This window comes from Harpia harpyja, chromosome 5, assembly GCF_026419915.1.
Source record: "Harpia harpyja isolate bHarHar1 chromosome 5, bHarHar1 primary haplotype, whole genome shotgun sequence".
Lineage (NCBI taxonomy): Eukaryota > Metazoa > Chordata > Aves > Accipitriformes > Accipitridae > Harpia > Harpia harpyja.
This window is the reverse complement of record NC_068944.1, coordinates 2,546,765-2,618,853: the sequence shown is the minus strand read 5'-3', so window position 1 is coordinate 2,618,853 and position 72,089 is coordinate 2,546,765. Positions and strand designations below refer to the sequence as shown.

At 38.5% G+C, this 72,089-nt stretch overlaps 1 protein-coding gene across 4 annotated transcripts; it reads right to left on the bottom strand.

Annotated features, from left to right (window-relative positions):
• Nucleotides 1-31,107: 31,107 nt before the first annotated feature.
• On the bottom strand, nucleotides 31,108-56,632 carry VSTM2A (V-set and transmembrane domain containing 2A). 4 transcript variants are annotated; one of them, XM_052788236.1, is made up of 5 exons: nucleotides 56,097-56,628; nucleotides 53,662-53,828; nucleotides 52,733-52,783; nucleotides 49,047-49,383; nucleotides 31,108-32,242 (listed from the first exon to the last, which is right to left on the bottom strand). In XM_052788236.1, the coding sequence occupies exons 1-5, from the start codon at nucleotides 56,173-56,175 to the stop codon at nucleotides 32,154-32,156; spliced, it is 723 nt and encodes a 240-aa protein (XP_052644196.1). In that variant the 5' UTR covers nucleotides 56,176-56,628; the 3' UTR covers nucleotides 31,108-32,153. The 4 variants fall into 4 exon arrangements, with proteins under 4 accessions (XP_052644196.1, XP_052644197.1, XP_052644198.1 ...); XM_052788237.1 differs by having other exon boundaries at nucleotides 31,108-32,364; nucleotides 56,097-56,627; XM_052788238.1 differs by lacking the exon at nucleotides 31,108-32,242 and adding an exon at nucleotides 32,371-32,502 and having other exon boundaries at nucleotides 56,097-56,629.
• Between the last annotated feature and the right edge of the window lie 15,457 nt (nucleotides 56,633-72,089).

Below are 72,089 nucleotides of genomic sequence, written 5' to 3'. Positions count from 1 at the left end.
CAAAAAACATATAAATACATAGTTAACTGCTTCAGCAGCCTCACTGACTGAGGGAAATAAATTGTGGTTTTGCAAAATTTCCATGAGTGCAACATGGGAACATACAGGTCTCGAGGTTGAAAATCAAATAAGATAAAGCAGAATATTCTCTCATTTAGAGCTACTGCTTTCCTTTCAAGGTAATAGTTTTAAAACATTAAATGTTCATATGATGAAGTACCTTGCTACCCCTGTTTTTCTGTGACTATAGCTTTTTAAAATGAAGTTTGAAAGTTACTGTTTAAAATATTTGTAATGGCATTTAATTTTGCACATTGTACTGAATAATTTATTAGTGTTAAGCCCCCCTCTAATTTTAAAGCAGAAACAGTGAGGACACTTAAGTGGTTTTCTTTAAAGAGCTAAAGGGTCCATCATCTCTCCTCCAGCTTCCCCTCGAAGTCTGGCTTTTTAAGCTGAAAACAAGGTGGATGATAATACTATCAAGTACTGAATATTTGAATTTTAAAACTGTTTTAGAAAACACGTTCGGTTTGCTGTTGCATACCAGTAACCACCTGCAGGGAATAAAAATAATAGTAAATAAACTTTAAAAAAAGCATATGCTGAAGAAGTGCTGTAACTACTTATTCTTTTTAACTTTGAGAAGATGTTGGATAGATGGCTTACATAACTAATTCTGTTTGCCAGATCTGCCAGGTGAGCTGAAGGCAAACATATATATTAAAAACTGACACTTTGGATGGTATAACCTTATCTAGCATTTAAACTAATATCAGAACTTCTTGTCTGAAAGCCTAGATTTCTCCTTAATTTTGCTTTTACGATTGAGTTCAAATCACAGTCTTTAGTCTGCATGCAATGAATTAAATTTTGCACTGAATGCTTGTAGCCAGTTTATTAGGTTTTTTTCTGAATGTTGTTAGCACTCCTTAGGTATTCACATTATTCATATTTATTCTTCCCCCTCTTTTTTTTTTCCTCTTAAAAAGAAAAAAAATCAAACAACAAAAAAAATTAAGCCTTCTACAACCTTGCTTTGGATGGTAGAAGAATGAGGGCTTTTTTTTTCTTTTTTTTTTTTTTTTTTTCTGAAGTGTAGGAAAGCCAGTAGGCTGCAGACTGCATTTTATTACAGTTACCCTGAGAGTCTTAAGTGCCCACTGGGGACCTAAGAGCACTCGATGAAAGAATCATGTTGAGATGTGCTGTGGCAGCAAAAAGGAATAAGATGCTTTGGATGCCGTAAAGTTAAATTGATCTTCACAGCGACAAGTGACAGTAATAGATAAGGTTGCTGAAAATTTTACCTTATTTAGAGGTGATGTGGAGAAGGCATAAAAAAGTATGGAATTTAGCATTGCATCTTTGACCCAAGGTAACTAATCACCCTCCCTCCCTATGCAAACTATTGACACAAGGCTAAATTTGATCTGGGGTAATGGAGACTCCAGCACATCCATGGTGGCAGAGACTCGTCTTTTCATCTCTCTACATGTGTACTTCTCAATCAGTATCCAGTTAAAGTTGCAAATGCTTCTGAGAATAACTTGGTTTTGAGTTATGTCAAAGCAAGCTAAAATTTCCCAGGTAAGTGTCTGTGAACATGAGTCAAAATCTGTATTTATATTAAATAAGGATGAAGGGCTTTGTGGACTAGGCACTAGATTTCACCAAAACTCTCCAGGGAAGCTTGAAAGTACAAGTATTCTATAAATATATATCTTACAAGGAAATCAGTACCCTAGCTTATAACTTATATTGTAGGAAACCCCAAGTAATGGTCTTCAGGAACTGATATTTGACTCCTATTTTGGTTATTACTGATCTCTTGAACACTCACAATTTTTCACGGACCACCTTACAAGACATGAACCAAAGCATGGGAAGAAATGTTAAAACTGTTGTTGCCTATTTAATGGCTGAAAGGATTGCAAGCAAAGAAATAAAATTCAGAAAGTCTGTGCCATAAAAAATGTGTGTGAAAGAAGTTTTATTAACTTTAAGCAAAAAATACATTTGAAAGATCGGATGCATTCTTGATTTTCACTTAATTCTTCTTTGTGGGCCATACTTGGTAAAATACTTTATAGCTAAACTTTATGCATATGTTGAAGACCTTATTCAGCAAAGCACTCAGACCTTGCCAAATCGAGGATGTTGGTACCCTGTAGTAAATTTGGTGTCCCCAATCCTGGAAGCTATTTAAATTCTTAATGCTTATTGATTTTATTGAAGGTTATTCTGTTACTACAGTGTGCTTTCAGTGTGCTCACAGAAAGCCGCGTTGTTAAAGTAATATTGCACTTCGCTACTTCTTTGTTTACAAGCAGTGTATGCAAAACTTTATGTCCAGTTTAGTAAGTCCGGAGATGGTTTGTGCAACTCACAGCTGCTCATTAGCAGTCGGATTGCTTCATTTGTTAATGTATTTTGGGGTAGAGCTAAAATAAGTACAGGTGAACAGGCACATTTTGTATTTTGGCTCTTCTTCATTCTGTATAAACGTGTATTCTACTCTAAGCAAGTGCATTTGCATTTTATGCATTTGAGGAGTCTATCCTGCCTTTATGTTGAAATGTCATGTGCTGCACAATTTAACATTGTGCAAGCTGCTTGAAAAACTAAATGAATATAGTAATGAATATTTTATGCCTCGCATTATGATTTTCAAATCTTTATTTAAAAGTAGGCCACTGAACCTTCATTTTATTGAAGTAGTAGAGCATATGATATCATATAAACTGCAGAAAGAATGCATGCAAAAACCTCTCTTACTCTAACATTCTCAACTTTCTTCTTCTGCCCTTTTCATGGCTCTGTAAATTCTGTCATTTACCACAATGGTTTCCACTAGGAAATTAAGTAAAACAAAGCTAATTTTTCATCCGATAGAAAATGAACAGTTTATTTTCTAATATGAATATGCATTCTACTGGAAAGTATCATCATTTAATGGTAGCATTTTAATCATAGGGAAGTTTCTTACTACTTATATTGATGGAGCAGATCTAGTTTTGACTTTTTAACTTTTTCCTTGTCATCATTAACAATTAAAAAACTTCCATATTTTGATTTTTAATGTATAAGTAAATCATTAATAAGTTTAAATACAATTGTAAGTTTCAGAACTGCACACAAATGTTCAAAAATGTAAAAAAAAAAAAAAAATTTAACGTTACTGATGATTTTAGCAGTGGGATAATCTAACCACTGTTTAGAATAATTGCAATAGCCTACAGAATTGTTTCAGATTATGCAGAGTATGAAAGTGTTTGTCACGGACATATGTGCTACATGTAAAATACTAAATATTGGTACTCAGTTATGTGTTTTATGCACACACATGTAACAACTATCCTGTTTGTGAAAACTTTTGATTCTTTTTTTGCTTTATTCAGTACTGTGACCATAGATCTGTTTAGTACTTTCTAAGTAGATTGACTATATAGTAGAAAAAGAAAATGGCCTTATTTATGAATTCACATTATTCTACTAGACACAAAGGATTTACAAGTAAAAGAATCTAACAGAGGATTTTGACAATGTTTTATATTATAGAATTTGAGAAGTAAGGTAAAAATGCTTTGCTTATCTAAAATGGCACAGGTATCAGGACCTATTTTGACTTTTCAGAGAAGGCTAATGCAGAACTAATACAGAAATCAAGAAAATGCTCTATTTATTAGGATAGGTCTTACGATGTGTTGGCTGAAGGAAATGGTGATTCACTTCATTGCAGGGGTGATAAATTTGTGTATAATGCTTCTCAGATGTTTTACAGATGCAGTAAATTGAGTTTCTGTTTTGTGTATGACAAATAATATGAAGATAATTGGAATAATTTGATGTCAATGCACCTGTGTGTAGGAAGTGGCCTAAATATATTGAAGCGATCTAAGGGAAGATCACTTTGCACTGTTTAAGTAGTGGAAAAGAAAAAGCCTGATGAAAATTAAGCAATGTATTCTTTAAAGAATATTGTTAAATCACATACTAGGACTATTGTTTACCTGTAACAAGAATCCTTAATAAATGATTTTTCGAGGGGTAAGGTAGGAAAAATAATTGAGCCCATTAGCAGGAAGACTGTACTTAAGCTTTAACCATCTTTTTTCAGTTGCTTCCCAAACCTGCGCTTCATTCATATGCTGACTCCTCTTTCTATATCTTGTTTGTGTCTCTGTGGTGCATCCTCTAAAATATCTCAGCTTTGTCCATCTTGAGGTTCACACAGTCCATTCTTCTGATTAACTTCTGTTCTCACTCATCAAAGACAAATCCTTGCCAGTTATTGGTAAAAATGATCAGTAAAGAGAATTTCTGTCACACGGGAAGTGTTGAGACTCTGATGTACTCTTTTGGCCTCTATATGCTCAAAAGTGAAAATACAGAACCCCCTTTTTTTGAGGGAAAATTGTTCCAAAAATACCTTAGTATACATCAGAATATTTTGCTTGAGTAGCATTAACATTAAACTAAGTTTGCCAGAGATACTTCTAGTGACTGTTGAAGGCACTGGGTCGTTGTCTCTTTTATCCCTTTCTCCTTTATAGTTTCTGCTTTGTTTTGCCCCAGCTAAATGGATAGATTATACTGAACACATGCCAATTGTTGATATCACCCTGGTTTTCTAGTGGGAAATATTCTGCAGAAATCCCCCTCCAGAAACCTTTTTCAAATAATGGGTTTGGATGAAACCACTTTTTCTTTGAGGGGAACATTTCATGAATGCAGTGCAGTTACAGTATTGAGAAATTCCTGTGAGGATTAAAAAAGAAAATAGATTCTCAAGTCTGGTTATGGCCCCTTGGCTCCACTGAGATTCTGTAAATGACTTTACCCAACCATAAATAACCAGAGGAACATTTTCCTGCAAGCACATCTGTGCCACTGATGAGCCGTTAGTTTTTCCCCTTAGGCTTCTGTGCTGGTAGGAGGCATGTTGAGAGTGATGCAGCTGACCTTCACCACTCCAGATGAATCCTGTACTGGCATTGGCCTCATTAGGGACCCAGTGTCATTAGCATTAGAGTGGCCATGGAGCAGACTGTCAGATGAGGAATATGTGCTCTCTAAAGCCCATCATCATTTTCACTGAGTGGAAACTGTGTGGTTTGACTGTAGCTTCATTTGGAATCCTTATATATGCAAGAGTTTCTGGCCCAGTCTGTAAAGTGTAGTTAATTTAATACTTGCTCAGGACACTCACAGTAAGGAAATCTGCCACTTCACTATTACTCCATGAATACTTGAACATAACCAGTCACATTTATTAGCAAAGACTGCTGCTTAATGGGGAGAATCAGTTCTTTTAATGAAGAAATCTTCAGATGAAAATGGCAGTTAGGTCTTTGGCTGCCTCATATGAGATTGATTCTGTCCACTTACTTTTCTAAGAGCTTTCTGTCCTTCCATCACTGTGATGCAGAGCAGTGTGTGCCGAACCGCTGTGCCAAGTGGATCACAGCCGACTTCGCTGTTGTTCCTTATTCCCTCTCGTAGTACTGAAACAGCCCTTTCTCAGACAAATGAAACCATCTATCAGCATGATTGATTTTGACGGTCCCCAAATAATTCTTTTGAAATGTTTTTTGTTAACCAAGAAATGCCCTTAATCAAGTTCTAGGCTAACCTGAAGGATTGTGCTGTTAGATTTTACACAGTAGTCTTCATTCTCCGGCCTTCCTGAACTTTGTCAGCTGTACATTTTGCAATGGTATTCTATGATTCTATGATTCTATTGCTAAAAAGCAGATGTTTCTGGAGTTTACACTGTGTAAATTCAGGTGAGACCAGAAGCCTCTTCCTTCTGCCTAAAGTGAGCCTTTCAGGAACAAAACACCCAGTGAATAGTTTGTTTTTGAAAGCTGGATTGCATAATATCGCCTTGTCTATTAGTCATCTGCCCATTGACTATTGGAAGACTGTTACCTTCTAGGTTGCCAAGATTTCTTCTGGCTGAACTGAGGTTTTTTCTTCATCCAGGTTGCCTTTGTAGACTCTCAGTGAACCAGGTTAGGTTATAATCTGTACTACCCACTCAGCGATAGTGTAGTAATATACTTCATTTTTTCCAAAGAGCCCCAAGTTCATAATGTTGGCTCTGAGAGTAAATGACATCAGAACTCAAGTTCTGCAACTATAAGATTTTTGACTGTTTTCTTGGGGAGTACTCATGTCAAAAGGCTACAGTGTACAGGAAAAACTATTTTATAGATTACTGAAGATTTTATGCATGAGGAGAAAAGCAGTTTTAAATTCCCTATGGTCTAATAACTAAGAGGTTGTTAAAGTAGGGTGTGATTTTACTTCTTTTAGAGACAATGACAAAACCATTGATTTATGTAAGTGAAGTCAAATTTTTGTAGAAAAGGCTGAATAGCACCTCCAACAAAACATATTTCTTAAGCTTTAATTTCATTCTTAAGCTTAGATGCTCCTAGCATTTCTCAATAAAATCTGATTATAGATGGATTCTTTGCTAATGCCTGTTCCATTAGCAAATACACAAATATCTCTCAGAAAGCAGGCGGATACTTAATTTCACACTGTGGTGGTGGTTTTAATATTTATTGTATATGCAACAGCAAATTATTTGACATTAGCTGGGAACAGCTTGCATTCATAGTAGGTGATGAGGCTCAAGCTTTCATGACAGCAGCATATGTTGCACATTGGGGAACTTGCCCAATGACCTTCCATTCCTTGGCATTCTGTGGCAGTGTATAATCTGCATAGTGGGAGCAATATAACACACGTTCAGATGACAGAAACTACTTACAAGGGAAGAGGTATGTTGACAATAGGCAGTTGTGTTTGCTGACCTAGACAGTATCATACTTATCTTCTGACTTATTCTAAGTGAAGATTGCTTTGAACAATGGCACTGAAACCACACATGGGAGATTTATTTTTTTTTTTTATTATTCAGGGTGCTTGGGATGAGGTAGCATATATTAATAAAAATTCCATAATACTCTAAAACCTTAATTTTTGAGCCAAAACCCTTAGATTTTTTTCTACAACTTATTAGATCCTCACATTTGTGTCTTATGCTGTTTTGTTCCACAACTGGTTCTGCTGACTCTGTAGAAACTGTTGTGAGAATCGTGCTCCTTCTCAATATCAGTAAGAGTATATTGACACTACAGGCTATACTTGCTTGTTGACTCATGTCTATGAGTTCACTCACGTGATTTTCATATGGATTCATCTGTGTTGTTTCCTTACTATACATACATACAGATACGTACTGTCATCTGTACACAGTCCCCTCTGTGGTAACTGGTACTACGAGGATCTGCCATCTACAGAGGGATAACATCCGTTTTCTGTGCTGTGCAGTGTGAAGCTTTTTTTTGGTGGGTAAAATGCAAGACATCACATCTTCCCCTCACAGCCCTAAAAGCTGAAATGATGTTTACCATATTATCTCACAATGATCTTGAAAGCCTGCAAACTTTTTTTTCACTGCCGGATCATACATGTTAGTCAGACAATGGAACCATTAGATAGGGTAGTTGTGGGACAATCATTAGGCAGTCAGAAACTTTAGAGAATATTTCAGATCTTTCTACCTTGTAGAAATGTGTTGAACTCTCAAGACAAATGCAGTATATTAATTAAAATTTGGGTTGATGTAATAAATGAAGCAGTTACTACTTACACCCATTTGAACACTAGCTGCTGGAATTGCAGAACTAGCATAAACTTGTGGGGTCTTTCCACCTTGCACATATGTAATGACTATTGGTTGTTACTGAATTTCTGAATGGGAAAGCAAACCATCGTGAAGGGTCTTGAGTCATTGCAATTGCATTGCAATTTACCCCATACCTGTGCGGAAGCAGTTCACTTATCACCAGATGAAAGCTGGCTCTGCTAAATGTTACACGCCCTTTTTCATTGGTTTAGTGCTTGTGATTCATACTCGGGCAGCTGTTACTACCAATTTGTGTTGTTATTCTTAAAGGGAACCCTATAACAGTAGAAAGAAAACCTAAAAAAAACCTCCCTGTTTTTTAGGAAACGTGGTTTCCATTTCATATTGCAGCTGTTAGTGGAACATCAACATGGAGTTTTCTTCCTAGAAAAACAGGCAAAATTGTCAACCACAAAAATTATTCCTTCTGTTCTGCAGAATTAAGTGGACCAGTTAGATATGTTGATGAACACAAGGGAAGTATGGGACCTGAGATGTAGACACTCACTTAGCTACTTAGGAGTGACAGAATGCTGACAATGACCAAGAATGCTTTTAGTGGACTGTGGGTAAGATGGTGCTGCCTGCAAAACTGTGAGATACCTGTAGTTCCATTCAGATTGGGGATGTCTTCTATAAAATATTACAAATTCTTCCAAAAGAAGAGAATTACCACAATAAGAGTTTGGGGAACTTAACTATTGAGGGAGAGATCCTGTTCTTGAGAATTCATACTCCAATGCAAAGGGTTAATTGTATTTCACAGTAAAAATGTACAAGTACAGAGAACCTCCCATGAACAGAATGTCAGAAGAGTGCCAGAGCTTCTTGTCTCAAGAATTAAGATGTTGCCACATGGAATAGAATGTGGCAGAGCTGTTATTCATAATCAAATCTTTTGCAGCAAAGAAAGAGGAAATGTTGTATATGGGTGCAACTGATTAGCAGAAGAGCACTTTTAAGCAAATATATAAATTACATGCAAAATAAAAAAAAAATTATGAAAACACATTGTGCTTCTGTGTCTAAACTTTTTCTTTGGCTTACTTGTTTACATGTCTTTAAATGCTTGAGATCATGAAGAACTTGGGGAAGGAGAAAGGCAATCTATGGAATCGTTGTATATCCTCTTTTTTGCATAAAGCTGGATGCACCTTGGATATTCACTGTGACTGTACTGGACATCATATAGTCAGATACTACTCTTGAGTGACAGCAGTGTGACATGCTGGTTACTGGACTAAATTTCACTGCTCAAATACTGGAATAAATTCTTTGATATCCAGTCAAGTGTTTTGGCTTTTTAAGGTATATCTGCTCAGCCTTGGGTTCCTATAATCGCTCCTCAACAGTGACTGCCCTTGATTTTGCATGTGATGCCAACAGTTGGCACCGCACTCAAAAGACCAGGTAGCATCCTGTAGATCTCTGCACAGCTGGAGCATATACTGGACAGTGAGTGATGTGAGCCTTCTGAAATCTTTTTTGTATGGATTGTGCCAGTAATTCATGTTTTTCACACTTTTAAATTGATCTGTGGAGTATGATTTTAAGTGAAGTTTCATATAAAGCTGTTCACATTTTAAGTGATATAGAATGAGGCCATCACTTGCTTAGCAGTTCTCTCAGTGATGAGATAATATCTGTTTGTTTTCTATTTTGAACAGATACTTTTAATAATATAATTGGGAGATGGTTTATTTTATTCATTTGTTAATTCTTAATGTCTTGGACCTTAGAGGCTTCCTCAATTTCTTCTTCCCAGTCAGATCCTTAAAACTGAGGTGATGTGCAAGGAGACACAATGCCTAGAAAAATAAAATTTGACAAATATATCCTGTAAATAAGATGCATGAGGTTTTAGACTGTGCATCATGGCTTCCCTAAACACTAGGGCAATTTAGCAGAAGATATGGTCACTAGGTATTTTGTAATTTTTGTAATCAAATCTTCCTTTTTTTTTTTTCCCCTTAAAAAGATATGCCATAGTTTTAAACAAGAACTAATTTAAGGAAGTTTTCTAAATTAAAATTAGACTAAATTATCACAGAAATGCCATTCAGCCTTCATTAATAAGTAGTTCCTCTGTTATTTTCAGTTGGCTTTTAATGCTGAAATTCACCACACCTTAGTTGTCCAACAAAACTCCAGTTTTCTGCCTTCACAGTTTTCACTGTTCTGTTGGAATGGGTAGAATAGGTGTGTTTAAAATTATAAAACAGTTCTGATTTTTTACAGATTGAGTGCAAATCGATGCCTTTTTTTCCACTTGCAAAGTTTGAATATTTTCTAGAACTTGATTTCCGTATGTAAATTCTATGCTAACATCAAATAACCAAATTATCTCCTTCAAGAAATTTTTTTTCACCATCTGTTACCCGTAAGAAGTGAAAATCTTCCCCAGAGGCTCATGTGAGAGAGTCAATACATGCAACTAGGTTGAGTTTCTTTAGCTATGTCTTACTCCCAGGTTCCTTGTAGTTGTAGGTCCTCAAATGGTAGCCCAGTTGCGTCTCCCAAGCCCTCCTCCAAAATGATACTGACAGGTGCCATAGCTTATGGAAGAGTGATCTGGTTAAGCATTTCTGTAGAAGATGCTCACCATAGCGAAGTATGGCAATCAGTTGAGTAATTTGCCTCTTCTACTGCCATAGAATGCATACTCTTTTAAATTAAATGTATCTATAGGTCCTGAACTGGTTATTACTACTTAAAATCATAAATTTAGAGTTCAGCTAATAGCTAAGCAAATCTCATGCCTTTTCTATTTATGCTTCTGTTCAGGAAATACCACACTGATTTTTATAGCCCACTTGGACTCCACTTCCACAGAAAGTAGAAGGCAGTAAAGGAAGAACTGGTGTCACCCTATTACTATAATATCTGTAGGCAGTTGCTTCAAGTAAATAGTTACTGTATTTTGCCTATGGTTCATGGTATTTCCTTTTTCATAAAACAGCACAGAAGAGCTCTTCACAGTTTCAGAAGGAGAGAAGCAGGAAGCTTTTGTGAATACACAGTGGACTTTTTGTCTGAAGAGCCTGTTTGGGGGGTAAAAATCCTGAAATGCTAGCTAATTATCAAAAGGCAGCAAGAGGAGCATACCAGCTAATTGCTGCAGTAGGACTTGTTGAACTTCAAAAACACCAGGGAAAAAATGAATATCATTCTTGCTGTGCTTGATTGTAATCGTTCAGATTTAGCAGAAAAATACCAATTTAACTAATCAAGTTAAACTCAAAATATGCAAATCCAAGGAAGCAAAACAATTTTATCTTTGAGTATTATGTAAATGAGAGAAAAAAATCAGATGTGGGAAGGGATGATTGGAGAAGATGTTATAGATCTGGTGGCAGAACACGCAAGATGTAGAGCATTCCTAAGAGTTAGGATGTGTAGCATAAGATGAATAATATAACTTTAGTAACATAAAAAATCAAATAGCTGTATTTGTACCATGACAGAGAAGATGTGTATTTCATCATTACAAAGAAGAATCTGGTAGGAAATGTGGAAGATTATAAATGCCTGCGATTCAGCAGAACTTCCCCATGGTCACTGCTTCATAATGCACTGTCATAGGTAGGCTCATAAACTAGCTGAGCTAATGCCAGTATATGCAATCAATATTATCAGAAATCTAGAGTGTCTGCAAAATCCAAATTATAAAATCAAATTAGGAGAGGCTTTGCTTACAGTGATGTCAGCTGGGCACCTAGTTGTTGCAATTTTGCAGCTGCACAAAAAGACAAAAATAGAAGCAAATCAGAGCTTGAAATCAGTCTGGGTCTTTAAGGCGATAGTCTCTAAATTCTAAATTATTGAGAGAGAATGAGACTGTGATGTTTTGTTCAACTGGATTCAGAGTTACTCCTTCTTATAGCTGAGGACTAGGCTTGGGAGTCACAGACCATAATATCAGTTTGGCAAACTGCTCTTGGTTAAACCACAGGAGAAAAAAAAAAAGGTAAACTATTATAGACATATTATAGAGTAAGATGTAGTATATTTTTACAGGTAAAAATAATTCCATTCATTGCTGTCACATGTAGAAGCTGCTGACAAGTTATAAGAAATCGACTTTGCTTTGGGTGAGCACTGTTTAACTCCTTTCAATTCAAAATAGAGACTTTGCAGAGCAAACTGCCTATTTGTGTAAACCTGAGTTCTTTACATATAATTATATATTTAATACATAAATTCCATAAACATCAGAAGAACCGTATTGGTCTATGAACGCTAGCCAAGGTGAAACAGCCTGGTCTTATCATTAAGGAATCTTGTTATTTAATAAGTAACACTTATGATGGAATTAGAGAGATCATAACAGAGAAATCACAACATGGAAACAGCAAGAGAATGATGATCCTTCTCTCTTTCTCATCAGTACACTGTCTATGAAAGGCTAATATAATTTCAGTCATAGTTTATGGAATTGCAAGAGTGGTGGGAATATACATCAGACAGAAAAGAAAGATTTGAAGAGAATAACAATTCCCCTCTGAATTCAAATCTATTTCTCTTGGGAATGGTCTTCTGAATAAGATTTGCCTTCTCAAAGAGAATTCTCTGCATGTTATTGTTACCCATTTCATTTTCTGTAATGTGATATCCAGTAGCAAAAATAGGAAAAGGTAGTGCTGGAAAAAAAAAATAAAAATATTCTGATAGCATTTGAAATGTTACTAGGATTGCTCATAGTCAGTAAAGGTCAGTGAATAACTTATTTGGAGAGTAAGAAATAATGGCATGCCTCTTAAAAATGTTTTTATTAAAGGGAATGTAAAAGCTCTGGAAAATTTTGCTGAGATATGCTGTCAGGGATTAACTTTATTGTATTTAACTGCAGTCTTGGCAGCTGGAAGAAAATTCTTAAGTCTGTCAAGCCAAATGACCTATGTGCCTGCTTGATTCTCCTCTCTTACCAACCTCTTCTGTTGTTCCACTTTTCTCTAAAAGCATGTCCTAATGATTACAAAATGTTCTATGAAATGTTGGAATTTATGGCCCACAGTGCTCAAAGATGAGGTACAACAGACAGATACGTAGGGTCACCTGACGCTGTGGGGACAGTCAAATTCTTTTGGGGATCCTTGGCAGAATGTTACCAGGGGTCAGGAGCAGGGGGTACCGGTCACACACAGAGAGGTATTGCTGGGTTAAGAGTACAAGTTCATTTTACTTGGGGAAGGACAGGAGGGGAAAGCATGCCTTTACTACGTGTGGTTCTGTAAAGTAGGCATCTGCAGAGGCTCTCTTCCTTCACGTGCTGAGTGGCAGAGCAAATGCAGAATGTAAGAGTTGGATTATTGGATTTTGATGGAATTCCCAAAGTCAACCCTGCTATTTTACTTTCAGAGCTGAAAGTGAATGGCGTGGTATTTCAAATGTCATTAAGTTTGTAAGCTAATGAAGACCAACTTTAAATAAGGGAAAGAAGCACAGGGTTAGAAAGTATTGAAACAATGGAAAAAACTCCTTTATTTGCACATGGAAAAGTAGTGGTGTTTAATTGAGCAGCCCGGTAGAAGATGATGTAGTTGGTTCAACAGACCCTGTACTTCAGGATTCAGTAGTATGCTATAAATTGGAAGGGACTTGTGAAAGTCAGAGGGGTAAGTGACTGATTAGATGAAGTTGTATCAATACCACAGGTAAAAATAGGAAAATATACTCTTTACACTGCTGGTGATTAAGAATTCGTTGGCTTTTTTTTCGGTGGGTAAGAGTCCAGGAGGCAGGCATATGCTGAAACCGAGGAGATAATAATTTTCTGAGGTCTCTAAAGGAGTCAGAAAGTTCAAGACTTCCTTTAATTTTTGCCCTGACATTATTGAAAGGTTCCACAGAAACTTAAGCATGTTTTCAAGAGTTTTGTGACCTTTCTTGAATCAATGCCAGATAAATAGCAATAAAATAGGTCATTAGAAGTCACCTCCTTTAGTCTCTTAACATTTTATTTTTCTCAAAGCACCTTTTTGTTGACACTTGTGGTGACAAGAAGAGCTCAGTAGCATTAGAATAATCATTACATAAGATCCTTGCAAAACAGATACCTTTAGAAATTCTGTTCCATCCTCTTGTTATCATGGGAAGCAGTCCCTTCAACCCTCTCCAAAATCCCCCCCAAAAACGTGGCTTCAGCTTATCTACTCATGTCTGTGAGCCACCTGCATGCACATCTGTGTGGAAAATGTTGGTCATAATGGTCATCATTACAAATTGTTCTTCTGTTTTACATTTTCAAGGACTTCATTTTGAACTGTCTTCTCATTCTGTTTACATTGCATGCAAATATTTTGCTTGGTAATACTAAAGTGAACAGCGAATACCGCTGCCATATGATTAGAGTTGTTCCACGTGGTGGCTGGAATCTATTCAATTTAGTGACCTTAACGGGTTATTTGAGCGGAGTTTTTTTGTAAGGCTACTTAATTAGTGTTCTGGAGTAACATTAGAAATGCCCTTCAGAGTGAGAGCTGAGGGCCTTTTAGTCCTGTATTTTGTCTCTGACCTTGACCGCTATTAATGTGTTTACATTTTAAACTACTATGCCCGAAGCTCAGTAGGTTACAGAGAAGATTGCTAGATTCTGGGCAGTTTTAAGCAATATTACACTATATTGAGTTGTGTTACCTCATATTGTTCTGTACCATGGATAGATCTGGCATTGTCTGTAGAGGTTTAGGCAGCTGGCGCGTCTGAGTTTGATAGCTGTTTAGGTTCTTGGGATACGTATAGATTAAATGGCCATTGCTTTCTTTCATTTAAAGAGAAGGAAGTGATGAAATGGCTGTGAAAACCCGGTTAGAAACCTATCATCAACAAGTCTTTTGATGCCTCTACAGCCTTTCGAGTTTTGAAGCTGTAGGTTTTGAATGTCTTTTATGGTGTCCTAACATTTTTTAATCATCTGTTTAAGGAATATGCACGTGGGAGGAAAAATTCCTATTGTTACTTAAGTATTCTACCTTTTACAATGAATTCAGATCTTCCTGTATTTTGTTTCTCAGTCCTTTGTGTATGGAGCAATGGCAGGGGGAACCAAAATCAAACAATATGCTAAAACTTGAAACATCCTTGTTGGAATTACCGAACGAATTGCACGCTGCATCTGAAAAAAAGTGATCACAGAAAAGCAGACAGGTCAATGTGTTGCTTGCTGCAGAAAATGGAGAGGCAAAGGAGAAATGTCTATGCATGTAAGAGAAAGAAAGGGAGGTAGATTAAGAAGCTGTCAGAGTCAGCAGAGAAAGAAGCCAAGAAAAACAGATGCCAGATCTAAATACCAATTCTGTAAGGACTGAATCACTTATTCAGCAGCCATACATTGACTGCCTACAATAATTGACATGGGTACAATGCTGTTGTCTGCTTGGGGAAGAGTTTTTGCATAGTCAGATTGAAATTATTCAGAGAGGTCAAAAATGGCTGTGAAATCAACTCTCTATTTTTTTGTTCATACAGATACTATAATGATCCAGATGTCTGCCCTTCAACAAATCACTGAGCAGCTCTCTGGGCTATAAACACAGCTTTCAAAACATATTTGACAAGTGAGATTACACATTGCTGTCTGATACTCTGTAATGTATGTATGTGTCCAAATATATTTTTAAATGTATTTGCGATATCTATTATCATCATCTCTTTGACAACTTATGCTATAATGATAAAAGATATAAAAGACTGTAAAAATATGGATTAGAATAATCACTGTTCTGTTGCTTAATCCTATATAGTTTGCAGTTGATTGAAAAAGCTATCATTGATATGACATGGCATTAGTTCATGCGCAAAGTTGTCAAAGTCATCTCTAACATTTGACTTTGTTGTTAACTTTTGTAAAAGCCTAGCATGTAGGATGAAGGGACCTTGAGAGTGTCCGAGTTCATTCCTCTGCTCCAATACAGGATGAATTGTACAACAAACTTTCTGATAACTGTTTGCCTAATCTGCTTCTAAAAGCCTCTAATGAAAGAGACTCTCTAGTCACATTCAGTAAATGAATGCAAAAAGAAAAAGGGCTTTGAGCTGTCAAAGTTGTACAGGTAAATAATTACTTAGAAAAGCCTTTACCATATAGTGCATACTCTGTTCATCGAACCATTTCTAGTCTAGCTGTACATGTAGATAGATACAGAAATAAAAGATAAATTTAGAGCAGTCAATGGATAGGTGCTATTAAGCCATAGTATTGCACAAAGTAGAAAGTAGCAATAAATTATGGCAATTGTAATTTTTCTGGATGACAGTTTTTGAGGTAAGATTTTTTTCTTTTGAGTTTGACATACTGAGTAATTTTAAGAAATCAATATTTTAGGATTACTTTATGTAAAAGCTTGTATATTTTTTAAGATAGAAGAGCTGTTTTTTCAGGTGGTGAACTTCATTGATTTTTATTAACAGTATGTTGGTATTGCAAATGGTTTGGATTCTTCACCAGTTAGAAGCAAGCAAGCTAGTAAGCAGCTCTGAGTTTCCATAATGTATACAGTTTGGTGCTGTCAGTGAAGATGATGTAACTTTATACAGGTACACAGTTAAGCACTGTATGACCTAGGGCTACAGGTATTAATTTAGTATTAAGCAAATATCCACTCATTCGGTTCTTAGAATTTGGGAGACATTGATGGAAACAAACCGTGCCTGGCCACTGCAATGCTGCATATTGAAAGCTGGGTTTGTTTTGGAACTGGTGCTGTACTGTTGTTGCCAAAATGAGTCAGTATTTTCAAAGTTACCATAAGGCAGTATCTTAATGCCGTGATAATTTTCTAACCTTAAAAAAGGAAATAAGTATGATATCTTATAAATGAGTGGTAAATGTTTGCTCTTAAACAATGATCTGTTTAATAAATGGTAAGCCATAAAAGTAAAATGTCAAATAAAATGAAAGCTTCTGCCTATTATTGATTAATAAATTTTCCTTGGTGCTCTCTGTAAGAGTAAAGGTAGTGTACTGACCATTATTCTAATTTAGCTACTTAGTTTGTGTATATTTGAAAACTTATTCTTGCGTTTTCACCTTCTCCTCTGTTTTAAGCCACTGTGAAGGTGTTGCAGAATGTTACTAGATAGTTATGTTTCAGATGGGATATGGATAAAATTCAGTAAAAAATAGTGATTCTAATGTATAGTTTGTAAAGTACATCAAGACTGTGTAAGAGAGGACTATATGAATGTAAATCATTGTTGTTATTATTAATAGGAAACAGTATTAATAAAGAAAGAAAATTAAAGAAGTTATATATGGCCAATGATAAACTGCAAGATAGCCAAATTGGATACTAAAGTCAGATTTGCCACCCTGGAAAGCAACCAAAGACAGTTCATGATCTTATTCAATGGAAAGCTTTGTGTTACTTCATCTCATCAAGGTATAGGAAAAATGTTGTATAGAGGAAAACTTGCCATGTGAGAAATTGAGAGATTGGTAGATTTGCACAGTTATACAAAACAAGTTTTAAAATGAAAGAATTAGTATTGCTTCTCTGTGCATAAAAATGGAAGATTATGACTGTGTCTACATTAAGTGTTTAACTGGATTTCCATTGCTCAGCAAAGTCTCAGTATCTTGTATGCACATGAAAAATTTTCTAGAATCCATTCCAGACCAAAAATCTTGTCAGAATAACCAGCTTGATGTATATGACTAGCAAGAGATTAAGTGTTGGCCAAGGATATATCCTCTAAACAAGTCATGTGCAGCAGAATGGTTGCTGTTGGGAAACAAAAATATGGAGATAAAACATTTTATTTTATTTTTAAAACTTTACTGGTAGAATTTTCCAGGGATCAGCAAATCTTTAAAATATTTCTCTACTTCTTGCTATCTTTATAGAGACTGGCAAGTCTCTCTTCTCAGTTACCTATCTAAAACTGATTCTAAATAATACAGAGGACAGGATTAAAAAGATAATTAGCATCCATGAAAATCTGTTCACAAGTGAAAGCTGACACCTGACCAGAAAAGTAGTGCAAATTTTCAGTTTACAGGTAGAAGAAAAAAAGCAGAGCAGAATGTGATTTCAGTACAACTGTAAAACCCAATGCATATATCACAGAATCTTTGAGAAGCTGAAAGTGATAGGAATAACAGGGGTGGAAGCTTTGTCAGAAGAGACAGGCACAGGTGGAAGTATGGTGGCTACAGAGGTTTTGGTTAATACATAAAAAATATGATAAATAAATAAATCTCCCTTATGAAATTGGTAGGAAGAGAAAAAAAGGTTGCAGGTTATTAAAAAAGTCTTAAGAATTCCTGAAGTAGTTATTTAGACTATATGAAGTTAATAGAGTCAAATATCTTTGAAGACTCATTTACAGTTTCACTTGGAGACATCAGTGGGTGATGGCAGTTAGAGAACTTAATAGTTTTAATACCTGTAGTGGCTCAAGCCAAAGGCCTAGTTGTGTACTGTATCCAAAAGCATCCAGAAGTGAATGGCTTGTAAAAAGGAAGAGCAGGACAAGGTTATAATATGATGCTTCTGCCTAATGCTAATTTCAACCTCCAGCTATTTTCACTTTAGAAACCTCCTGACTCTGTGGTTCTATACCTTTGTAACCCATAATGAATTTCTCTTCCATAAACACTTTCAGTCTCCCAATCAACCTGTATGAACTTCTAGGATCCACATCAGTTTTGGCAAGGTCTTTTGCACCTACTCGTTTGATATGAAATGTGTTCGTACTGGCTTAATTGGACACCACCTGTTTCCTGCACTAGAAAAGACAGTGAACAATTTCAGTTCATCTTACTTTATGCCACTTGTATTTTTGTTTTCCTCTATCATACCTCCTCTCAGTTTTCCCTTCCACAAGGAAAAGCAGAAGGTGACTTTATAGTTCAGTGTACAGAAATCACACACAGATACATTTTCTAATGAGATAAAAATATTTCTAGTATGTGGCCAAACTTAAAGTACAATTAATTGCATGGTGTGATTACCAACTTAGCACGCACCAAAATAACTGGAGAGGGATGTGACATGTTCTTAGAGATTTAGCCAGATCAATATACTTATGTTGATTTTATTGGTAGTATGTAGAGTTTTATGTGATAATTTCTGTTCCTTTTACCATGCAGAATTGAGCAAGTGTTGAAGAGTGCTTTCTCTTTATCTGTGTCTTCCTTTGTGTGTTACATAGTTTAGTACCACAGAACTGGGTTAAGTACAGAGGCAGTTGATTGTTGAGCTAATCAACTTTCTCATCAGATAAATGGGAATATTTTGGGTTTCATTTTTCTTCTGTTCCAAACCATTGGTAATAGGTTTATTGTTATCAGAATTTTCCTTCTCTTCTGCTTTTTTTCCCCTTCACTGCAGAACTACCAATCTTTTTTTTTTTTTCCTATTTTACGCAGTCTGAACTCCTTCCTTTTATACATTTTCACCCTTGTCTGAATGAGGCCGTTTTAGTGATTTCCCCCATGCTATTTAACACCGTCATTATCGCTGCTCAGAATGACTCTGAAGAAAAGTTGAACCGCATGTTATAGCAGTATGGGAGGCAATTCACAATGCCTGCCATTTGTCACTACAAAATCAACTTCAGAACAAATTCTAAGAGAAGAACTTGACACTGAAAAACCTACCAGCTAAAAAATTCTCTTATCATTGTTGAAGTCCCTTACCTAACTGAAGAAAAACTGTGGCCCAAGTATATAGTCATTCAAAGACCTGAGAATTTGTGTTTTCAAGACTAAATTCCAAATGTAATCAGTTCCTTATTTCTTCTAAATGCTCTCTCTTGCCTAGTCATATTTTGGGGGTTTAGTAACTATTTAATTTGGTCATTGTATTATTTGAAAGACTTGAAATATCATTCTTCTTTCTCATATCTTTCCTCTTCTCATAACAACTAATGAAGGGATTGTTTTATTGTTATTGCCTGTTTTGTTGCTGACAGGATGGGGATTAGATCAATCTGAGGTTGCACTTGAATGCAAATTCCTGGACTGCTTAAACAATTCCTACATTTTGGGTGTTGCTCTTATCTGGAATGAGCCAGGTAGGAAGACATGGTTTAGGAAGTGTCTCATATATGACTTTGAGTCACTTCCCTCTGAGATCCAACCCTGCACTCAAGAACATTTACCAAAAACCTTAGACGCAACCAGAAATGTTTTGTTGAAATTAAAGTCAGTCACATGTCATCCCATGCATTCTGCAACTGAGGATATGTGAGAAGACTGTCAATTTTTTTTTTTTTCCTTTTTTCACTCCTCTTTTCCAGAAGAACAAGGAGAGCTGTGATGGGTTGGTCCAAGCTGGCAACCAAACTCGCACTCAACCACTCTCTGATACCTTCTCCCCCACCCCCTCCAGTAGGACAGGGGAAGAAGGGGAAAAACAGGAATGAGAAACCTTTTGGACCAAAATGGAGACAGGAAGATCACTTACCAATTACCATTGTGGGTGGATGAGACTTGATTTGGTGTAATTAATTTATTGATAATAAAAATAAATGTAATTACTGATTTGGGTATTGGAAAGAAAAGAACAATAAACCAAACATTTACACACTTAGGGAAAGCACCTTTCCTTCCCTTTTTTTTTCTTGCTTAATTTCACTCCACATTCCTCTGTCCTTGTTACTGCTGTGGGTTACACTCAGTCCCTTCAGCAAGGCAGTGCACCATGCAAGGTTGGTGGGTGGGAGAGTTATGGTCAGTACATAGTGGTTTCCCTCTGCCACTCCCTACTTCTCCCTTTTTTTCCTCTGTTCTGGTGTGGGTTCTCCATGGGCTGCAGCCCCTTCAGGGATGTACCTGTTCTTCCGTGGAGCACCTCCTCTGACCGTGGTGTTCCCTTTGTTGTTTCTTACTCTTTTGTTCCTTCCTTCTTTTTCTCCCCAGCATTGTTTGACCTTTCTTAAATATGTTTTCCCAGAGGCACTGTACACGTGGCTGATGGGTTCAGCTTTGGCCAGCGGTGGTTCTGTTGCAGAGCTGACTGGAACTGGCAGTGTCCAGCACAGGGCAGTCCCTGACCTCCTTCCACAGAGGCCACTGCTGCAGCCCCCAAACTACCAAAACCTTGTCATTTATACCCCGTCTGAGACCAAGGGAAGCAATGTCTCCTTATGTAATAAGCAGATGCTTTTTCTGGAAGAGAGATTAGGAAAAAAGTATACCCTAGAAGCGTACTGTCCTACTTTGCCCTTACTATTAGCAACAGCAATTCCAGTTCTTCCATTTCTCCTTTCCTCCCTCTCTCAGAATTGACCTGTATATTCAAAAGTAAATGGATCTTGTTTGTTCTTAGTTTTAGTGGGTGCTGTGTTGGTGATGTTTTAAATAATCTGGCCTTTTACAATACAGAAAGAGTGTTTTAGTAAATTCTAAGCAGGCCTCTTCAAGCTGGCCACCCAAAAGCAGACTATGATTTAAAGCTTTGCTTTTTTTTCTTCTTAATGTTAGTCCTCTGTAATCTGGGCAAACAAATCCTATTACTGATGACTTTACATGCAGTTTCAACAGACAGTAGGTTCTCTGTAGCAGTGCAGCAGAAGAAAGCACCTGAGTTTGGGTTGGGCTAGCTTCACTCATTCAATTATTTTTTTAAAAAAGTGAGTATGTCTTACAGCTTGTGAATACTTAGAATTCCAGCCTGATACTTCAGTGATAAAAGTCAACAGGATATGGCTGATACAGGAACTGGCTATTTTTAGGTAAAACTCCTGAAGTGGGATTTAATTCTAAGTCTTCTCTGCATTTTTATTTCTGAAGCTGCTTGCCAGGCTTGAATGTTACATGATTAATAATTGAGCACATCATATTTATACATTCCTTTACAATAGATGCATGAGAAGAAAACAAAAAATGAAGGGGGTGGGCGAGGAAAAGGATTAGCAGCTTGGGATACTAAAAGGCAAAAATGTGTTTCTGTGGTAGATCCTGCAAGAAACGCATGAGCTGGTAGTGATAACTTTTCTGCCAATCTACCTGTGTTTAATCTTTATGTATTAATTTGTACATTCTTCCATTTTCATACATGGCTCGTTCGCTCTTGCTCAAGTGAATCAGTGGCAAGATTGTTGTAAACTGCATTAGGATTAAGTCTAGACTGCTTATTTCTGCTAAAATGTGCTGCGTAGTGAGGATAGAAATCAGTTGAAAAGTCAATACAAGGTATGTTTCTCCTAGATAGGCTACTGTGTAGTTAGCAGTATGTCCCAATGTCTTTGGCTGAATTGACTCTTCTATGTTTTCTTGGCTTGTGACAATTATTTGCTTGTATTTCCAACCAGAGCAAAATAATACTGTCACATCTTACGAATTTAAAAATAAAAAGTCTCAGGTACACTGCCTTAAAGTGCTGGTGCTAATGCTCTACTTGAAGTACAGCTTTATATCGAAGTAACCACCAGTAATCTACCTTTCTTCCTGCTAAGAATTGCTGACAGTAAATTGTTTTTCATTATTTTAAGTTCATAGACTACCAACGTCTTCCTTCTGGAGCTTGAAAAATACTGCAGAGAAAGCTGTGAAAAAAATCTTGGTTTTCACAGTTCTCTTCAAAAGATACCTCTTGGGGTGTAAAAAACTTGAAAATCTTGAAACAAGACTTTATTGTTGGGGAAGTTTAAAAGGGCATGCTACAGCTTTACAGTCTTAGCTGTGGTCATGGTTCTATACATGTTCCCAGTCAGAAAAATCCCTGAAATCTTTACCACTAAACCATGTCCCTATGTGCCACATTTACATGTCTTTTCAATGCCTCCAGGGATGGTGATTCAACCATCCAATGCTTTACAACCCTTTCAGTGAAGAATTTTTTCCTAATTGCCAGTTTAACTTCCCCTGGCACAACTTGAGGCCGTTTCCCCTTGTCCTATCATTTGTTATTTGGGAGAAGAGACCGACCCCCACCTCCCTACAGCCTCCTTTCAGGGAGTTGTAGAGAGCGATCAGGTCTCCCCTCAGCCTCCTTTTGTCCAGGCTAAACAACCCCAGTTCCCTCAACTGCTCTTCATAAGACTTTTTCTCTAGACTCTTCACCAGTTTCGTTGCTCTTCTTTGGACACAATCTAGGACCTCGATGTCTGTCTTGTACTGAGGGGCCCAAACCTGAACACAAGTATGTGAGGTGCAGTCTCACCAGCGCTGAGTACAGGGGGACAATCACTTCTCTAGTCCTGCTGGCCACACACCCATACAAGCCTTTTAAAAAAACTCTTCTGCTAGATCTGTAGATTTTATTATCTTTACAAGTGTCCAGTTTTACTTGGAATTTTTTTGTCTATCCTAAATACTCATATAGTTGCTTCTTAGGATACAGTGGCTTCAGTCATCACAGATCCATTTTGAGGTAGGGCTCTATCTCATTGCCACATTCTGGTATCGGTGCTGTCAGTGATAGTGACTCAAAACGTGCAGAAATACAGCACAATACAGCAGAAACATGTGTCATGTAATTTTATTATTTTCAGAGTTTATTATGTATTTTGTTTCATATGTGTCATAATGTATTTTCTGCTTGTTTACCCATTAACCACTACAATGGTGTTTTTCATGGATCCTGTCACACTGAGCAGCAGTCTTTCTCTGGATTGACTACAGTTAGTACAGAAACAAACCATTCCAGTGTTAGGTTCAGATTTGTTTAGACGTTGCCTATGTAATGAATCTTCGAAACCTATACCCATGCTAATATAAGTGTCGCTGGAAGAGCCCTCTACAGTAGATGGAACGCGGACAGAGCAAAGGAGTTGCTGGTGTATTCATCCTGCCTCCCCAGTGTTGTGTTCTTCCATCGGCATAGCTTTACCTACACTAGGTGCTTTGTATGCTGGTTCATCAGCAGATCTTCTGCCAGCTTCCTCAGTGACATTCCTTTGAAATCCCCCCAGATGGCTGGGATTTTTTTTTTTTTTGGATGATCAGAGATAGCTGTGACTGTTTTAAAACATTTCTGCCACTCCACCTGCTTGTTACCACCCTCCAGCTAGGAAGTCAGATCCCTCAAAGCTGACCTGGTGAAACAGGTTGTGCAAGTGCTTCTCATCCACTTCAGCAATGTTTTATGACTTAGTAGCTTGAATTGCTGAAACAGAATACAATACAGAAATCCACAATAAAATGAGGACAAATAGGATATTTTAGAATTTTGCAATGGGAATGTTTTAAGTAGAGCCTCCATTGTGGCATATGTGATGGCAAATCTTTCTGAACGCTGTCTCAAACATGACTTGTATATAACAAACTCATCTTACAGAATAGCATGATGTTTTTCTTTTCCTAAGGAAATGTTTAGCCTAGTTTTATTTGTCCAGTGAAAATACTTGAAGGCCCGCATGCTTCTGTACAACTGCCTGTGGTTTTTTTATGCGCTACATATTTCTAAGGACTACCAAAAGCCTAGTCTGATGAAGAAGGAAAAGTGGCTAATAAAAAAAAAGAAGAAAATCACTGCATGTATATATTTCCGGGGTAGACATTGATATTACTGCTGGCAACTACTGATTAGTAGGAAAAGTGTGAAGACAACACAAGTCATCCATCTGCTTCATCCATCTGCTGAGAAAAAGAACTGTGTTACCATTAGCAAGTCTGTCTCTACAATTCTGTGTGTTCTGCATACATCTTTATGACAAATGTCTTAAATACCTATAAAGTTAAACAATATAGGTAGCCATACTAAATAGCATTTAATTTACCAAATTACAAGCAGCTCTAAGGTTGTTGTATTGAAACAAATCAATAATAGAGCATAAATTCCCAGATGCCTCCTTAAAGTTCATGATGATAAATCAGTGAATCTTTAATGTGTTTTAGTATTAGATATACTTGATAATTTATGTTTCATATTGTTTTGAGTGAGGATTTTGGCACAATGTGCCACTTTTGCTTCTCTTTATTTGCTTATATTCTATTTAAATGTTGACATACCTTTCAAAAGTGAAAGCAATAAAGTTGGACTGTAAACTTCAGGTGAAATGGTATTCTCCAAGTCTATCTGTGGAGGTTATTGCTGAGGAGAGCAGTTTTCTTGAATTTCCATATTAGAAGTGTCAGTCGCAAACACAAAATGAGGGAGGCTCCTGAGGAATTTTGTTCAATATTCTTTATTTTTCAGTATTCTATATTTTATTTGTCCTCTGCGTTAGGAGCCTTAGAAAGGGAACAACTTTTCTAGTTAGACAAACCCCATCCAGAGGCGGGAGCAGCCTATATCTAGCAGCTCCTTCTGTGATGTGTGATGAGATCTCCACTACATACCAGGCATTCAGCCTTTCTAGAATTCAGATATCCTGCCCGTGTGCACAGTGCCTCTGTGTAAACTCAGTAGATCCTGTACTTTGCACAGGATTGTCAGCAGGATTGCATGCATTATTTCTGCTGTTGCATGTGCATAAGTCGTCCTTTCAGAATTTATTCCCTTGCTGGGTCCAAGAGGTATACTGAAAAGGTGAAAGACAAAGATCAGATCACCATCACCAGAATCACTCCAACAGCTTTCTCCCAGCCACCTCCTTTCCCCAGCATTTTGCATACCTGTATAGAATGAATTCCAGGCCAGGAGGTTTTTTTGGTTTGGTTGTTTTTTTTTTTTTCCATTAATGCAAGTAGCCCTTGACACATACACAGCTTTAGAATACTGTTGGGTCACTTTTTAAGCCTTTTCTTTTATCTTGAGTGCCAAGAACTATGTTTTTTAAAAACAACCTACAACTCTTATGAAATTATGCAACCATTGCCTTACTTTTAAAAAGAAAAATAGCTGAGCAATGTAATAAAATTTTTCTGCTATAAAACTAGAAATAGTAAAAAAAAATCTTTTTTTTTGGTATAGCAAATTATTGTTGTGTAATATATAATCATCTCCTGAGTGCCCTCATCACTGATAATCAAGTGTAGGGCAGTGATGGTGGAGGGGAGGCAGGTGACAGTCTTTTCGGGGTTGCCATTGTGCAGTTGCAAAAGACAGACAAAACCTTTCCCTGTTCAAAGCCCTAATTACAAGACCTTCTTTCAGATTAGTTGAAAGAGTTGTAGTTTTGGAAGAAAAACCTTTGCATTCTGCTAGAGAAATTGCATTTAACTTCATTGAGTCTTTCACCTTATTGCAGAGTTGAACTATCATCAACCTCATTTTTCACAGCAGTGATTTGGTTTGGTAGTCCCTGTAAAGATCCTTCATTGTTGGCTGTTGTAGGGAAACAGAAAGAATCACGCCTTCTGTTTTCTGTCTCTTACACAGGAATCCAATTAGTAGGCAAAACAACTAGGATCCACAGTTCCACATCGTCTTTGTCAGTGCCTAGCCCCATTGAGGCGATGCCACATATGGACAAAAGTAATATTTCTTGTGCCTGATTCACCAAAGAAAAAGATATAGAGGTGGTTTAGTAGATATGTTGACATTTATTTTTAGTAAAGTATGCATTCCTCCTTTTCTCTTATGGTGAATCAGCAACATTTTTGAAACCTGAACCAGTGTTGGTTAACATCCAAAACCTGAAGTCTAGTGCAGGTGATAAGAAAATTTGGCACCTATTTTTTTAAGAAGTATAGCTGCTAATGATTTGAGGGTCTGTTAAATCATTTGATAATGAAAACAATCAGCAACAATTAACATAAACTTCTATCAGAAGTAACGAAGTCATCATCTCCTTCCTTCTCAATTTTATGTACGAGGATTTCATATACAATATGTACAACTTTGCTTAAAAATCTAAACCCCATATAATTTAAAAGGTCATAGTTATACAAGTCTTTTTAATAAGGAATGTTTGAGACTTTGCTTCTTCAAAGATTTAAGTGAAATAGTTTATTTTAAGCAGCTAGTTGTCTAACGCAATCTTCTCTCTTGTTTTTCAAGTTCATGGTATATTAAAGGAGGAAAGGAATTATTAGTCCGTTATGTAAATTTTGGCTTCCTTATGAGCTGTCACTGTAAATAGTCTCATATACACATAAGACCTCTTTCTGTGCTGTAATATCAACATAAAGGAGCATTTTAAGAAGTGAAAATTCTGAAGGCCCTCTGTACTGTCAGCACGATATAGTTGGAATTCAAATCCAGAGTATTTATAGCTGTATGGATAAGAGCGGGTTACAATAACTTTAAAAGAAAATGCCACCAAAAGCCTTTTTTTGATTAAAGTGTTTGTCATATTTTGAAACTTTTGAGAGGTTACTAGTTCGAGGTATTCTTCCAGACTTGTTTATGGCTTTAATATTTGCTATTCCTCGTAACATTTATAACTGTATGGAAAAATATTCTGAGTTGCAAGTATTTATCATTTCAAAACTGAAACCATCTGTCACTGGTAGTTACAGGGAAAATTACTGTATTTGTGAAACTTCCAGAAGGCTCCTGTCCTTAGCTGTAGGTTGACAATTAACTGAGAACCCTATTAGAGCTGGGAAGTCAAGCTGAAACACAAAACGCTTTCTCTGTCGCTCCTTCCCCGTAAACCTATGAACAGAGATATTTTGAGGTGACAGGACACTGTAAACATTCAGATTGTTGTTAAACGAAAAGATTCTTTTTTCCCCCAGATTCTTTCATAACAAAGATGACATTATTTTGTTCTCTGTCACCTTGTAAGAAGTGAGTAGTAAGAAATACAGAATTGTCTTGTTGTTTAGATTGAAGCATTTGCGAAAAAAAAAAGAATAGCACAAAAAGGAGAAAATGAAATAAGATTGCAATTACGCTTGACTCTCAAGAAAGCACACTTCTCTTTCTTTGCAAGTAACTCTACCAACTGATTGTGATTCATTATTACAGACAAATTTAACTTTCTTCTTTGCTATTGTCTTCCTGTATTGTTTAGATGAAGAGCACTAGGAAAACTATGTATAATCTTTCAACTATGTGAATGTATGTGCAAACTTTATGACTGTGAAATCAAATAAATCAATATTTAGGAAGCTCAGAACAAAAGACTGAAGCCATTTATGGTGACTTGCATTAAGCAATTTACTTTGTGCTTAGCATTGTTTAGCTAAGCTAATAATGGAAGATTAACCTTTAAAAATTCATATTGCAAAGTATGTTGATCCCATTCTTGGTTCTTAATGCTTTTAGCTCTGTAAACAACATTTGACATTTACCAGTAGTAATGTCATGGACAAATGTTCCCCTGTCCTGCAAATAACAAAGGTTTGAATTGTTTTCTTTTCCTTTTTTTTGAGGAAGGAGTTGAAGATTGGTATCAGTGCAGTCTTTTTTTTTGTCTTTTTTTTTAATGGTGAATTAAATGATGACATCACTGTAGAGATCATTAGAAGTTAAAAAAATATTAGGCAAGCATTCAGATCTTTGCAGTGGCCACTGTTTCCTCGTTTTATTTGAAGGAAGCCAAAATACTTTAAAGAATGCATGTGAGAAAAACTGCTACTAGGGCGTGTTCTGATCCTAAATCACAGCGGCACTGAATTACATGCATAGGTATGAACTGCTAGGCAGTCCCAGTGCTTTTGCTGTGGTGCCTCATGTTTATACCTACTTCTGATCTTTGCCTTCGGGTAGTACTGTAATATAAATATTCAATATTCAGAATGACAAAGAAATAACAATAATTCATTATATATTCGGTGTTTGCCATTCAAATTTTCTAGCACCTTTCTTAACAGGAGTTCTGAGGAACAAACGGTCCATCTTAAATTACTCTGCCAAGCTTTTTTAAATCTATGGTCTGAGCATCTCTCCTGCTCCATAAATTTCTTTGAAGAATCTATGAAAAAGCAATTAAGAAAGGAAAGTTCAAACATGTTATGCAGCAACTTGCATGCATGAAGTTCCAGAGATTAAAAGAATATTGGTAACCATTGAAACGGAGGAGAATTTATGGGACAGGCTCTGTAGCAGTACTATTCCTTGATAGTAGTAAGAAAGTGTTACAGATCTTCTTTTCATGTAATACAAAAGCTGTCACTGAGATTTAATGGAGTTGGAATATGTTTCTTTTAACTTCACAAGACATAACATCTGAAAGCATGTGAGGTGTATTTAGATGGCATATACCTTGAAATACAAAAGTGTTTCGTACTCACCTATGTTTACTCTTCTATTAGAAATAAAAACTGTTGGAACAATCTGAAGAAAGTCACATATGCAATGAGGCCTTGAGGACACCAAGTGAGAAGCATGAGTCATGTAAATGACCACCTCAAAACGAGAGTATTTTTGTAGAAAGGTTAAGGACATTGGGTTTTGAGAGATTTTGCCACTGCTAGAAGTAAGTTGCCCTTTTAAATACCTAACTCAATGGAGCTTTTAAGGATATCATTAAGCCATTTTTTTTCTCTGTTAGTGTTAAATCCAAACTAGAACTGGGCCAGGGCAGAAAATGGCAGTAGTTCCGTTCCTATACCAAAAATTATTCATAACTAAATTCCTAGGTAAAAGGGGGGGCTACTGCAGCTTAACTTCCATTTTGAGAATTTCTTGGAGCTTCAGGCAGCTTCCTGATTTGAAGAAGGGCTGTTAAGACACAGCATAGAATTTAGAAATAACAACACTTGCTCCTGTTAGGAGATGTTGCTGCTGCATCCACACAGATTGGCAGAAACTGTAAAGCTAGGCTCTAGATCTGCAACCAGAAGGGCTGGACCAGCCTCGTCTGAAGAACTTGGGTTTATTATCTTGAGGAGGGGGGAAGGAGGACAACTACTGTATCCCCTTAGCATCTCATGCAAGATTTAAAGGCTTTTCAAAAGTCCTACAGATTTCATTTGTCCATTTTTTTGCTGACACTGTTGAAGAGCAATAGCAGATCACAATATGGCATTTTCCTTGGTAATGTCTTCTGAGTTGTTGTATCACATTAGTCTGAGCGGTCTAGAATTCTGCTTTTAATTTCAGCTGGTTCTTTAGTTTTACTTCCTAGTACACCATGATTTATATCTAAGCAGCTAACAGCATAAAGCAAAACACAGTTATCAGTGTAACATAGTAATCAGAGGCTAATTTTAACAATTTGAGGCTAAACTGCTTCTGAAAAATGCTGTCTCAGTGCAGGTTGTCTATATGACTATATGCGTACACAGAATATTCATACAAGATATATGTATACAGTAAACATATGAAACATAGGTGATGTTAAGCATTTGGTTCCGGTTAAGACCAATGGAAACTGAGGTGTCCGAACTTCACATGGGAGATTCTCACAGCATCCAGTGATAGATAACTATTTCATGGGTAAAATGTAGCCTTTCCTCCAGAGCTCTGAAAGTTTGGTTCCATAGGTGTGGTCAGAAAATGAGACTTCAAAAAACTCTGGCTCTTTTTTCATTTGCTTCCTTTTTGATCCAGAATATTGGTTTTGATTCAGAACACTTTAGTGGGGACTGTTTCTATTTTCTTTGTCAGTAGGCTGATAAACTCTTATTACTATGGAGCAAAACCTTTCCAATACACAATATTCCTAGTGGGTCATTAATTTTACGTTGAAATAAAAGAACTTTTTCCCTTTTTCTCCAGACAGTTGTTCCTGATTTATCTGTGTTAGACCAAACTTCTACTCTCTTTATTGCTGCTAAGACTTTTCTAAAACCAAAGAAAGACTGACTGTTCCCAGTCAAGCTTATAGTACAGAATATATGGTTAAGGGAAATAAGATTTGCAAAAATATGTTATCCTCTTCCAAAGTGTTAGTGTGTTACCCTTTGATTCTATGCTACTATTTGTTCATCCTTCTTTGAAATTAATGGGGGAAGACTTCAGACTTCTGGGCATTTTGAAATAAAATGTTAGGCCTGTAGGCCATGGACTGATGAGATATTAAACATACTTTTTTACTTCTTTCTACAATACTTACAAAATGGGGAGAAATCATACAGCTGACCACACTGCAGCTATTTAATGCTGCTGTAAATAGATCATGATAAGCATGTGGTATACATGATTATCTGTGCTGATAAATGAAAGGGTGTGGATTGTTCAGCATCAGTGGAAGGAGGGGAACAAGAAAAAAACCTTCTGGATTGCAGCTGCAAATGGTAGCAATTTTCCCTTCCTGCATTAATGAATGTAATTCATGTAATGCATATTACTTCATTCAATAGCAAAATTCTCATGTTCAGTTCACAGACAGAGTATTTTAATTAAGAATATCAATGAGTAATGACAGTCCACTTCCAGAAAAAGCAAAGAAAGACGCATCTTTGGCCATGTTAAAGGAGCTGTGATGTGAATATAGTTTATCAGTGTAATAAATTCACTTTCCTAAAACTCTTTTCCAAAAGAATATCCTTTAAGCCAAGTTCTGTTTTATTTGTCTATTTTCCCCTTCTAACCTTCCTTTACATGCAGTACTTGACTGCAAACCTGCATTTTACAGTCTCTAGTATTCAAATCACTTCATCCTCTATAAACATCACAAATTAAAAGAGCTTTCAGCATCTGAACTCCAACACAACATACACAAAACTAAAATAATTCATCGTCTAGAGACCATAACAAATTTTAATGTGCATTTACAGAGTAAACAGAGGGCTGAAAGGGGTCAAACCAGTGGAAGTGAAGGTATGTATTACAAAATCCACACAGTACTGAATTACAAACTAAAAAGTGATGTTTTCTCAAAAAAGGAAATAAAGATTTCTATTGATGGCACGACATATAGATAATATTAAAAACTGGCTTGCATGAGGACCAAAGTATGTCTACTCTGAAGTTATATCACACAGACTGTAAGCAATTTACAGAATTTAAGTTAGTTTTGCATATACAGGAGTTGCAAAATTAGAGAAAACACTGAAATATAGAACGCACACAAAAAAAAAAAGAGATGTATATATATATATAAACCTCCACGCAATCATCAGGGGTTGGCCTAAGTCAGTAATTGCCACCATTGAACAAGAAACAAACAAAAAAAGACAGGAAAAAAAACCCACAGGGGAAGAATAATAATAATAAAAAAAAACCCAAACAACTCAAAAGAAAAGTATCCTCATTTGTTTTCCAGAAACAATGTCCTTTAGTCTGCTTAGTTGCTTTGTAGAATTTCTTTTCTCCTCCCTATTCCTCATGCAAAAAAAAACCCCCAAAACCAAAAACCCACAAACTTTTTAATAAAGTTTGTGGTGTGTTTTATTGGGGTCGATGTGAAATCACTATATTTTGTTTCATTATTTGGCCTCTGTTTGCTTCCAGGCTGGAACGGTTCTTTCAGCGTAGGAAACCAAATGTCATCCATGGTTAATTCTGTAATACTGATGACTCGCAGGCCAACCCCTGAGAAGTCAAGGATGAGGCTTCTCCTTGCCGAAAGAAAAGGAAACTAGGTCTTGCTGTTACAAAACGTTTGATTACATCACACCAGTTCTCTTCAAATAAAAGATCAGTGATACGCCAAAGAAAATAAGATATATCAAGAAAACATGTGGTATCCTCTTCTTTTTATAATATTTATTTATTTATTTTATTTATTTAGTATTTTTGTTTGTACTTCCTGAAGAAGGTGCTCCTTGTGTAGAGATTTAGAGTACATTGGGTGCAGAGTGGTGGTTGGAGGTTAGGGTCAACTTTGCTGTCCGCTCCGTGGATTTTACAGGCGATTTGCTCTTTGCTTTAAGAAGAGAAAGTGATATTGGAAAAAGTCAGCACTTTTAGATTAAAGCAAAGCACCCTTCACAAAGCCACAAACAAGAAGCAGGACAGAAAGTCCATGGCTTGTAGCTATCCTCGCACCTGCGGAAGAAGTTATAAGATATTCGCTCATCTTGCAGATTTCCAATGCTCCTTATAAGGCTGTTTTAAACACATACATTTATATATTTAATTAGCTCGCCAGGTTGGCTCTGGTGCCCATGAATGTCTTGGCATGCACTGCAAATAACAACACATACAAAGTATTTCAGTCCCAGGGAGGTTTTTTTGTTTTGCTTTGCTTTTGTTTCTTGTCTGTCTTTTTAAACAACGTTATCCAGTGAAACCATATACCAAGAGGAACAAACCCAAACACCTTCCATATCAGAGTGTTCTTTACAAAATCATTTCCAGCATCATGTCATTGCCTGCTAACAAAAAAGTCATCTAGCGGCTAAAGAGTGTTTTCTTGTAAAACCGAGGAGATACTGGCAAATGGCTGTGCTATACAAGGGGGGAACAGAATGCTAAAAGGTTTGGAGTATTTATTTTTGAGAAATTATATTATCCCAGGCTTTTTTTTTTTCTTTGTAAAAAGCTATGAAAACAATGGTAAATATCATTATTTCTGAAAACATGACTTTATATTTTAAGTCTGTTATCAGAATAAAAACTGTACTAATTAAATGGAAATGTTCACACACCAAGGACATAAGTATTTAGACGTCTTACGTACCAAGTCTCAGGGCCTGATAACTCCCTATATTATAAAGAATTACATTCAGAATTTGAAACATATTACTTGAGGTGAAAACCATAAATGAATTTTGGTTACACTATAAATAAAAGTTCCAATTATAACAGGTTAATGCATGATTAATAGATTTTATAGCTGTTGTATACTTGAGAAGTATGAATGTTATTGATGGTTACAGGCATCAATTCTGTAACAAAGTAATTGGTGTTATAAGCAGTCCATCTTAATGCTGGACTTTTAATAACTGGTTATTTTTAAGAAATCTATTAATCATGTATAAGCTTTTTTAATAAAAAAATGTAATATTAAACTGAATGCTGGATTCCACTGCAGCCCCCAAAAGCACATTTATCTTCTCATCAAGAATATACACAATGAAATCAAGAACTCAAGGCAAATGCTCATTTTTTTAAAGTTTTCAGACATTTATCAGTAAAACATTTCTCTGTATCTGCTACCTATGTTTATAAGTGTAGCAAGAAGTATTTCTGTTCCTGTCTTTAGTAAATTTTTCCCTTCAAAAACAGGGATTAAACTAAGTCCCAGATCTCTGAACACTGCTTCCTTTTGTAAATACGTGGTGTGAGACATTGCATACACAGTAGTTGCCATAAAAGACTCTTAGTCCTCTGTCGCATACACAAGAGCTTCTAAGTAACAGTGATATTTCAATTATCCATGTGTGAACTGAATTTCTAAATGAATATTAACTTTTAAATGGAAACATGTCTCAAAGACCTTACCTAAGATTTTCAAAGAAGTCCAAGGGAACTCTGAGTCTAGTTCCTACTGAATGTAGACAGGAGTGGGAAGCCTACTTTTGTCTTGCCCATCTGATAAAGCCAGCCTACCTGTACTACACTGCAGTAGTTTGCTGGGCTTCTCAAAACACTTGTTCTGTATTAGGAGCAAGCAAACACAGAGGCAAATTGCTGTAACTTCTTTCTGTGGGTTGTTCTCATACAGGTAGTATTTACAAGCTTGCACCCAAGGGTCGAGTTCAGTTTCTGGTTTTGGTTTTATTGCAGCATCGCTATGTTCTCATTTTTTATGTGAGGTGTAAAATTTGTCATTTGACAGATGTTTATAAAGGCTTTTCTTTCCCTAACTAGGTTAGCAGAACTGAGTTAGAACCTTTGTTAGTGTTAGATTATTTCATGATGTATTGAACTATTTTCACTCATTTATTCCATTTAAATATTTTTTGGATTGAACTAGAGAAATACACTGCTCAAGACAATTCTGAAGAGGTCTTTGGAGATACATTTCCTCTGCACAAAATATGTACAATGCAAATAGGGATGAATACTCTGAAGAGTCTCACGAATATTTTTTAAAAGGGACTTTTAACAATTAATGGCATTTTAATTTGAGAATTCGAAAGCTGTAATGTGTGGAAGAGAAATAGTATGATACAAAAGAGGTTTGACTTAAACTGTTTCACAGTGGGAAAAGCAGCACCATAATATTTGCAGGCAAAGCATTCTTTGATTTTTGTTTTGTTTTGCTTTTTTTCAATGTGACAATCTGTAGATCCCCAAATTAGGGGTCACATATTGCACACACATGATAACCTTTCTATTCGTAATGTTCAGTCTCTGTGTAAATCATGACCTCCCTCCAATTCATATCAAATGTTCTACATGTGTGGTGTTCTGTAAAAAAACAAGTTTGTTTTTCTTTATCTTGCAAGGGATTTAGGTTAGAGTACATGCAGTAAGTACAAGCTGAAGCAATACTGAACACATGAGAAAAATTTAGGGGAAATACAACTAAAATAATTTCAGCTTCTAGGTAAAGAAAGGGGCTGTTAGGATTGTTGGAAATCACTGTCATAAACAGTGTCATCTGCGTGGTTTCGGGAACTGATTAGTATATCCTAATTTACTGTTTACTGGCTTAATAGTTTCCAAAATACTGTCTAACCCAAACTGAAACATTTTCAGTAATATATCACCCCCGATAAAATTGACTTGCAATATATAGTGACATATATGACTATTAGGTGCACTCTCAGCTTTTCAGTGATTCTTTATGAAATAGAATTGGAGTTTAAATATACTCAGGTTTCTTTTTTTTTTTTTTTTTTTTTTCTGGAGATGTGTAAAAGAACTGTATTTGTTCTCTCATGAACCCAAGTATTTCTTTAGACTTTGGAAGGGTGAAATCTGCAAATGTAGAATAATAACATAGCAAAACCAAAAGCAGCCTTTTTAGATTTTTTCCTTTTTCTATTCTGTCATATTTGCTCATACTTTATTATTTTGGTTTCCAACTTGATAAAGGATAAGCAACCAGAAATAATCAGAAATTTCCATTTTGAATACAAATCTAAAAGTCATAGGGTGTTTAAATCAGAGATTTAGTTTCACTGTTTTTAGACTTGAGTCAGAGGCAAAGTACAGATCAGAATCCAAATCCAAATATCTCGAAAATACAGAGTATCCAAATTCAGAGTTTTCATGCAGATGTGTTTTTGGTGTACAGTTCTGACCAGGACTTAAACAGTATTACTGGAACTGTGAGCATGGCAATATACACAAAAACCTGTCGATCTGGCTGTGGATTTGCTATATCGATTACTCATTTCCCTGTAATTTCTAACATTATTTTCTAATTAACATAATGAGAGCTAAAATAAATTTTACTGCAGGTCAAGAACACTGGGCAAAGCTGGACTACAATTATGTTACCCTCAAAGACAGTAACCTGGAAGAAGAGCAGTAGTATGTATGCATATATTATTTCTACATTATTAGTTAAACTCTACTTGATGTGTGGGTCAGGGATTCTCACGTTTTGACCTATTACCCACTGGGATCCAGTTAAATTCTTCCTGTGAGATGTAAATGCCCATGTGTTGTCTTTTGTTTCCTGCCACTGACATACATCCAAAAGAGCAAACATCCATGAAATAGTTAGCCTTCTCCTGTAAACAAATGCTGTATTGCCAAAGGAATGTGATCGTGAGATAAGTTTCTGTGCAATAGCATGAAACAGTAGTTCATGCCATCTTTGAAACTTTGAAACTGTGATTTATTCAAATATGTGTTTTACTTAAATGCTAGGAAAACAGAAAAAAAAAAGTGGTAAATAATTGTGATCTTAGTGTTTAAAATAATAAAATAATCTTTGTCACAAATGCTGAATCATATTTTATGGCTCATAGTGTATGGACCAAAGAGCTAAACATCAACTTTGTTCTGTTAATGAGATTAATTTTAGAGCATCTAAGTATAAAATAAAGCCAGCAGAAGTTATTAGTAAACCCTAACTGATCAAAAACTTAGTTACTCATTGCATGCCTAAATGACTATAATCCCTAGCTTTCACTAAGATACTGATCAGACAAGATTTGTGTAAAAACACATGGGATTTTGGGACGCAAGCAGAGAAAAGCAAATGCTGGTTTCATAATTTTGCCCACTTATTTTTCGCAACTGGACAAAACATTGATTTGTAAACTAGGCAGCTACCTCAGGGCCTACAGTTTTAGCATCCCCTATTTGTAAGAGTCCCTTACATGGTTAACCACCTTGGGTCTCAAGCAGTTTGCATCTGCAGGAGCTGAAGTTTAGCAAGTTTGGCATTCCTTGTGCTTCCTAAGGTTTGGGAGGTCTCTGGGATGTAATAGCCTCCTGCGCTCTGAGTCTCAATGCCCGTCAGAGCCTCTGAAAACTGGATTCTTACAGTTATGCTTCTAACGAGTACTATATCGTCATATAAATAACAGAACGAATCTGTCAATTCAACAGCACTGCTTTAATATTTTACTAAACATGTAAGTTAAGTGAGGGTATCCTTGAGTTTCCTTTAATTAGTAAGCCACTGATCATAAGGGAACATTAATGCCTGAGTCCTGGGTTTGTGCTGACCAGTATAGGAGAAATACAGCCAGTCACCCCAAAGTCCATCCTAGATTCTCTGTATGTATGACATGATGCCAAAATATCCCTGCATATTTATGGGGGATATGTATTCAGCTTGTGCTGAATATGAGTTAATTTTGTTGTACTACTGGTTTCTGAAATCACAGAGGTGTTGAAACCTTGGAAGTTTCATTTTTCAGGTATTTGTGCTGATATTTCCATTTAAGTGCCTGGTTTGCTCTTTTGCAATACTCAGCTTTGCTTTATAGTGTTAGATTTGAAATAGGCTTCTTGTCAGCCCTAGCTGAAATCACATGAAATCATAATTTTGCATTATTTCCATGTAAAGTAAGTAAAATTTCATTAAATACCTGCCTTAATTTTACTGGGGATATTAATGAACCATAAGATTTATTGGAAGACGTTTGCAGTTTTACATCCATAAAGATAGGTGAAACCAAGTGTGGTTGATTTTATTCCAAGTTTTATTTGAATATGTCTCACACAGGTTTTAAATAAATAGATTCTTCCTCTCTGGCTTACCAATTGCTGTTGTTTTTATTCCTCTGAATTGCCAAAATCACAGTTACCTATACCTGTCCTATACTGCTGGAATATACCTGCACTCAGGAAGAAAATTTTCCTGCCACAGATGTAAGGTCCCCCTTTCCCTCCTCAGGGGAATTACTTCTAATGTGTTTTAAGGTTCAATCACCTGTGTTTGATTTGGGGGAACTGAATGACAAAAGACAAGCAGTAAGTATCATATTCAAGCCTCCTCGTGTAGATACTTCTGCTTATGCTTCCAGTCCATCTTTCCCTATTGGCTGTACAGTAGTCAGGCTAAAATAGCGTGAATTGCTCATCACTGTCTTGGGCAAACATACCACACAGGGCAGATGAATTCATCTTACACGCCAGAAAAAAAGTTCTGAATTTCTGATTTTTTTTTTTTTTGCGTTTTGGAAGAAAACTATTGCTTCCAAATTGATAGAAATTTAGAATAGGCTATGTATTGAATTTCCCTGAAGTCTGCTTAGACTTTGCATCCAGCGCATAGCTCTGTTCATCTGCTGTGTGTTCGTTTTCTGCCAGTGACACCCAAAAGAGCAGAGGAGGAAGAGGGATGGGATCTTAGATGGATGATTACTCCCTAGCTTTCACTAGGTAAGGTGCCCAGGCAAACAGAGGTATTCGGTCCTGTCACAGGACAAAAGAAGTGACAACTTTCCAACCCTGAGTAGAGGAGAGAATTCTGCCAGAGCTTTGAGCCACAATAACTCCTGGAGCTCTTTCTGGGCTAAAGCAAGTCACAGCCTCTGACTTGCTGCCAGCTACACCTAAAGCCACATTCTAATGCAAACTTGAGATGGAAATACTTCGGAGAGGAAAAACCTGAGGAGACTTCAAATGTAGGTAGCATGTAGTAAAATGATACTTGGCTTCTGGCAGTGGTCCAGAACAAGCCATAGTAAATCTATAAAAGGACAAGAGATAGCAGTACGAAGGAAGAAAGAAGAGCGGGACTTTCAATGACTCCTGCAATTTCACAATGCCAAGATGGACAGAAGTAGAATTATGGGTACGCTGGTGTGAACAAACATGGGATTTTACATTCAGGCCACTTTCTGCATCAGCCCTTACATCAACCCATACCTAGGGAAACATTTAAATCTTGTTCTTCCTTTGCAATGTATCTGAGAGTCAGTTTTCTTTTTAATTCTTCAAACAGTGTTCTTATTCACGACTCCTTCTTTAACCCCTTGACTAGAACCAGGCTTCCTAATTGGGCCATCATGTGCTATGAAGAAGCTAAAATGATCTCTACTATCATTCTCAAAGATGAAAATGAAATCATCAAAATGATCTGACCTTTTCATCCTTTTACCTTGAACAGGCAGGAGGGAGGGGTGAGATCACTAAACATATAACTGAAATGGGAAGCGCATGAACATTTATAGATTTTCATACTGTTCTTATGAAAATAGCCAAAAAACACTGTTGAGTTTGAACACAGTTTTTCAGGACGATGAACTGGATAGCGTAGTTGCCTTAGTCCACCTCTAGTGTAATTTTTGCGCTCTCATGTCCTTTATCCTGTAATTCACAGCTTCCATTCTCATCAGTGCATTTCCTTCTGTTTTCATATGTAGCTTTGTTTAAATTGTGTTAATAAGTAGTTCAGGACTAAATAATATTTTACATACTAGCATGATTAGGAAATCCTGATACAGTTTTGCATTGGCTTCATGACTGTCATTCATTTCTGTAGCAGTGATCCTAAGTTTTGTTCAACTGCTTATGCTTCTTGGAAACTTATTTAGGCTGTTTTGGTCTGAAAGTGAGTCTAGCTATCTGGACAGACGATCCCATCAAAAATTCAGCTTCTAAAATTTTAATTTCCCTAGCATTTTCATGTGATATTCTCACAAACAAGCTCAGAGTAGTAAAGTAGCAGTAGGTTAGATACCCATTCAGTGAAATGAAGTGTAGATGTATTGTTTCTGCAAGTGATATGAGGGGTAGAGCATGTCAGAGTCAAAATGATTTTGAACCTAAGGCACACAGCTTTCAGCTTGAGACATACCCAGAAGCATATTCCTCCTTCTAGCAGCTTAAAACTTTTTTTGTGCTCAGCTACCTCAAATTTCATGTATTCAGCCAAGGATATAGTGAGTTCTTGATGTCCCTGAATTGTTTAGTGGCTGTACAACTATGACTGCTTCCATCACTATCTATTTATTATATTGTGGAAGCTTTTTTGTCTTGATACTCAAACTTCCCAGACTGACTTTCTTTTCTTAGGAGAATGACATTCTGTCTGCCTGGGGTTCTCAGTCACAAATGTTCAGGCATCAGGCATTTGTAGCAGATACCCTAATTCTCTTCCTCCCTTTAGTTGGTGTTTGAGCCTGCAAAGTTTTAAAGTTTTTTTGTTTGTGGGTTTGGTGGTTTTTTTCTTTACGTTGAACTCTCTCTTCACACGTATAAGTAATACATTGACTTCAGCTGTTTCTGTTTCAGTGAGAGAGTATTTTTTGGGAAAAGGGTTGCTAAAAGAGGTGTTTGCAAATAGTCTGTGAAACACCAGCGTTAGCTATTTAAATAAAACTAGTGTGAGAAGCAGTCTAATATCTAGTGCCCATTGCAACAGTTAAAAGCTAAGGGGGAGGGAGGCAAGCTCAAGCAAATGCAGGCCCTAAATTTGTTAATTGGTATTGTTTGAGAACAACTGGCAGCATGCTTTAAGACTGCTCTTATCAGCACTGGGCACCTTTCTCTCTCATCCTATCCCTGAAAACCATGGATATAAAATTGCTTAGACTTTTTTTTAGTGTGGGACAGAAAAATATATAAATCAGTGCATTTCTATTTATCTATTTATGAAATGGCTGGTTCCAAAGCAAATGCAGGTTTTTGTGACTGTCCGGTGGTAACCCATCCTCATCTGTTTACTTGCATATAGTTATGTTGCATCCTGAATAAAGGCAGAAACTTAAGCTGTTAACAAAAATTCTTCTTGAATTGACTCTTTTGTTAATAACCGGCTTCCTCTGTTGTAACTAAGCATGTCTCCAGCACAAATTGCTCAGCATTTTTGTATTATATATAAATGTGTGTATATTTGATATATGCCACATTGTAATTGAACTGTTAACAGACCCATTGCTGAAAGATACCATAAAGTCACAACAGGAGTTTTATCTGGAGAAAAACAGAATTGAACTAATCTTTTTCGTCCTGTGCTTTTTGCATCCTGTTCATCCTTTCATCTATCAGAAAAAAAATCTTAAGTGGGACGATACTTAATATTACTCTATCATCTTCAACAGCACCATCATACCAAGAAAAACATACAAAGAGGGTTATTATAACGTAGACAGAAGGAGAATTATCATTCTTTGTAAATATTTCAGCATGAGAGATTCAATCCCTTTTCTCGCTTTTCACACCTGACACTGCTTAGGCTTATGTTTGACATGCAGTCAACCTGATCTGCTTCTATTTATATCATTTATATAAGAACTATTTTCATGGAACTCAGCTAAGCCCCCATTTATCTGTACCCATCCGAATGGATGAGTCTGTTTTCTTCTGTCTGATTCTTAGATGGTAAGTGTTTTGAGGCAGGGACGTTTCTTCTGATCCTTTGTTTGCCTGGTGGGTAATGCAGTTGTTATAGAGATTAGAACAATGCCTCTGACTAACAGAACATACCTCTGTCTAAGGGCTATGACTCACGAGCTCTTAATGGTTTTAGCTGAAGCAGTTTAAGATGATAGTACCTCCATCCCTCTACCTCCCCCTCTTATGGAAATTAAACCCCCAATAGCAGGAGTGGTACAAGCAAACCCCATGCCATCTCATCATCTTCATCTCAATTTAACAACCTGATGTTTTAGGGCAATAACTTCTGATTGGGGCAAGACAGAGACTTTGAGTGGCAACATTTTAAACTGCGAGAGCTAAATCAGAGTTCACAAGTCAAAGCCTTCACCCTTGCTATTACTGTGATACAAATAAAAAAAATACAACATTATGACCCCTACAACCACAGTGCACTAGTTTGAAAATGGTGGATTGTGAGACTGAAGATTGAAGTATTTGTGCCGAATCCTATATTAATTCTATCTCCTTCACATTCTCTATTGTTGATTTTTTCTACTTTTATTTCAGATTTTTTTTACCTTTCTCATTACAGTTCTGAGATGTGGGATCAATCATAATCATGAAATGTCATTCATTGTTATTCAAAGACTCTTCAGGCAAAAGATGGTCACTGATCAGCACATATTGTATGCATGTGAATAATTCAACAGAGTAAAAAATAGGTAATCTACCTGTTATTTTGGCAGAGCTTCAGACAGGCACAATGCTGTGTAGCCATATTCTCAAACGGTATTATTCTACTAAAGGGCTTTGCATCATCTGAATATCCAGCTCTCTGTGAGACCTACTGCTAGTTCTTGGCTTCATAATTGATTTATTATTGCTCCTTGACAAAACATCTTGCCCTTTTAGCTCTTTTTTCAGTTGCACAGAATGAACTGGAGATGGATACACGTCTTCTGTAGTGATGTAGAAGTCACTTTTGTAGTTATTATAGCCCTATGGCTGTGATTTGGTGGCCAAAAGCCTTCATCAGTGTCACAGGCAACAACAGCAGCTGAGGGAATAACAGCAGTAGAAATAGGACTGGCAGCAGAAGTAGCATCCAGATTTGCTATCTGTATTTTTGTTACTGTTGGTGAACACACAGATCGCATGTATGAAGCACTGGGAATGCTGGCTGTGGCAGTTAACTTTCACATTTTTATTCTCCTCAGCACATTAGGCAGCTTTGTTCCAAGACAGTAGCATTTGTCAGTAGATGGGGGAACAAACTTTGGTGGGGTGGATCAGACTGGAACACCCACACACAGACAAGATAGCAAGTTGCACTGCCAAAAAGTATGATGGTAACTTCCTTATGATAAGGTGAAATGAAAGGGTTTGGGGCAGAGTCTTCTCTTCACAAGGCTGACGGAAAGATCATCAGCTGCTCTTCAAATGACATCCGGCTTTATCATCAGCAAAGCAGGATTAATTGATTATTACTGTAGCTGTAAAGAAGGTTATGTGTCTGGAATATCTTTGAAGCTCATGAATTATTTAATCCACTGGAAAATCCCTGTCCAGAGAATAATACTAAGTGTTGAACTTTCTATCAAGTCCAGCCTGAGGTTTCAAAGATAAGCACTAGAAAAAAGTTGATCAAAGTTAAAGAAAAAATGCACAAAAAAGCTGAAGCAATGAAACCCACCACCAAGAATGCCCCCTCCCCTTGAATCTGAATGAGCTGAAAATAGCAGTTTTCAGGTATTTTCCTTCCCTTCATTCTGCTCCCAGACAGCTTCAATGTCCTAAACTTCTTTAGGTGGTACAGGCTGGGTAAAGTTTAGATTCTCCTTATAATTCACTCTCACTTTATGATTAGAAGAGAATTCATCTTCATCCTCCTGCTTGAGCCAAATTTTTTTCTGTTGTAAATGAATGCAATTCTTTTGGCTTCAGCAGAGTTGTATCCATTCCAACCAGTGGATAATTCTACCCATTTCTTTTTAATTTCAAGTAATGCAAAGGATTTTCATAATGAAGTAGGGCACCTGCTTCTCGTCTGAAACAAGCAAAAACATCCTCTGCTTTGCTGTATAGGTGTCAAGTAACAAATGGGTTGTGTTCTGAAGCAAGGAAATCCCATCAGTTATTTCAAGAGCAGGCCCTGTCACATATGCTGAAATCTCTGATGACCCAGTGCAAGCTGCCTGATTGTGTAGCAATGAAAAGCAATTTGAGTGAGCTGACAACTCATAAACAGCTTTCCCCCCCCTCAGTTTTTCTTTTCTTCCTTTATTTTCTTCTCTTTCTTTACTGTGTGGCCCATCTGCAGTCTTTCCAGTGGTTAGTTACCGAAAAAAGTTCTCAGGCATGTAGAACAGAATGACTGTGATTCTGCTACTTGTGGAACTCCTGTGGGGTCCCCTACCAGATCTTCATATATCAGTTTTGTTCTAAAGGTAAGGTGAGTCTGAAAGGTTCATTTTTTAAATAGCTAAAAGAAAGGAATAGATGTGATTAAAGGCAAAGGTAGCAATGGCAGATGGACAGTGAAATACACTGGTAAGGTTACTAAAAGAATAGGAAAGATCTCAGTATACATGTGTGTACATAAACAACAATGTAGATGGAGAAAGGGCAAAATGAGTTTCTTAAACTTTTACAGGAGTGTGAGTTACAGTGGAGATATCATATGTTTAAGGACAGAATCCATGATTATCTCAACAAATCTGAGAAGACCATGATTTTCTTCTATGATGCAGTATTAGTGCTTAACCATGGGCATGACTAAGGATGAAAATAATATCTCTGATTTCAGAGAGGATGTGTTTGAAACTAAGCATATGCAGTACTCAGTCTGGCATGGGCATGTGGGATTGAACAACAGCTAAAACCTGTAGAAGAACAAAAATGAATATATATTGGTTGGCGAGTGCTTTCTCTTCTTAGTTCCTCAACTTGTGTTTTTGCAAGAGGAATAGAAATGAATAAAAAGGTGATAGTGGTGTAGTATCAGCGACTGGCAATGACAGTGAGGGATGGTTACAAAAAGTAGATACGATTTTGCTTGTGACAGGAGTTAGAACTTCAGGCCTACAGAAAACTGTTTATTACTGGGTTGAGTTGGACTAAGCACTAGGAACAGCAGTTTAAATACTTGTGTGCATTTGGTTCTATCAGTCATTACGCACATATAAGAAATTAAGATGTGGGGTTTTTGAAAGAATCATAAGGCAGTAGTTAGTTCACTCTGCATGGGAAATCCTGGCCTAAAAAAAAGGGGTTTAGCTGCTGTTAAGACCTTGCTTTGTCAGTGAAGTTATTTGGAGCAGATTAGCACTTCTCAGAAGATGCTTACAGTTTCAAGGTCAACAGCTAACTGGCTAATAGGGCTACATCAATTAACATGGTTAAAATTTATTCCATTACTTCAGAGAAGCTAAAAAAAGTGGAGTGACTTCATTTCAGGAAGAGAGAACCAAAGTGTAATTTTCAAGTAAAAACAGAGATTGTAGTGTATACAGGTGTAAAATGGGATAGTGCTTGCATCATCTTCTTGCAAGAATTTCCAAGAACAGATGAATAAGGTTCAGATAAAGAAGAACAAAGCTCTCACTAGGCTTTTGCTTTAATGTAGTCCTAAGGAAACAGATATTTGACTTTTTGCTGTGCAACAATTACAGTAACGGTTGGTACCTCCCAGCCTTCCGGGTACTCACAGTTTATAAAACAGCAGCCGCAAAAGCCAAAGTTTTCCTTTTAGTGAAGAAAGCAGTAATGTTGGCTGTCGCCTTGGTGGAGGCTAGAGCAGACTTTTTGTCCCTTTACATTAAGAGGAGATGTAACATAAAAGTAAAAAAACCAACATAGAAGTTGGTTTATACCACAGAAGATTCCAAATTGGGCATAAAATTTGTGCTTACAATAGGTTGATAATAAAAGATTCCTGGATTCTGTAGAAAAAAATGGAGGCTGGAAGGAATGTCATCAATTTGTCAGTATCAACAGACTGAAGAAATATGTTTTCATCCTCTTGCGTTCACACCTGAGGATCAGCTTCTCAGTGCGATTTATGATGCCAAGGATCGAGGTCATTCTGTCTTAGATAAGGACCACTGTCGTCTTTGTGCTCCTTTTCAAGGCACTCACTGCAACTCTGCCATAATCACAGGAACAGTTTTGGCATGTAGTTAGGTTAATAGTTGAATGTGTAACTTCAGGAAAGAACAAAAAGTTGCTAGAAATGTGCAGAGTCTGTATGTAAGCAGTCAGAAAATGGACCTAACGTCACTTCTTCATTTGTAGCTATTCCCTCTTGAGTTCTCTGAGCCTGATCTTCTTGAGTCTGAAAAGCAACTAATGGCTTTGAGTGCTTTGACAGAGCATTGGCAGAACAGGAAGAGTTTGGGGGATGTACACATTCTCAGCACATCAAATTGTGCAGCCCTTTGTGTTACTATAAATGCTGAGTGACTTGAATGCAGGTAGCAGAGTTTGTCTAGATTTATATCCATGAAACAGTGAGATTTGGTGCAGCCTGTAGATTACTTAGCTTCCTTTTACCTGAATTCATTGCAGCTCTTGGACCTCAGTTAATTGCAACATTGCTTAGAGTTACAAGGCTATATGATCACTCTGTACTTCTACCTTTGGACTAAGATACGTTGTTATGAATTATGCAGAAAAAAAATGTCTGTCACTCCACCCACATAGGACATTTTCTGGATATATGCAGATTAGCCTGTCAAATTACTCAGATTCCTGTTAAGCTGTGATGGCTTACTTCATTTGCTGCAGCCCATGAATATGAAAAGAAAGGGTCAAGCTGCGTTAGCTTTGACTTTTGCTTTCCTGACTTTTTTGACTTTGAGGTAGATGTTTAGTGCTTCTCAGTATATTTTCTGAAGACTCTGTGGGAGGTCTTCTCTTTAGCTCTTTCTTTCTATATTGAATCTCCATTATGCTAACAATAACAAATATCTTTTTTACACTCACATAGCATTTTTCAGAGCAGCGCAAAATGCTGAATGGACTTCATATCACTTTAATTTGTCAGCCCTGGCTATATAGCTCCCTCATAGTTATCACAGATACTCTTACTTTTGAGTAAAAGAGGAGAATGGCAGAAATACCTGTTCAGTTAGGAAATGCTGATATTTTAAAATGGCAGTGATGGTAAAATGCTTTTCTAGAGCTACCTATTAAATATCTGTTGTTGAGAAATAAACGAAATTCTGCAGTGTGCTTCAGGATAGAAGGAGTTAAGTAGAGTGCTATCCACCTTGCAGAAATAAATTTTGGGGACAAAATATTCATATAATCAAAATCAATATTTCTTATATTAGTAGCCGAGTTCTTCAGAAATAGCTGAATACAGATTTTCCAATAATTTTGCAGTGTCTTATTTCCCTCTGCTGTAAAAGTATTTCTTAATAGTCTGTGAGCATGGCAGTAAAATTTATTGCTTGCCGATAACCACGCACTGGCTCTCTAATACTGGGGAATATTTGATACAATTACCTATAGTTAATAGTACTTCTCTCTTCAAACAGTGTTGGTGAAGTCAGTGTATTACTCAACATGAACAAACACGCCCTATGTCTTTCAAATACAAACATGGTTGATAATGATAAATTTGTATTCAACCATGTTTCTGTGTTCGAGGCTGGATGGACACATTGCTTACGTGTAACATAATCACACAGCAGTCTTGTGCATGCATATATAATTAGCATGAATCTGAAGAAGGGAAGAGTTTCTCATTTGACAGTGTAAGGAGATGGTGTTGATTCGGTATCATAAAAAGAAAGACTATTAGTGTCAATGACATCTCCCTTCTGCCTTTCTGAGGTCTCACAACTGATGTCTCTCCTTTCTCAGCTGAAGTTGCTCCTCAGTTACATAGAGCTAAACCCCCCACTGCCTTGTGCTCCCGTGGGCATTTCTGTTGGTGTAGAGTGAGTGTAAAATGGAGTGAAAATCCAAATCACACCATAGCTGGAAAATCAGGCCCAGATTTTCTCAAGTAAAGGAAAGTAAATCTTGGTTCTCAAGAGTTAAACTGATGTTCATCAAAAATATCATCAGTAATTACTGTGTAGCAACTGACCGTTAAATTGAAATTAAGCCTAATACGGATTCTTGGTACACTCTTTGTTTCTTCAGTAGATGAGTTTCACCTCTGATGAATACAGCATTAATCTGTGCTTCATCATAAAACAAATGAATTAATAAACTAAATTATATTTTAATCTGTTTAATTTTTGAATTATTTATGATTGGGATTGTCTATACTTCATCTGCAGTAACCTTTGCTCAACGAAAAAATTAGAGACCAAGTTTTTCTATGGGGTTTTTTTTTACAGGGACTTTTCCATGTAATAACCTACTAGCACTCAAAAAACAAATGTCCAGTAATCAGGCAAGACATTGTTTGGACTAAAGACATAAACGATATTATAGATTCAATTATATATCCAAAGTGATTTAGTGGATTAGCTGTTGTGTGCACACTTTGGCCGCAATGCAGCGTAGTCTGTAGCTACGTGTTTCATAAACTTGTGACAATTTTAATTAATTTAACACAGAACTGAGCAGAAACCAGAGTTTTCACTTTATGGACAGGTCTGCTACTTTGAAATGTATGAGTCCAGTGGAAAATAAGTGGTATATAGATTTCGCTGAAAGGAAAGCCATGGTAGAACGATGATTTAAAATCAATTGAAATATTTCTTTTCTTCTAACAGCTTAAGCATTTTTTGGAAGAGCTAAAAAATGAAAGTGGCTCCATTTTAGGGAAAGAGAACTGAATGTAACTTTTAAATAAATTAAAAAAAATGTATGCAGAGGTAAAATGGTGGTAGTATGTGCATCATCTTTTCTAATAGCAATAAGAATTTTCATATGAATAATCATATTGTTCTAGTCTGTAATGAAATGTATTTTCCTTATCAAAATGTTTTTCTAATACTATGCCTGTAAGTTGAAAGTGATTTCACAATAGGTGTGCTGTGAAATTTGTTGTATTCCCAGTTTTGGTTTTGATGACATGGCATTTGCTAGCAGAAAAATGATGCATCAGAACAAACTAGGTTAGCTTCCATTATATGTTTTAAGCTAGGTTGTGATCTCCTGCCTTACATTGGGCCCTCAGTGTAAACAGAAGTAACCCAGAAACCCTTAAACTTAAACAGTTTTTCCAGAGGACTTCTAATCATTTACAACATGTCTCAATTTTTTATCCTATCCATCTCTATTACCATCATACAGTGGCCAACAGCTGCACCTCCTGTATATTCATGTACCTTTGCATAACTGTGAATTTTACTGTATCAATGTAGAAAACGCAGACTTATATTGCTTATAGGTTATTTATACAGTGCTGTACAAAATCTCCCAAACAAAATATGTACTATGGTAATTTCTACATGACAGAAAATTGAGGCATTGCCATTTTAACACTTGATTCAAAGCCAATGGTCAAGCAGCTGAAGATGACAAACGCATGGTCTTTCTAAAGCCTACACAACAGAGAAACAATCTGGTGTACCTAAGGTCTGCTTAGATTTAGAAGTCAAGTTCCTTATGAAAATAGGATTGACCCTAAAAGTAGATTAATGTCACCAAATGTTAGCAACATAAAAGTTAGGTGACTCGTGTAAATTAACTTAGGAAGAAACACTTCTGGCTGGGTGTTTTATTTAATTTATCATGCACAGCCATCTTAAAATGAGATGAGTCATTCACTGACATGCCCCTCTTTCTCCACACACACTACAGGGAAAGCTAAGCTTCAGTTACAGAGCTAACCTTAGGTGGATAAAACCAGTAGAGATAAAATCCACGTATAAGAATTTAAGGCTTTTTGCTTCTTCTGCCCCAAAACTTAATCTTCAGCTTTTAGGAAGTAAGGAGATAGCAGGAGGAATAGAACCAGAAAGGAAGAGGAATAAATGAGCACCACACTCTTCCTAGTCACAATTCCTGGTTACCTTGTGGAGTTAGCCTCCTTTTACATGCTGGTAAGCAATCAAATGAAAGCTCAAAATGCTTTACCATACCTGATTGTGGACTTTGTTTGGGGATTTTGGCTGCTGCTTCAGGGCTGGAGGTGGCACGCACACGCTGATTGGCAGAGTTATGGATGCTACTTGGAACAGCTGCTGAGATGTTTTTGCGAGGTTTCATGTCTTGCAACCACATTGGAGATGCCTCAAAGGCTTGCATTCGCCGAGAGTGGCTGTTAGCGTTGACTTTGAGAAATGCCTGGGCCTTGTATTCCTGAAGGTCTCCATAGTTGGCATCGGTCACCCTGCACTCATACAAGCCTTCATCCTTTTTCCTCACTTTTGAAATCTGCAGCTTGTGGGAGATGTCATTCCCTTGTACTTTCACTGTCTGCAAATTTGCCAGGAAAACAAACAAACAAACATGCAGTCAGGTATTGTTCTTTCTCTGGAAAGACTCTACTGAGGTAGAGCCCGTCCAGAGAAGTCAAGTGCCAATTAATCAGTGGTGTGATTGTGCTTACTGCAGGGAAGTTGCATCAAGGATGAGTATGATTATTTGTATCTATGAGGATGTCTGACATCTTCTTTCCAAAACTGTTTAGACGGTTTGCTCTGAAATGCTAATTGGCCTCAGACAAACAACCCAAACTACCGTGCTCATTCCAATTAATTGCTTAAGATCACGAACATTCTTAATGAGCTTTATACATAAACCTAATATCTGTGCGCTTCGTTGGTTAAACCTTTCCAGTTAGTTGGCTTTATTGAATAATTCAGCTTTTGAACTAGTGCATTAACAATTTTGTTGGAGATGTCTGCCAATATTTAAACTTCTTTAGTAACAATTTATTAGATTAGCTTGTAATCTTCACTACGTTGAAACTGCATATTTGACATTCAATTTGTCTCCTTCAAGCATGTCCAAACCTTTGTTATTTTTTGTTTATTAACCATAACAAGATATCTTGTGTCAGGTAGTTCCTTTTGTCTCATTTATATACATGTGTACTTATTAGAAGTCATATATAATGCCAGCAGCACATATTCAAGTAGCACATATTCAAGATCATTTTAAAAGTTGTCAGCTAAAGTAAGACTCCTGGTTTATTTTTAATTGTGTTTAATATCCGAGGGTAACAACATATTTTTGTGTCACATAATTAAAACACACATGAGTAAATTATGCATCCAGAAATGTGTGATAGGTATTAAGATGCATTAGGGAAGGTAACACAGATTCCTTTCTGTATGTTCATCACTTTAGAGAATTTATATTTAATTAATTGGCTATTACTCTCTATCTGGATTAATATCTGTTGCCCCACAGGAAGCCAGTTAAAAGGGATGCAGTGGGACAGAAAACTTCAGCTTTGAAGAACTTCTGAACGTGGTTTACATCCACCATTACATAAACATGGATGCAAATGTTGCTTTGTGTCATATCAATGACACACAAGGAGGAAACATCAGGGTGATGAATATATGGTAGATCACAAAAATGGAGAACTGTTAGGGTGAAACTAGGCACGTGTTACTGGTGATTGTACAACCGACTGCTTCTGTTAGCTTGACATGCTGTGGTCACCAGTGTTGGCAAAGCACCTATTCTGCCTGCTTGATAAATGGAAGAGCAATACTTGTGAATACATTATTGCTTTAAGGTACTGGATGGACTTTACGGCCTGTTGTGTTGTATCCAGCTCTGAATTTATACTTGGCAAACTGAGTTGAAAGTATGGATTGCATACTTTCAGGCATAACGTATGCAATATTAATTACCCAGAAAGTGGTGGATAGTTATTTAAACCATATTCAATAATAATATATCTCTACTGAACAGCTCATATTCAGCAAAGGGATTAAAGAAGTTTCACATGAATGGAAAGAGGATCTGTAGGTCATATTCTGCCTTCACTTGGTCCCATGCAATATCTGCAAAGTTAAGTGTTGCATAGCACTAATGAAAAACAGAATTTGTTTGGGGTTTTGCATTTGAAATTTAGAAATTGTTGCAGTCAGCATGTATGCGTGTTTTCGATACATGCCTGATTACGATTTAAAACCAATAGAAGTGGTGTATTTCAGCACAGTTTAAAAATACATTTAGTATATTTTACCATTTCTGTAAAGAATTTACTAAATGCACTTAAAAGTTTGCTGTCCTCTTCATGAAGATACTTCCCAGTAGTACTAATGGAGACTCTTTGTGTGCCTTCAAGAAAAAAAGGAAGGCTACATTTGTAACAAGTATATTTAGACTGTCAACCTAATGTTGACTTTTTTTATTGCAAGTATAAACTGTTTTATGCAAGCTTATAAAAACACTGTATAAATACTACTTCGTGAATTATTATCATACATAATGAGAGAAAGAGATTTTTAACGTGAAAGATGGGACAAGCTTTACAGCCTATACTGTGTCACAGATCTTATGGATTACTATGGGGACTTTGAATAAGCCAGTATTGATAAGGAATAAATTGGCTGCTAGCACTATGTCTAGTGGAATAGTATCCAAAGACCACATGTAGGCCTCATTTGCAAGATAGCCTACAAATGTAACTGAAGATACGGTCCATGACACAAATTGTTTATAGAATATGGTGAGAGGTATAATGGGAAGTCTAAATATGGCTAGAATATGTATCATTTTGAATATAACGTATCTGAATTCCCATTTATAACTGTGATATATAGCGCTATATATAATTTATAGCTATGGCTAGCTGCACTTTGACCTGATGTAATTACTTGGTTAGTTATTTGTAGGCATCAAAGGGCAGCAGAGTAAAGCATTTAGCAGAAATAAGTCACCTCTATCTGTTGGTGTTTTAAGCTTTGCTGGTACTTACAGCCTTGGCCGCAGCTAAAAGGCACTTCTGAAGGGATTGTGTCTGAGGAAGGAAAAACCCCTTTGGGCTCATAAGGAATGCTCATGCTGCAGTATCTGCTAAGTATCTCTGTCTTTCCACTGCAGTGAGCACGACACCACGATCCCACCACCATACATTTCTCGGGATGCTGAAGGAGGAGGGTCTGAACTTTTTCCTGAGGTCAGGGGCTGTGGCTGTGCCTGACTCGGGATATGGGTCTGCCAAGGAAGGCCTCCTTCCCCTGGACAGAGGCTGGAGCAAGGTCGCTCATAATTTTCTCGAGGCAACATTCTGGTTTAATCTCCAAATGGCAGATTGGTAACTCTGGTTTCAGAACCCCACTTTCCTAAGAAAAGAGTCTCAGTGGCCAGGAGCGGAGATTACTCCGAACAGGAGGGGCTCCTCCAAAGACTTTCTGAGCTTTTTTTCTGCCAGCAGATACGAACGAACCCGGGAAAGCACCCATTTAAATAGTCGCACGCCCCACTGAAGGGAAGTGGGGCTTCAGGGCCAAATTTCAGCCTTAAAACCAGCTTTGGAGCGCTAAGGCAGACTCGGCAGCTGCCCAGGGCCGATGAAAACGAGAGGTACAAGGATGGGTGCAGGCTGTCCGCTCTCAGGGGCTGGAAACGGGAATCCGCCGCACGTCTACCGCCTGCGCCTCGCCTGCCCGTGCCTTCGTGCCCGCCCGGGAGCTCCCCAGGGCCGCAGGCTGCGCAGGGCAGGGCTCTCCCGGCACCACCACCCTCTTCCTCGGGCAGGGCGAGGAAGGAGCCTGCCCCGCTTCACCTCGCGGGGAGGGATGCCGGGGGGGGTGTGTGTGCGCGCTCCGGGGGCTTTCCGCGCCCTAGCCGCGGGACTTACGCTGATCTTCGTGCCGTCGTTATCCAGGTCCCGCTCGGGCAGGAGCTCCACCTGCAGGGAAAGGAACGCCGCCGTGGGTCGCCGGCCCCCGCTCCCCTCCGTGGAAGTCCGTGGAGCGGCGCGCCGCGTCTGCCACCTGCGGGCCGCGCCGGGGAGAGCCGCCGTCCCGTCCACCCCCCACCCCCCCGCCCAACTCCCCTCCATGGAAGAGCGGCGGGGGGGCATCGCCCGACGGACCCGCCACCCACCGACTCGCGTGGGGGGCTTTTCGGGGCGGCTGAACCCCGAGAGCGGCGCGGAGGTGGCGGCAAAGGAGGAAGGGAGGAGCGTCCCTGGAAGGGAGCGTGAGTGGGCATGGACCCCTCCGTCCCGCTCGGAAGGCTGAAATTGAGCTGTTGTATGATTATTTTTTTCCGGTTCTTTGGGGAGTTGGTTCCCCCCTGCTCGCCTTCCCCCCCGCCCCGCGAAGTGTGTGCCCTCCTGCGGCAGCTGCATGCAGAGTTAGGGCTGCCGACTCGACTGCACCAGCTGTAAATTGGAGGGCACGTGGAGGATCTTGCCGTTTGGGAAATAAAAAATTCCCACAAGGAGCAGTCTCTGAACAGCTGCTTTCCAAAGGGAAAATGAGAGAGAGGGGAAAAAAAATTAAAAATTAGACTTTGGAAGTCTGTGTGGGTTTGTGAACGTCCCTAGGTGCATCCTGAGAGTGACAGGCACCAAGGGCATCATCCCTTGAGGTGGGCATTTTTCTCTGAAGGTTCCTGTGCTGTTATTTCATGGTCAAAATTAAATCCCTGGGGAGATCCAGAACGTCCCTCAGCTCCCTCCCTCTCCCCTCCCCTTCCCCCCCGCTTCCCTCCCTTCCTCTCCGCTCCTTCTCCTGTGGCATTCCTGCGTGGTTTGGGGATCCCATGGCAGAGGATCATTACCTGAGTGCCTGTCACCTCAGCTCCGGCCTCTTGGTCCTCAGCCGCCCGCAGAAACCACCACTGGATTTCGAGGTACACCGAAGCGGAGCCACTTTGGAAAGCACAAGACATCTCCACATTCTGCCCTTCAGTGGCCGTGACATTTCTGGGAAACTCAGTGAATTTTGCTGCAAAACAAATGCATAATGTGTTGGGATCTCCTGTTACCTACTCATTGTTTATTCTCTGCTTTTTGTGTTACCTTTTTTCTTCTGTCTCTCTCTTTTTATCCTTTTTAGTTAATATCTCTGTTTTCTTTTCTGATTCCCCCTCTTTTCTGATTTTCCAGTTTCCCCACACGTTACCTCCCCCGGTTTCTCTCACACCTGGGTATGCCTTTCCTCTCTTATGCACAAGTCCACCTTCTTTGCGCTCTAAGCTTTGCTCATGGGAAATGCTATAGACCCCCCTGCTTGCTCCCAGGGACTAGTAAAGTTTCATGTAATTAGGTCCAAATCCCCTTGGGCAGAATGCAGTATTTCACCAGACTCGCTGAGGGATTTTGTGCAAGACCAATTTGGAAGAGGAAAAAAAAAATCAAACTGATTTATTGTATTTCGTAGGGCTGAGCTGGAGATGTGTAAATTGTTAAACCTTCCACAGCCGGTTGGAGCGGCTGTTGGAACTGGCACTCTTCTGAGGTGTGGGTTATGACCACTCATCAAAATGCCCATTTCCAAGGCTTTTCCTGAGTTGGTTACCCCTTCTGAGAACCTCTGCTTGCATAAACAGACTGAGAAGCAATACATCTTCTGTTTCTCAGTCCTGGCAGACACTTTCTAGAAGTAACCTTCACCTTTGTGTCCCAGTCCTTTACCAGACAGGATCTGCCCATTTCAGGGTACCACTGCTAGGTTTAAAAACTAATCCTGACCGACACAGTCCAGGGCACCAGTATTTCTTCAAGTCTCAGTCTTTACTTCCTCCTCATTCTTTCCTATAGCTCACTTTAAAATTGTGCAACCTAATGAAACATGATAGTCAGGTGAGGGGGACTACAGCCGAACAGTGTAATAAATAAAGCCTGTGTTTCAAGAAGGGCAAAATGTGGAAAGAACCTGCAATGTTGCTTTCTGTTATGCGTTGTTACAGATTGACTAGAGCATATTATGATGCGAAGGAAATACTGCTCGTTGTCTCCTCCCCTCTCTCTCTCTCTCTTTATCCAGTGTGCCTAGCTAACCTGGAATAGGTGGGATAATTTAGCAATACGCTCAACCAGTGCTACTTCTTCCCCCCCTCACATTTGTGCTTGGCAACAGATACTTAGCGAAGCTCCTAGCTTTATATTTGACGGTGTCCCATTTTCTGCGCCCCCCCCCCCCCCCCCCAAGCTAGCGATTGCTAGTCACCGAGTTAAAATGACAAAAGGACCGTGCATTTTGTGTATCCCGGGCTTGCAAGTTTGTTTCGGTTTCTTTGATTTGTTTGTTCCTTCCCTCCCCTCCAGGTCAGTGCGTGCGAGCGGTGCGGCGAACGCGGATCGGGGGGGTGGGGGGAGGAAGGCTGCCAGCCTCCTCCTCCTCCATCGCACCGCCGAGAGCAGCCCGCTGCGGGCTCGCAAAGACGGCGGGGGGAGCCTGCCGGCAGGGAACGGCGGGCGGGGGGGGGACAAGCGGGGTGGGCAGCGGGATCTGTCCGTGGTGCTGACCGCCTCGCCGCAGCCCCGAGGTCCCGACCAAGCGGTTCCCGCAGCGGCCGGGCTGCTTGAAATGCAAGGCGCGCCTTTCGGCGGGGAGGGAGGAAGGCGACGGGGGGGGGTGGTGGTGGTGGGGAGGTCTTCAAAGAAGTCGATTTTGTCTTCTTCTCTCCTTTTTTTTTTGGGGGGGGGGGGGAGCAGAAATACACGTAGTCACAGAATCGAAATGAAGGTCTGACTCGGAGGATTGCAGGGTAATAGGAGAGGAAAGGGGACGCAGCGCAAAAGGAGACTGCAATATTTTAAGGGAGGCAGTAGATTTAGCCATCCGCTACTTGGTCTGAATGCGATAGTTATGCGTGCACGGGTAGGTGTTTATTGTATGCATACATGCATAGATATAAACATGGACAACCCAAACACATGTATGTCCATTCACAAACACCCCTTTACTCTTCTGCAAGGTGCCTGTCATTTCCCTCTTTGCAATCAAGTAAAGAAAGCCTGTTTTATTCCCACTTCGGGGAAACTTCTTACTTCTCTTCCTATTTACAGACAATTTTTAAGCTAAATGTAAACGTGATGCTTGGTGTCCTCGTCTCCCATCCATTGTGGTTGTTTTCCTTCTTTTTTTCTCTTCTTCCTCGTCCGTCGTCCGTGTCCGTCCCCCCCCCCCCCCCCCCGCCCCCCAGTACTGTTTTCAGTCTGTTTTAGCATAGAAAAACACATACACACATTTGACAATAAGTGATCTTACCTTGGGTAGAAAGTCCTTGTTGAATATACATAACTGAAAAGAAAATGAATCCAACATAAGCTAGAAAGATCCCCATCATTCCAAGACGAAGAAGAAGTCACATCAGGGTAACAAAAGCCAAAGGTGCCCTCAAAAAAGGAAGAATTGATATGTGAGTGTAGGTATGTATCTGTAAATATATGAACAGAAAGAGATTTTAAAATGTTACAAAAAGGCTCTGTATTGTAGCCCTAGCTGCGACACTGGCAGCATTCTGCTACTCAGTGGAGTCTTTTTCTTTGGGAAGAGCGAGTATTGCAATACAGTGTGGTTCAGATGAGCTGTCTCAGGCGCTGTGTTGCTTGAAGTCCAGATTCAGACTGAAAAAAAAAAAAAAACCAACCACCCAACACGTTGAAAAGTGGGTATCAGCTGCCTTCTGTGCCTTTTTTCAGCTACCTGGCAGCTTCGTCCAGCGTCAGCTCTTGCTGCTCAGGATGGCGTGATGACTGCCCTCCCTACACACTGATCCAGCTTGGGAAGAGGGGAGTGGGGGAAAGAAAGGGGCGGGGGGGGGGGAAGAGAGAGAAGTCTGCTGTGCTTGTATTGCTTCAACTTTTCCCTCTAATGGCTGCAATAATGCCTTTAACCCTTCCCTCTCTCCCCCTGTTCTCCACACCTCTCTACCTGTTCTGACTTCTACTGGCGCTGATGCTGGGGTAAAGCTGCGCCTTTTTTTTTTTTTTTTTTTTTTCTTCTTTTTTGCATAGTGTACAGCTTGTGATTGTAGAGAGAACAGGGAGCCTTTATTGTACTGATGTAATCTTTGGTCTTACATCCCAAAACACTCAGTGGCTAAGAGGGCAATGCAGTGGTTTGATTTTTGGTGAGTTAAGCTGTTTCTGTTTTCTCCTTTTCCTCTCCCTCTTGCAGGGTCTGAGGGGAAAATAGTTACTCAGTAATCCTATTGCACTCGCTATTGCCTGCTCCAAATGACTATGCTTCTAGCATCTTGCATTACAATGTTGTTCATTTTGTCTTCAAAGGCAGATAAAGAAGATGATACTTAAGAGTGTGCTTAGGATACATGTACTTATATAGATTTCTATGGAAAAAATATTTAGCTAGATAAAAGTGGATTTTGATATCTTACAGATTACTCACAGTAATATATATATGTACACCAGAAAAGGTGTTTACAGCATATTAAAGAATGCTTCCTCCGGCAGTGAATGTTTCCTTCTCTCTTCCCTGTTTTCTGCCCATGTATATTAATAATGCTTAGATAAGAGACTAACCTTGACTGTATTAGATGTTCAAAACACCCTGAAAAACATCTGCACTGAGGGAAGTTGTCTGGCTAAAATCATGGTGCTGCTTGTAGTAAGAAGCCATCTAGAAAGTGCTTGTTGCACTAAGCAAACACCAAATACCTTCACAAGGCTGAGACAAAGAATAAATAGAATCTGAAAAGAGCACCTGATAATCACTTACACTGCTAAGTAGCTGAACTTAACTGCTAGTCACAGACTAAAAAAAGATATAAGCCATACCAAATTAAAGAGAATTTTGTCCGCATGGGCGATATGTTTTTCTGTTGGATGAAGAACTGGGCAGGTTCTGTCATTCCTCACAATGGGAGTGCAGCAGTTCCACAATGGTACAAGATGCAACTTTCACCGTACTTACTGCACCATCCAAATTATTACATGCATATAAGACATCTGACATAGCTGCAGAGAGCTCTTCCACAGAACTAATGCCATCTGACTGGAGAACAATCTTTTTGTCTACATTTTAGCATTTATTTGTTTTATAAGTGCATGAGTTCCCATCATTATTTATGAAAATAAGGGAGGCATTTCCCCATGGTAATGGTCTATTCCACTGATGTCATACCTTAAGCATAGCAATAATTCTGAGTAAAAAATGAGTACAATAAATCAAATATAATTGACATTATTAAAATGATCCCCCAAATAGGAAAATAATTATGTTGCCTGAAAGATTTTCTACTACCACAGAGTTTTAATTACTTTAAAGGAGGTCATGATGGATATATGCAAAACTAAAGAAAACCTGCAAAACAAAAGAGAAGCACAAGTTTTTAAAGGTGGTGGACCTAAATTATCTGAAGTAGCCAAGGACTGTGAGTGATTCAGTGATTAGACACTATAGGGGTCTTTACAGGTTCACATGGTGAATGTTTCAATAATTTCTATAAAAGAAATCAGATCCTTTTCAGATGGACAGCCAAAATCCTAAGTCACTCCTGAAAATGAAGGCTGATTATAGGATTCACTTCAAACCCATGTACGTCATCAGTAATCAGTTGAAATTACAAATTAGAGACATATTATCAGCAGCCAAGTTAAATGTAAATTAGACAGGAGGAAAAAGAATCTAAGCGGCATCACCTGGTTTAGAAGGAAAGCAGAAAACAAAAATAGATCACTTTTTTTCTCTTTTTTTTGCCTATTCCAACTGAAGATACTTGATAGGTAAATTTAATTTTATCAATTTGTAATTTAGAAACAAGAATAATTCTCCCAAATACCTTGTAGTCAATGGGACTAATGAAATCTTAAATTACTTTCAGAGGGAGGTACAAAATAATATATATGGTTATTAAAATATCAAAACAGAGGATGTATTTATTAGGAAATGGATTTAATTGAAAGAATCCTAAAACTTGGTTACATACTTATTATTTTTGCTTTATTTATGTGCTGTGACAAGCCATATGATTCTGTCAAATATTGCAAGCAGAAGACAGAAGTAATCCACCTCATGCTATCAATGTTAAATTTCGCCCTGATGGATGTGGCTTGTCCACAGTCAGCCATGCTGTATGAATCTGGGCAGTGAATTTGCCCAGTTACCTTGTGTGAAATCTCTGCCTTTTGTGCTGTAGAAAGAGTTTTCATGTAGCCTAACATGCGTGAGCAGTATCAGTTGTGCTTTATGGCATGAATGATATGGTTTATGTGAGGTCTTTACTGTCGCTTTTTCCCCCTTTCAATGATGCTAACAGATGAGTCATCACTGGACACTCCCAGGTCATAGCCAGAATGTCCATGCACATGGGAATGACTTTTTGAACAGGCCAAAGAAATGTAATAGTGGAAGACCCATTTTTGCTGCCTTGGAGCTGAATTGTGTAGCTCATCCTGTGTCTTATTACTACTTCAGTACAAGTTCCAGATCAAGTGCTCCTTCAAAACCATAAATGGCCATGCATGTTCACCACCCCTCTGCCCAGCTTACAGACCCCAGGTCTGTGCATCTCTTTTAACTGTTAAGGAAAAAGGTGGCTATGGAGGTTACGATTCCAAGCTCAATACAGGTTAGAAATGAAAGCTATTGTGCTGCCGGTCAGCAATAAGGTTGGAGTGCTTTGGTCCCGCAAAGACACGTGCTGGTATGGGCTGCCTTGCCCTTTAGGAAGCTGGTCAGCTGCTGACCTACCTCTCTGCATGAGACCTTGACTGAGCGTTGCTCTCCAACAAGCTCAGTGGAAGATGAAAACAAAAAAAGTTACCTTTTGGTATTTTGTTTGATATTATTTTGTTTGTTTGATGGATATTTTCAGCTTTTTTTCATCATTACTGTTATTTCAAAGACTTGTTTACTATTTCAAGGGAAATTTTGCATTTTCTGATGAAATCTCTGATTTATAAAAATTGAAAAGGAGGTCGGTTTTCTTCACTAAGGACTGCTTTGTTAACCCAAGTGGTCATATGAGCCTCTTCCAGCATATCACGGTTGCCTCTTTGCGACAGTATCACTGTATCTTTGCTATAGGTAATTAAAATATATAGGAAGTCTATGAACAAGCTGGATTTGTAATGGGGAAAACAAACCAACCAATGAACCAAACAACCAATCACTTTTCAGTGTTTCTATACTTGCAAGTTTAGCAGAGCTAGTAGCAGCATAACATAACAGTAATTATTTTGGTAATAATTATGAAAAAAATCATAGAGGGTTAACTTTCAAACCTGAGCGTACCAGTGGGACTTCTTACACAATTACATATTTATTCAGTTTAAGGAGATACCAATATCCAGACCAGTGAGAGCCTTGACTAGGCTCAGAGAATTTGTAATCTTTGAAGAACAGAGAAAAGTTAAAAAAATCTGTATGTTTTAAGTACTTCTGGGAGAAGAATTTCTCATATCTGTGTATGATTCACTATGGGCTCCCAGAAACAGTAATGCAACTTATAGCCATTTCACAATGAAAGTAACACCGTAACCTTAATCATGACACAGAATAAAGGTATGACCTTTCAAAACTAGTAGCATTTGGGACACTTACCAGTCTGAAGAATACTTGCCAAATGATGCTTTTTGTTACTTCAATGGGATTGCTTGTTCTGATTACTGTTCTGCATAAACACAAGCCATACACCCCATGCTCATGGTTTGTAAATGTGTAATTTTGTGAAACTAAGCATTTGGGCTGTGATGTTTCTATGTTAGCTATGTCTTGCAGGGTTTGAGGTGGTGGTGGTTAGGTTTGGGGGTTTTTTTTCCCATGTTTATTCAAGCGTATATCAACTACTGCATTGGGTCTGGCTGAGATGGAGTTAATTCTCCCCACAGCAGCCCTCGCAGCGCCGTGCTCCGTATCGGTAGCTGGAAAGGTGTTGATAACACAGCGGTGTTTTGGCTACTGCTGAGCAGTGCTGGCACAGCGTCAAGGCTGTCTCTCCACCATTCCCCCCTCACCAGCAGGCTGGGGGTGGGCAAGATCTTGGGAGGGGACACGGCCAGGACAGCTGACCCAAACTGACCAAAGGGACATTCCATACCATATGGTGTCAGCTCAGCAATAAAAGCTAAGTAAAGGGCGATAGAAGGGGGGCATTCGTTATTTACGTTTGTCCTCCGAAGCAACCCCTACGTGTACTAAAGCCCTGCTTCCTAGGAAGTGGCCAGACATCACCTGCTGATGGGAAGTAGAGAATAAAATCTTTTGTTTTCCTTTGCTTTTGCATGCAACCTTTGCTTTTGCTTTATCAAACTGCCCTTATCTTGACCCATAAGCCTTTCGTTCTATTTTCTCTCCCCTGCCGAGCTGAGGAGGGCAGTGACAGAGAGGCTTTGGTGGGCACCCGGCGTCCAGCCAGGGTCAACCCACCACAGCTATCTATGAAACCAATAGTGGAAGAGGAGGAGATTATAATAAAAGTTAGAAATGAGTACTGTTTTACCTTTAAGATCTTTTATTTGAAATACCCTCACCCTCTTACTCTGCAGATCAGGGACATCATATTTTATAGAGTTATCATTTGCGTTTGGACATTGTAGCTTTGCCACTCTTGTGAAAATTCCTGCACATTTGGCCATATTCAAAGGTCTGAAGAAATACGGGTTGCATATACTCAATAATAGCTCATATCCCTTAGAAGCCTGTGTTTGTTCATTGTGCTTAAACTCCTCACAGCCTTGAATGCTGACTAAGTGTATATATGGCACCATCAGAGAGTGAACAGACATGCAAAGAACTAGCTGAGCAAAACCACCTGTAATTAGAATCTGGAGAAACAGGAGAAAGGCAAGAGAAAAGAAAGAGGTGACAAGAAGCTGAAGTACCAATGAAGGAGTTGAAAGTTAGAAAATATCATAATGAAGTTTGTCCATTATCCTAAGTCATTCCTTTCATTCGCATGTAATTATGAGTAAGCTCTACTTCAGGTGAACCCCTCCTATTTTTAACATGGTGTTTTGGGTTTGTGAGGTGGGGTTTTGGTAGCGGGGTAGGGACTGCAGGGCTGACTCCTGTGAGGAGCTGCTAGAAGCTTCCACAGCTCCAGGTGGGACCCGCCCCTGGCCCAGGCTGAGCCCGTCAGTGAGAGTGGTAACACCTGTGGGGAACAGGTTTGAGAAGGGGAACCTGCAGTGAGTGAGGGGAGTGGGGTGTGAGAGGAACCCCTCTGCAGGTGTGGAGGTCAGGGAAGGAGGAGGGGATGCCCCCGCAGCCTGTGGTGAGATGGCAGGCTGTCCCCCCCAGCCCACGGAGGGGAGCAGATGCCCCCCAAGATGGCCGTGACTCTGTGGTAAAGCCCGTGCTGAGGCAGTCTGTGACTGAAGGACTGCAGCCTGTGGAAAGGATCCGCGTTGGAGAAGTTCGTGAAGGGCTGTCTCCCGCGGGAGGGACCCCACGGCGGAGCAGGGCCGAGTGCGGAGTCCTCCTCGTCCCCCTGAGGAGGACGGAGCGGCAGAGACCAGGTATGGCGGGCGGACCCCAGCCCCCGTCCCCTGTTCCCCTGCGCCGCCGGCGGGAGGAGGTGGAGAGAACCGGGAGCGGAGTTGAGGCGGGAAGGAGGGAGGGCGGGGGGGAAGGTGTTCCCAGGCTTGGGTTTACTGCCCGTTATCCTGTTTTGTTTTGGTTGGTAGTGAGTGAAATCGATTGTGTTCCTTCCCCAAGCTGAGCCTGTCTCTTGCCCGCGACCATGAGTGGGGAGCGATCCCTCCCTGTCCTTGTCTCGACCCGCAGGTGTTTCTTTATATTTTCTCATCCCGCTGTGGCGGGGGGGTGGTGAGCGATCAGCTGCCTGGTGCTTTGTTGCTGGCTGGGCTGAAACCATGACACATGGGCTCATAGTTCACTCAGTAGACAAAGTTGTCCTAGCCTAAGAATGGCTTCCTGCTCAGGCCCGGGAAGTAAAGGATGCCGTTTTCTGTGGTACCTCTGCCTTGTTTCTTACAAGTGTTGGAAGGGAAAGGATGCCTTTCCCTCAGGGCAGCTAAGTTCTGGCTTGGAGAATGGCGAGCCTGTCTCTGACTGCCAGAGTTCCTGAGCAATGCTGCACAGTCCCTTACATCAGATGTTTCACAGATGGTCAGTAATGGTGTGCTTCTCATTTCTGAATGCCCACCTCAAGATCCTGAGGGCTGAGATGAAGAAACGCTGAGCAGTAACAGCTGCAATTGAAGTGAATGGGTGCTGTGCCTGAAGGTGCAAATTATTACAAAATGTGATAAAAGCCCACTACCTGGGTCCTGGGTAGCTCAGCACTGACTGTTGTCTATGTGCCTCTGCTGCCTGTCTTTAAAGTGGGATATTTTATCCTGTCACTTCGGAGAGGTTTTAAGATAAATTAACCTTCATGAAGCTCACAGAGCTTTGCGTGATGAGCACCATAGGGAAGCCCATAAGGAAATGAATAATTTTGTCTTCAGCTCAGGGTTTGAGTGGTGTGCATGGGTGAGGCCTAGGGACACACACTGAACAATAAAAATAACCAAAATATCAAAGACCTGCTCATTACTTGAACTCCATTCTTCACATACCCTGAATGAGGTGGGGGGAGGGTCTAGAAAAAAAACCCATGTCATGGTGCATTTAAAGACTACATGATGTTGCATATGAAGGGAGGCAAGATTAATTCTTGCTTTGCTGTCTCTTGAGTGCTTGATTTTTCAACTTTAACAATGCTCTTTCAGTACAGCTTTTTACTTATAGTGAACATTTTATGGCTCGCTCTCTACCATTGTCTTTCTCTCCCATTAGGTAACTGGGAGAAAAACTTACACAACCTTAAAATGGGACTTTGGGCATCAATCCAAATGCTTTTTTCTTGGTTTTCTCTTTGTTTTTTATTAGCAAAAAAGCAAAACAACAACAACAAAAAAAACACCCAAAAAGCTGTTTTAAGCACAGTCTGTACCCTGGGTTTATGGAAAACACGTGAAGCAAAATGTTCTATGTAGAAAGCTTTGATGTTGTATTACTTGTCTTTTGAACCTCCTCCTTTTTTTGGTCCTTTTTTTTTTTCCCCAGTTGTTTCATACCCAGAATAGTGTAGAAGTATCTTTACAGTTGATAAATTAGTATTTCTGGCTTAAGTGAGTTTTGAAAAACTTGAGCTCCTAAATCCCTTAGGATCTTATAGTCAGAGCTTTTTAGCAAAACAAAAAAATAAGATGCAGAAATTCTATTGTAGGATTTTATACTGTCTGAACTATGGATATTGACTGCAGTTTTCTAAATTCAAGCTTCACTGAAATTTCAGTTTGATTTCTCCTTTTTTTTTTTTTTTTTTTTCATCTCTGAGGATGTTGGTCGCAAATACAGTAATAGTTGAGGGGGTTTTTTGGAAGAAAGGCACACTGGAGAGCAGGACAGTGGCCGGGCTGGTTTGTCCATGCTATTTAGTGTGCGGTTAGGAAGAGGTGTACTCAGCAGGTTCAAGCAAATGAGGAGGGCTGGAGACAGCTATCAGGCTGATCAGATAAAAGACTTCATTCCTTTCTTTGAACAAGGCTAAGGCCAATCACACTCTGTCCATGAAATAATTTTTTTTTTTTTTTTTTTTTGTGGAGGTAGCCCCCAAATGTACTTGATTCCTTAAGATCTGTCAGTCTGATGAAGGAAAAAAGTTCTCATAATGCCCAAAGAGCATACTTAATTTTCTTAATGGAGTAACAAAGGAATACTTCTGGCAGAGTTTATATTTTTCACTTCTTTAGTTTCTCTTTTTTCCGTGCCTTCACTGGCTTGGGCATGTTGGGTGCAACTGCACACTGAAATAGCAGCAGAGAAAGCAGAAGAGGTGTTACGTGGTTTTTGTTGGGTTTTGGGTTTTTTTTTTTTTTTTTAGTTTAAAGTTTTACAATGAATCATGAAGGTACAGAGTAGCCTTAGGGGAAAACTGTTTTCTTGCAAGACAAATTCCTTATTTAGCACTTGAAAATACCTTTTCTGTTATTGCATGGTAGGTGTTATCTGTTCATTTGTTTTTGAAACAAAATCTAGTTATTCAAATAAGTCTTTATGAACAGCATTGCTCTGTGGTCATTTTTATTAACTTGTAATTTCTAATTGTCAGTTAAGCCTTATGGATGTGCACAAGTTGTACATGCTTAACTGTCTTACAGGCTTATAAATTTATACCTACCATAGCAGTTGCATTTCAGAAAAATCCCAGTCCATATCAAAATCCAGTTATGACATTGGTATCTATATTAAGTTTTATATAGATTTTTGGTTTGTGTTTTTAATCTAGGCTATGCCTAGCCCTCTTGTGGACAGTTCTTTAGGGAAGGAGACTGAGGAACAACTGAGGATAGGGGCAGTTGTTTACAAATTTTCCCAGCATGCTGGGAAACTGGGAGTACCGTTTGATCATTTTCTGTCTATGGTCAGATAGGACAAGATCACTGGACACTATTTGTGATTATTCATCCAGAAAAGCATGAGGCACTTAGAAAACTTTTCATCTGCAGAATTCAGTTCCTTTCAGCTATTCCCCAAATGCCTGTATGCTTTTTTTCATTTATTTTAAGAACAACATAAAAAATAAACAAAGAAAAGCATCTTTCACAAAACTGTGCAGTGAAGTACACCTAGCTTGAAAAGGGAGAGCTCTCTGATTTCATAAAACTGTAATCTTTCATTATGCTGCTGATGAGAGCAAATATAAGAATTTCAAAAAGAGCAGGCTGTTTGTGTCAACAATGGATATTGCATATCCTTTTGAGGTAAGCCAGTGACAATGTAAAATGCCTATTATAATGCCCTTTCAACACATTGGAAATCTTCATAGAGGAGATGTTGAAAAACACTGGGATAGCTTCAGCTATTTGCATATAAAGTTATTCATTTTTTCAGTAAATAAATCCACTTTCATCATTTTAACTACAGTTATTTCTTTTGTTCTAATTTTTATGCAGTTCAGTGAAACAGCCACCATAGCAGTTTCAGTCTGTGAAAGGAAATATTTCCTTGTGAAAGAAAAAGCAAGACTCTCAGCATTTGTCTTTGGGCATTATTTTACTGCATTTGCCCACCTATGAGACAGTAGCTTTCAAGTAGGCTCAATAACTGTGAGGCTGTCTTCACAATGCAGGACCAAGAAGCCAAGGAGGACTGGAAGCTTCAGAGATGATTGCAAACTGGGAAAGTTTTGGTTACAAAGGTAGCTGGTAAGCAGAAGCCCATCACAGCCTAGTTTTCATCTGAGCTTTGTTAAAAAGAAACAATCCAACCTTTGACAAACCTTAGGAAACAATCTGATTTTTTTTCTCAGCATTTTTTTTACATTTTACTAAGTCTTCTGTATCCAATGAATCAGTAAGAATAGGTTCCACTACTTTTGCACGCATCCCCTCTCTGTAAAGAAAATTACAACCTTGGAATGAAATGTGAGTAAGGATGACAAAATTTGCCCCATAGTACCCACCATGGTACAATAAATCCATCATCCAATCCATCATCCATCCATCCAATCTAGGTAACATCCACGGAACAGCAGTCCACAACCCAGAGGGAAGTGCCTTTTTCAGTACTTATTTATTGGCTATTCACTTTCTACAACATTCAAAATGGGATTTAAAATAGCAAAAAGCCTGTAATTTTGATTGTTTGAACCTACTTTAAAGAGACATATTCTTTAACAATTAAATAAAGTTTTGATTGGCTAAGTACAAGTATTCATCATCTGCTGTACAGGAAAAGCCTTAAGGACTATTCATGATTCTGCATTTTGACAACACAATTATTAATTAGAAGCTTAAAGACAGAAGTGGATCCATGTTGAAGTGTGAATGTGCCTGTGATTAAATGTTAGGATTTGTTGATTGGAAATGATTGATAGGTTGCTTTGTTTTTCAGGATGATTTATCAGTAAGGTTTAATCTGAGCATGGGGGGGGTTGTTTGGTTGTTTTTTTTGAGGGATTTTGTTTTACGACTATAATTGGGAATACTGTTATACAAAATAAGCCATAAAAAAAGTGAACTTTTATTGGGCTAAACTATTAAAATAACTTCCTGTCTTGGGGACACTCCTAATATATCCTCGTTTTCAGTTTGACACAAAGCTGATTTAAATCAATGGAAGTCTTTTATTTAACGTCAATGGCCTAGGAGTCACTGTTTCTCTGGCTGATAAAGAATAGTGTTGACCATATAAAAATCCCATCTGTCTCACTCACTTGGACATTGCCAATGTGTTTCTCAGAATCAAACTCTTAAATTATTCTCAGAAAAAGCATTCTTATAAAAATAGCATTTCTGGGTTGGTTAGTCAATCTGCCGATGTTTGACACTTGTGAGGTCAGGAGGTCCCATGTTTTTTGGACTATGATGAAAAAACATTCAGGATGCAGAAGGCTTGATCAGAACTCCCATCCGATTGCACTGGAGCAAAATCTTCAGTATCTTTTTAGTTACTGCCTGTTTTTCTTCACTTATTCTTCAGCATTCCTGTTCTTTTAGGGTAACACAGTGTTGGATATCTAAGAAATACCATTTGTAGATAAGCAGGTTTTCCAACGCTTCTTTCTTCACCTTGATTACTAGCTTGTAACCTTGACAGGGTAAGAAAAAAATGACCTAAAATGAAACTTCTGAACCTCTGTAGTTTCTTTTGCTTTTTCTGTTCTTTTCATTCTTCTCTTTCATTACTTTTTTTTTTTTTAAATTTAATTCTGAATAACGGGGGAAATTCTGGGATACAGGAAATACAAGAAATCACAGACCAACCCTAACACTGTAGAGCAAGCATGACTGTAAGTGCCCTTCTTTGAAACACTTATAAAGGGTATAATTCAGAAGCCGGGAGGGGGCACCTGTGAGAGGAGACTGAATTCAGACACAGCATGCTGTGTAACCAAACAAAAGAGTGTTGCCTTTCTTGTTTAATATTCCTAGCTGTATGGTGGTACCACTTAGGATGTTGAAAAGTAACACATGGTGGGGCATATAATTAAGTGAAGCCTGAAGAATAATTATGCAAGTACAGCTCAGCATAATGAGGAACCAGGGTTGGGTTTTTTTAATATCATATTTTGACATTAAGTACAAAATTGAAACATGACACTAATGCCTCTGTTGGAAATAGAAGGAACCTGCAGATACAGACATTTCAAAGAAAAAGACTATTTTTACTTTCTGTGGAATAGTATGATTCCATATTTTATTTAAGTAAAAGAAAGTTTTATTTATTAAGGGCTAGATATAATTTCAGAAGAGGAATGTGAGAATTTCCATTGATCTAAATGGAAACTGGCTCCATCCCTCTGTTGAAATATTTATATTTTTCTCTGTAGTCATACAAATAAAATGTCACAATTACTCTGAAAACTGCAATGCATACCAGTTAAAGCCAAGTTTCTGGGCTGTTCAGAAGAAGATATTGTAAACTGGGGATTTCAGCATGAGCCTCTTCATGAGGGACAGCTCTAGGGTTGCCACAACAGCAGCTTTTTGCTGCCACTGCAGAAGATTACAAGAGAGTTTAATTAATACAGCATTTGGAAGAGTAAAAAGATGTCTGTCCAAGATACTTCTCTAATTCTGGGACCTAGCTTGGGTGGCAGTGGGTTTTTCTCTCACTACTTGAGGTGTATTTTAAAAGAAGAACCAGAAGGTATTTGAACTTCATCCTTGTTGCTGCCATTGCCCTCTAGGTACAGGGGTTAGGAAAGTAACATCCCTAAGCCACGCTTTGCTGGTGCTGGTTGGAGTTTTAACACTGCTCCGAAATAGGGGAGCAATCCAGCTGCTTATGCTAAAGATATTATTAGGTTCCCTAGACTATCCCAGGCATGGGCGTGGGGTTGGCAGATGTGCAACAGAACTTAGAGTGATCCTACACCTGTTTGAGAGTGCAGCTAGAGATGAGTCAGGATATCCTAAGGTGCCATTTATGCACTAGGTGCCTGTGCTTAGGCAACCAATGCCCTCATAAGGTTTCTGTAGTTCCCTCCGTTCTTCCACAACATAGGAGTCCAAGAGAAAGACATTAACATTCATCTACACTCATATAATCACTTAATGGGATGAAAAATCATAAGATGGAATATGGAATAGAAATCTATAAAAATCAAAAGAAATGCTGATGGTAAATGATGTTTTCTGAGAATGCTATTGATTGTCTCCTTAAATCCATGATATTAAGCTTTAACAACAGAGGAAAGCTTTGAGAAAATGATTCTTCTGATACTGAAATCAAGGGATTCTGCCTTCTGTCTCTCTTAGCTTAAAAAAAAAAAATTATTTTCCTCAGGAAGATTTTGGTAAGGTTTTGGTAGAAATATTTATCTCTTTAAACTGCAAAAGCTTCATCTCTTGCCATGAGAGTTGTCAAGTCATTGGTGTTTTGCCCTGAATTCAAGTGGTGTCTTTGCACTCCTAATAGCCTGATTCTATAATTTCAGATCAGTATTCTCTAAATAGTTAGAGAAACAACTTTGAGTCTGAGAAAAAACTAAGACTTTGATTTCACATCTCTGTACAGGCTCCTTCAGCGCTTGGAAACTCCCATCTATGGAAGGCTTTTGTAGTTATTGTTTCACTGATATCCACTAGAGGTAAATATGGTCAGTGGTGGCTGGTTTGCATTATTACAAAGTAATGCTAAGAAAACCTGAGTTATCAGCACAGTACCTAAAGGAGAAAGAAGTAAAACAAAATGTCTTTTGCATCTAGATATAGGACATACCCATTTGATTGAAGATAATTTAAAATATCGTTTAAAAGTTCATTTAAAATTTTGCTTGGAAGACAAACACAGGGATAAGGTGACCAGAGCACAAAATCACTTAGATCTCTACAAGTAAAAATGTATGTCACTTATTGTAGAAAAGAAGTTGGCTGACCCTGCTGTTCATGTCTGACAACCTGACCCATAAACATTAGGAAGAAGCTACCTGCCAAGAATGCTCAATTTACATTGCCTGCCACATCTTTACAGCTGGAACAGAAGATGCCTGAAAGCTTTTTTTTTTCTTTTCTTTTTTTTTTTTTTCTTAATAGCAAGGGAAAAGTCTGCCTTCTCTTGAATCTGAAGTAGGACAGTGAGTCATTCTAGTTCTTTATACTGTAAAGTTGGAGGCATTGCAGAGGACACTGTTCTGTACTATAAAACCAAAGGGAGCATTTCAGGTGTAATTCTCTCCAGCGATGGTGTAAGTACTGTGATGGTAGTTACCGCATAATGCACAGCTCTGCTACACAAGTTGAACCCTGGGGAGCATTTAGTAAATTGTAACAGCCTGTGAAAGCACAAAGTAAAGAAAGATGGACTTTGCTTCTGAACACACTGGTCTGATTCCTGCAGGTACCTTGAAGAGCGATAAGGAAGTTAAAAGTTGCCCAACAGCAGCAACACTTCTTGCACTTAGTGTAAGAAGATGCCTCTGTCCTTGGCCTTGAAAAGGACAAAGTGATGCTTGCAGAGTGATGCCTGCCTTCCCCCAGCAGCCCACAGGTTGGGGGGCGAGGGGGGCAGAGACCAGGGTGGCATCCACGCTGTCTTTACGCAGCGCTTTTCTGAACTCATACAGCTTTGTCTGTCACTGTCCCAAAGCACATGCTGGCTCCACCCGTTAGTTAGGTGGCTTTCTCTATTCCAAAAAGAGTAGAGCTAGACTCAATTAAAGAGAACTGCCAACAAATAAAGGGCCAGGCTCCCTCCTGGTATGATGCTTTCATACATTGACATGAAATGTCCGTGAGGTATTGGGAAACACCAACCCACGGTATGAAATTCTTCCCCTCAGTGAGCTATCTAGGTGTCAAAATGCAGTTTTATAAACTTTTAGTCAAAAGTTACAGTTCAGCCTGCTGGTTAAACCCCATCAGGTATGCATTCAGAGGAGCTCAGCTCTGATCCTTGTTGTGGCACTGACTTGCTCTGATTCGTTGGGAAGGCTGCATATAACAAGATGTCCTTTAACCAAGTTTAAGTTGAGGATGACAACTCTTTCTAAAGAGCTCTGGAATTCACAGGTGAAAGCTGATGTATTGGTCCTAAGTTAAACTTGTCAGTGGCCACTTGCTAAAACTGCCCACTTGCTGTAGCACAATGTCTTTACTTCGTGTGCGCAGTTCGTCTGAGGGTGATGCTGTAACACCAGGGCCTGACTGAGCTTTCCTGGCATGGTACTGCCCTTCCTGGAAGTGCCATATATCAGAGGAACAGTGTAAAAAGAGTACAAGTCAAATCCTCAGCCCTGTTAGCTTCAGTGAGTTGCTCCAGTTTGTACCTTATAGAGTCTTAGCATTAAAAATGCACGGAGATAGGCAATTACCGGCAGGATTTAAAAAATATTTTTATCGGGGCTTTCTCTTTTCCATACTTTGGAAGGATAATGAATAGGAAAATGGATTCCATAAAAAAGCAAAGCTAACCTTTTCAGCTATTAAGTATGCCTTGGTTTGGATTCTCTTTGAATTTGGGGTGCAGGTGTGACTTTTTCTCCAGCTGCTTTTCCATGGTTAGTTATAAAAATCTGTCAAGGCTTTTCACAAAGCAAATTCTTTGAAAGTGTGGCTTTTTTACTTATTTTTTTTTATTTACTCTTAGAGCAACAGCCATGTAAGAACTTCTTAAAGGTAAGCAGCAGGAGCAAGCCCAGGCAGCAAATGTAGCACACCAAGTCTTTTCTTATAATTTCTTTCCCTCCTTCCCCCTCTGCCCCCCTCTCCACTGTAAATAAAGGACTGAAGAACGGAAGAAAAGGCTTACACAGCAACATTTGCATCCCTGCCTTTAGTTAGTCATACTTTCCTAGCTTGAGGTAGTATGCATTATTGAAGAGTGTCCAGCGCTCTCAAGTGAATATGTGCCACTCAAGTGAATAACTACCTACTATACTCCTCTGTACTCCTGGGCAGTGTTTATAACAATCCTCATGCAGCTCAGTTTTCATTTTTCATCCCTATTTTAATTTTTCAGGAAACAAATTTTTTAGCAAATGTCTCTGATATACAGGGGTCAATCAGAATGAAGTGACAAATTATATTAATTGTTGAATCAACACAGCGGCGTTGTGACAGACCAATATTGATGTGGCTGCCTGCTTTCAGCCATCTAAGTCCATGCTCAGGCTGAGGATCTGTACAGCAGCCAGTACTGTGAGATTTTGGGTGTCTAACCTCAGGTGTCCAGCTTAAAATATTGGGTTCATGTTGCATAAAAGTATAGTTAGTTATTATCTAGGAGTTAATTAACCAGTATAAATTAATTTAGGAAGATCTTCCTTTTATTGCAACCTGA

Coding starts and splice junctions, on each gene's coding strand:
- VSTM2A (XM_052788239.1), bottom strand. CDS start 56,175: ATGATGGGGATCTTTCTAGCTTATGTTGGATTCATTTTCTTTTCAGTT. Junction 49,384..52,732: donor ACGACGGCACGAAGATCAGC/GTAAGTCCCGCG, acceptor GCAAATTTGCAG/ACAGTGAAAGTACAAGGGAA. Junction 35,900..49,046: donor CAAACAAAGTCCACAATCAG/GTATGGTAAAGC, acceptor GATGTATGTCAG/TGGCAGGAAACAAAAGACAA.